We start from the raw sequence: 72,089 nt of genomic DNA, 5'->3' as shown, positions 1-72,089 counted from the left end.
CGCAGAAATACATGGTCACAAATGGAGAACTCTAAGAGTCTTCGATTCCGGTAAGCATAACTCTTCTGGCAGTCCTGTGCCTCTGACACTCTCCGTCTAATAGTACGGACCAACTCTGCCTCATGCTGAGCTCTATGAGGTCCCAACAACTGGGCCTCCCCAACCTCATCCTAGAGGGTGGGTGTCCGGCAAGGCCTACCATACAACGCTTCAAACGGTGGCATCTAGATAGCCAAATGCAACCGTTGTTGTAGGCGAACTCTACCAATGGCAAATGGTCCTCCCAACTGTCTCCAAAATCCAATACACTAGATCTCAGCAAGTCCTATAGAGTCTGAATGGTCCGCTCTAACGGTCCATCTGTCTGTGGATGGAAAGTTGTACTGAAACAGAGCTGCGTGCCCAAGGCCTGCTGCAGACTCTGTCAAAAAAAAATGAGACGTGAACCGAGGGTCTCTATCCGAAATAATAGTCAACGGGACACCACGTGATCTAATGATCTCCCAGCAAAACAGATCTACCAATCGATCCAGGAAATCAGTCTTCCGGATCGCTAATGAGTGCGCGGATTTGGTTAATCGATCAACGATTACCCAAATCGCGTCATGGCCTCATCGTGTCCTCAGCAAACCCACCACAAAGTCCATAGTAATGTGTTCCCATTTCCACTCGGAAATAGGAATCCGCTGAAGTAATCCGACAAGTCTCTGGTGTTCAGCCTTCATCTGCTGACAAACAAGACATCTAGCTACAAAATCCGCAATGTCTTTCTTCATTTCGTTCCACCAATAGGAATGCCTCAAACCTCGGTACATACGGGTACCGCCAGAGTGGATCGCAAATCAAGAGCGATGAGCCTTCTGAAGTAGCTCCTACAAAATTGGTGAGACTGAGGTACGCATAATCTGCCTCGAAAGTATATAATACCCTCCTCATCTCGTGTGAACTCGGTCTGCTGCCCAGAAGCTATCTGACTGCTAATGAACTGCAAATGCTGATCACCAGCCTGGGCCTCTCGGATCCTCGTCCTGATCGACGACTGAGCAACCATGGTAACAAGAATACCCTGCTCTGTATGTCCCTGCTCCTCAAGGTCTAACTCAGAAAAACCCTGAACCAAGTCTGTAACTGAAACTTGGTGGCAAGCTAAAGTCCCTGTGGGCTTCATGCTAAGTGCATCGGTAACCACATTAGCTCTCCCCGGGTGATAGCTAATGGTACAATCATAATCCTTCAGAAATTCCATCCTTCTCCTCAGTCAGAGATTAAGTTTTCTTCTGGGTGAAATATATTTGAGACTCTTATGATCAGTGAGAATCTCAACTGTAATACCATAAAGGTGATGTCGCCAAATCTTCAAGGCAAAAATAATAGTGGCCAGCTACAAATCATGTACTGGGTAGTTCTTCTCAAGCTCCTCCAACTGCCGAGAAGCATAGGCGACTACCCTCTCGTGCTGCATCAAAACAGCGCCCAAACCCTGTAGTGATGCGTTGGTATAGAGCATGAATCCGTCCTCTTCAAAAGGTAAAACCAAAATCAGAGCGGACACCAGTCTCCGCTTCGGCTCCTGGAAGCTGGTCTCGAAATCCTCGGACCACGTGAACTTCACGCCTTTACTGGTCAGGCGTGTCGATGGCATAGCAACGCGTGGAAAAACCCCCCAACGAGCCTCCGGTAATTCCTAGCTCGACAAAGGGAGTTGCGAGTCTCATGTATAGACTATGGTAACTCTCAACTGGTAACAACCTCTATCTCCTGTGGATCCCTGGTATACCCCTACTGGTGACCATGTGTCTCAATCATCTCACAGAAGACAATCAAAATACGCACTACTGAACTTCACATATAGACGTTTCCGTCGAAACATCTCTAGAACTATGCGAAGATGGTGTACGTGACTCACCGCGGATCCGAAATAGATCACAACATCGTCAATAAAGACAATGAAAACCAATCCAAACATCCTCGAAATACCAGAATCATTGAGCCCCTGAAAACATCTAAGGCTTTGCAAGCCCTAATAGTAAAACCAAAATACATAATGTTCGTACCACAGACATTCCTAACTATAAGATCTCCGATAATAAGTCAGAAATCTGATCACCAACAACATAAATCACCAAAGAATAAATCCTCCAGTGTGAGAGCAACGCTCCATCACAAGAAATACCACATATGTGGGAGCAACGCTCTACCACAAACAATCCGTAATAGGTGGGAGTAACGCTCCACCACAACAACCAAAATATGTAAGAGCAACGCTCTATCACAAACCAACAATAATATGTGGGAGCTCTAACGATCCATAAGTGTCCAAGGCACCTAACTATCCAACTAGAGGCTGCACGAGATCACTCAACCACATATCACTGTGGGCAGCCAAAGGTATAACAATCCAGCAATCACATCAAAACCATCGTCAAATCTATCAACATCGTAGTGAGTCACCCACTGATAAGAATATGGGTTGACAGGATAATCCAACAAATGACATAATGCAGACACTCCACATCCTGCATTCAACATAAGCAGAATTATCATGCTGCTACCAACAATACACCTGGCACACTTGCTCACACAACATATATATGATCGACATAATCCGCCAATCTGTACACACCACACATACTCACAACATAGGTATAATTCATCGTGATACCTCCAACAATGCATACTGAACCCGTGTGCATATATCAACATAGGTATAATCAACAATACACCTCAACAACACTCACATGACATATATACACCTATGCCAAGAGTATAATCAACGTAATACTTCCAACAAATCATAATCGACACGAGTATACTCTCAGAACAATCATATAATAAACAAGATACCTCAAATATTACACCGAACACATCTGCACATATCACAACTCAGATTAAATTGATAAGATACATCCAATAAAACACTCAAACATATGTGTACATTTCACAACATAGTTTTTAATTGACAAAATACCTCCAATAAGTAATCAGACATGTATGTCTAACCACTCGGGTATAATCTACTAGAAACTCACAATAATCATATGTATAAATGTGTACGACCCAAAAGAAAAAAAATCAGAATTCAAGAACATCAAGACACTCTCATTTTATCCTCAAAAATATCAGCCCACATAATATCAGATGAATAAGTCTCTACTCCCCATGAGAGCAAGTTAGCATTCAAAACATCAAATCATTATTTATCCACATAGTCCAATATCAGAGGAAGCAAATATCAATTTTATCATCCTGTTAACTAATCACAACTAACCAGATTATTAAAATCTCATAGGCACACTCAACCGTAAACTCTCTAGCACCCGATTTATAATCTGATCACCAACTATAATCATCAAATCTGTAAATATCATACATGACACTTACTATGTCACCATCAACGACAACCCAAATAATAGATCATCAAAATAGTTATCCACTAATAGATCATCAAAACAACTATCTAGTAATAGATCCTCAGACAACCACAAAAACATCTACTCTCATAAATCATTAGAAATCAACATATTACAATATCTGATCTCACAATATCCCTCAACCTCAAACCATTCTCAACAATGATCAAACATGATAACTCCCCAAATGAACAATTTTCATCGTAGCGGGTACCCGAATATCCAAAAGATATGAGTATAAAAACGCTACTGGCTAAGTCAACAGGAATATGTAGGTAGCATCCACTACCCAGCTAACAATAGCAGAGGCTGGTATGTGCCTCCATCTCCTACTAGTAGTACAGAAGCTAAAACTACTGATGACATGATGGGAAAAATCACCAGAGACTATAATCCTTAATCTCTATTAAGGTCAACCATGCTCAATGGCTAACCCATCACATGTAATATGTACTACAACAACCAGACAGGTACTAACTAAAGAATGCTAATACATGTCATAAATTATAAAATTAAACATCATACCTATATGTCGTCTGGAGATGTTCCATCGCTGTCCAGTCTCCAACTTCTGACCTCAAAATTCCGAACATGAAAATCATCGGAAATCCATATAAATCCGAAACGGAAGTCCAAAACATATACGTAATGGAAAACCCGTGCAACCAAAATAACTACCCAGTTTGACTTGCAAACTTAGGCTAGCACAAAATATCCAGAATACTAAAAGTAGGTATCACACCCTGCTCTGATACCAATTCTAATAAATTGGTATCAGATAAATCTAAAAATCCGCAACACAAAAATCAAACCAGTATCGCCAAACTTTGGCGCTCTGATACCATATAAATTGATATCAGGTTATCCCAAATATCCAAAATACGAAAACAAAGATCGTAAAACTTAAGCTCTGATACCAAATAAATTGTCACGCCCCGGAGAAGTCCCTGTCCGAAGAAATTTCGACAGCATCTCCCCTGTACGGCGGACAATCTGAAATTTTCTACATATCCATATACCTCAGCCACATGCGGTTGGAATAATAACAGTAAATAAACAATCACCCACGCAGTTTAATAGTAGACAAACAGAGCAGTAATAAGATTACTCGAAAACAACCCTACTCCACTACACCGATAAAGCTCAAATCCGATTTTTCCTACTCCACTACACTCATAAAACACAAATCCGACAAACTCACCTCTTCTGTCGTCCAGGTAGGTATGTAGTAAAACATATCAAATAAAAATCCTTCGACAAATACAATCCATACATTATCCAAGTATCAAAATAAATCAATTCTAAACATAGTCAAATAAGAAGATAAACTAAAAGGTCAATAAGTCCTCGTGGTCTGCAGGGGACCAGCAACTGGAATTCTCTCCTAACAGCATCAACCTGAAAATATCAACAATGGAGGCGGGGTGAGTCCAACACTCAGCAGGTACAACTGATATGCAAAGTAGGGAAATAACATCTAGCACTAATCATGCGTACAGTCTCCTGATATAAAAGAATAAAATGCATCTGAAGTAAACAGGAGAAAAACTGTACTAACCAAATCATAAATGGGGGAGCACAATGCTCTCAACTCCCAGTACACGATGACGGGGAGGAATCCCTGCCGGCTAACACGTTGCATCACACTACCCATGAGCGGACCAACGAAGTCAAACAAAGTCCCTGCTGCAACACACACTGCCTGAATCGACCACTAACCCATGAGTGGTGGTGTGTGCAGATCCATATAACTGGCGATGTGCTCAACAGTAATTGAGCGGACTATCGCACAGCATGCAATCATGCAAATGGTGCATGTCAACAACCACAAAATATCCTGAACTAATCCATAAACATACATAAAGTGCATCATAAGTCAATGAATCAAACAACGGTACACAGATCAGATAAGGTATACAACCTAGGTCCTGAACATGGTGAAGCATGGTATATCACTACCCCTACAAGCATGTATAAGCAGGTAAGGAATACATGAGATGCAAACCAAGCAATCAACAAGCATGTAACAAGTATTGGGTAGTGATTAACCGAAACAGATAAGAGAACATAATTATTGCTACTTGTTAAATTCACTACTATGCATATCAAAGACATAAAGTCAAAAGTACCCGCCTCCAATAGGAAAGTCCAATCTAGTCCAAATACGACGTCGAGATACTCGTCTCGCATCAAAGGCATGTATCACCAATATATACATTTTTATTTAGCTACCTTCAAATAAATTTAAAATAGCCAAATAAAATCCTCCAAACCAATTTAGGGAAAAACCCTTATCACATAACCCTTATCCCACCTAAACAAAGTCTAATGATACAATGGTTTAGTTACCAAATCTTCAATCCACCACTAGATCAAGAATCCAAACTTAATTCCATTTACACATGATTAATCATCAACATAATCAATCACCTAATTCAAACACATAAGCAATTATGTATGTACCAATTCCTACCTAAATTAAATCCAACTCTGAAACCTCAGTCGATGATCCACAGCCGGAGCAAAGTAATTATGTTGTCCTCCACATCAAATGTTCCCTAACCAACACATTATATTAAATTCCAATTTCCTTATAATAATCATAACCAGTTAATGATATCATTCTCCATCTATTATCTACAACAAAGAACAAATTATTTACACTTTACCTCAATTCACAGCCCTCCACACCCAATGATCTTAGCTGCTGGAATTTGAACAAACAAGTTCACAACCGTGCTTGTTGATCCACATCACACAAAAGTCCGCTGTAATCCTTCCTTCAATTCACAGCCCCCCCCCCTGATGATGCTGGAACAAGGTGAGCTGGACCAAGAACACCACAGCAACAATCAAGTACCTAATTTACCAATGAGGGTAGAACACTTACCTCAAATCTGACTCAAAGTTTCCTCTCCGATGAAACCTAGTTGCTGCACTGGTGATGAACAAGGCAGAGGGAGCAGCAATGGGAGAAGACCGACTGGTGTCGCCCAATCCAGTGGTCGACAGAGTCACAGAGGGAAGAAGGGAGACCGACAGTAACGAAGAGGAGACCGGCTGCCGGCTCTCGAGAGTTGATCAGTGTCGAGAAGAACAAGGAGGAAGAGGAAATCAGGGTGGCAGTGGTGCTGCCAAATCGCAGCAGAGGGAGCGGTCGTCTGCTGGCGCTAGGGCACAGGGGTTGCCGGTGGCACCTCCGTGCGGCAGCGGCGCTGGCTGAGGAGGAGCGGCGGTGAACACAAGCTAGGGCACGCGATGAAGAACGGGTCAGGTCGACGTCGGGCAGAGGAGAGGAGGAAGAGAACTTGGCCGAGAGTTTATTTCGTGAGGGGAAGCGACGGTTAGCATCGCCGGTTGGGAGAGGGAGGTTAGGGCAAATGGCGTCGGCGCGCGGGGAGGAAGAAACGGCGAAGAGGGAAATAAAGAAGAAAGAAAAAGAAAAAGGAAATATAAAATAAACATTTCCTCGCTTAAATGGGTAGCCTAAACAGGCTTTTCCCGGACCCCGTTCTTATCCTTGTTAACTCGCCCGTACGAGCTCCGAAAAATTTCCGAAAATTTTCCAAAAATTCTGAAAATTTTCCTTATGGTGTTATGCCCATTTCTGGTATTTTACATGAGATATGGACTAGAAAGAATCCTGAAATATATTTTATGAAAATTTAGGGATGTGAGGCTTATGTTAGACATCAAGTCTCAAAGAAACTAGGATCCAAATCAGATATGTGCTCTTTTGTAGGATATTCCAAAGAAATAAAGGGATATTACTTTTAAAATCTTACACAAGGCAAAGTATTTGTCGCTAGAAATGGTATTTTTCTATAAAGAGAATATTTCTAGAGAACTAGTGGGAGAAAAATTGATTTTGAAGAAATTCAAGATATAAATTAGCACTGAGACTTAATGGAACCTGAATAGGCACCATAAGGTATTGAAGATCATGAACTTGTTACACCATAAGAAATTATGGAACAACAACCTGTTCAAGTAGAACAAGCTCTACGAAAATTTGATAGGATACGTTATCAACCTGAGAAATATTCTCTTCTTTAGTTTGACCACGGTGATATAATATTTGTTGTTCTAAACAAGCCTACATCCTATCAAAAAGCTATAATGAGCCCATATTCTAAGAAATGGCTAGAGACTATGAGATTTGAAATGGAATCCATGTATGTCAACCAAGTATGACTCTGCTTAACCAACCTGAAGGGATAAATCCCATTGGATACAAATGATTTTTAAGACGAAAACTGACATAGATGGTAATGTATATACCTTTAAAGGGAGACTGGTAGCTAAAAGGTTCAAGCAAATTCATAGTATAGATATGATGAAACCTTTTCACAAATTGCGATATTTAAATCTATTCGGATCTTGCTTGCCATTGTAGTTTACCATGATTATGATATCTGACAAATGGATATCAAAATTGTATTCCTTAATGGGAATTTACTCGAGGATGTGTACATAATATAACTTGAGAATTTTATCAATCTAAATAATGCTAAAAAGGTATGTAAGTTGCAAAAGTCTATTTATGGATTAAAGCAAGTTTCTAAAAGTTGGAATCTTCAATTTAATAATGTGATCAAAGAGTTTGGTTTCATTAAGAACGAAGATGAACCATGTGTCTACAAAGGAATTAGTGGGAGCACAGTCAACTTTCTCATTTTGTATGTAGACAATATACTTCTCATTAGAAATGATATCTCTATCTTACAGTTTGTGAAGACTTAACTTAGGAATTGTTTCTTAATGGAAGACTTAGGTAAAGTTGTTTATATTTTAGGCATTGGGATCTATAGAGATAGATCTAATAAATTATTTGGCCTAAGTCAGAGTATATATATTGACAAAGTACTTAATCATTTACCATGCAGAATTCTAAGAGAAGATTCTTGCCAATGTTACATGGTGTGAGCCTTTCCAAGGTTCAATACCCCTCTTTTAAAGAGGAGAGAGATCGCATGGATATGATTTCTTATGCATCTCTATTGGGTATATCATGTATGTCATATTATGTATTCGTCCTATTGTCTCATATGCATTAAGAATGATAAGTAAATATCAATCAGATCCGGGCAAAAGTCACTAGATGACAATCAAGGATATTCTTAAATACTTGAGAAGAATTAAAGATTATTTCTTGATAGGGGTGATGAGGAGCTCATTGTAAAAGGTTACAGCAATGCAAGCTTCCAAACTAACAAGGATGATTCAATATCACAATCACGATATGTGTTTTGTTTAAATTGTGGTGATGTAAGATGAAAGAGTTCAAAGCAAGACACAGTTGTTGATTCTACCACAGAGACTAAGTATATTGTTTCTTTTAATGCAACAAAGAGGTTGTTTGGATCAGAAACTTCATTATAGAATTTGGTGTAGTTCCTAACATAGCTAACCCAATGATCTCTATTGTGATCACTACAACAAATATGACTTTCCACGGTGCGTCATCAACGGCGCAGTTATCACCGTTAATGATAGTTTTATAGCACGCTCAATTATGTGCGTTGTAGATAGTATAATGTTTTACAAACGATAACGTGCAGAAAAGTATGCTATCAATAAACTTTTCTACAGTGAACAGAGTGCGCTGTTAAAACTTAATATTAATGACTTACGGAGTGTGCTATTAATATTATTATACTCATATAAATAATAGCGTGTAAAAAATACCCACGGTCAATAAATATTATTTGCGGCGTGTAAAAAAATGCACGTTGTTAATAGTGTTTAAAAATTTAAGAATTTTTAAATCCCTACCCCTTTACAAGCCTTTCATCAAATCCTACCCAATTCTGAATTCTTTATCCCCAAAATCTATCTGTACGTTCAACCCTAAACTTCCTCTCCAGCGAACATCTCTACCCAACTCGTCTCCGACGAACCCCTCTCCATCGAACCCTTGTCCACCGAAGCCCTCTCCACCGAATCCTTCTCTACCAAAGCCCTCTCTGTCGAATCCTTCTCTGCCGAATCTCGGGATTCCGTCGACAAGATGAACAAGAAGGCCAAAGTCTAGAGCTCCCTCACATCCTTGACATTGATATCCAGGCTGGGGCCCGACTTAGAGACTCACGCCGTCGAGCCCGCATCCAACAGATCTCTATAGTTGTTCTTTTAATATAGGCGCACACCTTATAGGAACATCTAGTTGATCATAAAACCTAAAGAAAACAAAAAACAAATAGTTGTGTCTTCTTTGAAAAGAAAGCCTCAGTAGAATAAAGAGAAGATACAACGCTGAAGCAAAGAATTGCTTCAAGCTTTTTAGGGACCCAAAGCATTTTAAGTACATCTAGTTTGCGTAAAATATTGTACATTTAATGATGATCATTCTCAAGTGATCATGGTTGATTAAGTTCAGTGCCCCAAAAAGTTACTATAAATAACAGCTCAAATTCTCTTTTTATCATTTATATTTTGAGACAAGGGAAAAGTTAATGTAGGTAATGGTATCTTACAAGTTATCTTTGTTAACTATGTATACTTTATGCTTTTCTTACATGCCTTTAATTCCATCGATTTGCTTTTGATTCCAATTGTGTACACATTTTTATTGCCAATTTGTGGGCTCCTTAAATGATTTCTCTTATTTGATTGGAAATCTATCCTTGAAGCTTGTTTGACTCATTTACTTTAATTCTTTTTTACGTGTGTGCTATTCCTGGAATGGAGAGCTTTACCAGTTCTACTTTTGTTAGTGGGCTTTTAGAAATGGTGAATTATTCTTGTAAACGTCTCTGGATTCTGACTTATTATTAAAACATTTTGTTAAGCTTCTTTTCTCATTTTTGTCATCTAGGTTATTGAAAGCATAAACAGATGCGATGTGAACATCAGAAGGGAACTATTTGGCAGTATATTGGTAAAATATATGACTATTCTTTGAAATTATTGGTCATTGATTTCTTTCTATCATAACATTTACGTTTTGTCATAGCATTTTGCATTATGAAATCCTATTTATCACTTCCACGTTGATAGCTGATATTGGCTGCTAACATTTTTGCAAATATCATATGTGATCTCTTTCTAATTGTTGTAGATCACCTAAGAAATAAAATGCCTATTGCCTTATAAATATTCCATGGATGAGAGTTGTGGAAATCCTTTGCAAACTGATAGAACAAGGAAATCTCTCCTGAAAATTACATCTTAAACAAAGCATGGTAAGATGTATGTCAATTTATTTTGAAAAGGGGATAGCAATGAACCAAAAATAAATAAATTTGTCATCTCTAGTAGCCAAGTTTTAGCTCAATTAACCCTTCAAATGCATTAGAATATTTTCTACTTGAAGTTTGACTTGAGGATGATTGATTAATATTCTTGACTGTTGAATTCCTCAATCAAACTTAATGTCTTAATCAGTCTCCTTAACTGAGAATGTTGACTAAGGTTGAAGTTACAGTCTGATTACTTGACCGCGGAACCCTAGTGCAAGTTTATATGTGAAAAAGGTAAAGAACTTGTAGCCAAGTTGTCCTCCATCCGTCCTTGATTTGAATGATGGATCGAAGCCATGCATCATATTTTTCTTGTTTTCCCTCTGAAAAATATTTCTTTTGTTATAATATTATTATCTTGCCTATTTGGTTCTTGTGAATTCAATTTCATGTCATTCTTTAATATCTCTCAGTGCCAATCAGAACTTCTGTAATCAGTCAGAAAAGTTGGTTTTGACAATGCACAAGTATAGGTTGTATAATTGCATTTTATTCAACTTGCCTTTTTGTTAGACGTTATTTGAATTGCATTTCTCTGTTTGTGAATATTCAAGATCTTATTATTGTGAAATCTGTGAAAGAAGTATATCAATCTGGAGTAGGGATAAATATGCCATTAATTTAGTTGTATTCTCATATTCATTTGTTAAACATGGGAGCAACATTATCTTCTCCATTTATATGTAAATTCCTCCAGTTAGATGTCCACATACTGTGAATGCTGCCCCACTCAATTTGGCTGTCCATGTCATCATATATTTGATGAGCAAGGAGCTTGGAAGGTGGTACAACAATAGTAGCAAGGATCACAGCAACCAATTAGTTTCTTCTTGTTTATTACTGTATATTATTCGATCATTTACCAAATTTTTGCATGGTAAATAATACATAATGGAGCGCATTGTTTTCAGGGAATTGAGAAGTTTAAGAAGGCTGTGTGGGATGTTCAAGGTGATAAAAGGTGAATATGTTCATCCCTAGTGTCCCTGTCAATCCATTCCAGGGTCAACACGGAGGAGATAAATCATGGACGGCTACTAGTCTTTGGAATAGTGACTAGCACATAAGGGAGACATTTACCTCGACTTTGTCGAGATTTAAACCCCAGACCTCATGATGACAACTCCTTATGCACTAGTCACTAGATCCATTCGAAAAGACACTATAATAAATGGGCAGGCATGCATTGTTAATTGTCGAGTAATTTATAGTTGTATGATCATTTATGTAAATAGATTTGTCTTTTTATGCTCTCTTTATTGTTACATTTAATGTAGCATTCATGAGGGAGAGAAGTGAGCTAGGGAAAAAAAGTTTGCAGGGAGATGATAGAGAAACTGATCAGATCGTGTTCCCTTGAAAATAGGTTCCACATATCCTTTGAGGAAAAAAAAGGAATGAGGGAAACTTATTTTCTAAACCTAATTCCTAACAATGAGAAATAAACTTAAGATAAACAAGAAGTAAATATTTTAGTGAAATTAGTGATTTTTTGCCCAAATATGGGCTTCCTGTTTGACTTTTGTATATATGCATCTTTTGAATTATGCACCTTTTGTTCAAGCTAGATGCATTAAATGAACTAGTAATGATATATGCATTTTTGAATTATGCTCTAATGATTTTGTATATATTTCTATATTTAAGAAAAAGATAAATCTAGCATATACAAAAATTATGAGATCGTAAGTTTGAATTGAAGGTCACAAGAAAAAAAATAGGGAGCCTAGTGCTCAAGCTGTTGGAGAGAAAATGGCAAGCATGTCCACTCATTTCTGATTTCTTTGGCATTTTATTTCACTCATCTTATTTTTCATAAGCATGTCCTTTTCATTTTGTGCTAATACTAAATTGTAAACTGCTTCATTGGTCTGCTAATGAATTAGTTGGTATATAAGGTCGAATTGCATCCACAGATCTAAACACAAAAGTGCATCATGTTATTCTTAGTGGATCATGTTGGAAAGTTTGGATTGATAAGGTTTTGGTGGAAAAGGTAGACCTAATTCGACCAGATGATGAAATAGAATTTCTCAATAATACAATAGGAAGCACAGTCGCATGATTATTTAAATTTTTAGTATTATGTGATTGATACATATTCTACTGATTTATGTGCATTGGAAGTTTAATCATTATTATGTAATAGCTAATTTGTTAGAAATTTCGTATCTTGTTTTGTATCTTTAGACATTGTTTTAGTATAATGAAAAACAATGACTTTTATTAATTTTTTGTGAATTAGATTTGTATTAAATTTGTTGTAAAATTATTGTTTATTATTTTCATCAATGAAATTGATTTTTTTTTAATATAGATAAGACTGTCAACCGTGTACGTTTGCACGTTGCGAATTAGAATACTAACAGCAAGAATTTGCATTATGTAGAAAATACATTTCATAGCGCACAATGCACACCGTGGAAAATATTATCAATAGCATGCAAAACATGCCAAGGAAAATAATATCTGCAGTGTACTTTGTCTGTAGCGAAAAATATTATCTGCAGCGTGCTTTGCGCGCCACGGAAAATATTATCCACGGCATGCAACGCACACTGCGAATATTATTTTCCGAGGCGTGTGTTGCGCGCTACGGATAATATTTTCCGCAGCACGCAAAGTATGCTGTCAATAACCTAGGACTTTCAACAGCTTTTAATTATGTAGCGTGCAATACACGCTACAGAAAGCAAATTTGTGCGCTGCGAAAGTCATTTTTGTTGTAGTGGATAATAAGAAGGCTAGTACATAGGCTAAGGAACTCAAGTCTTATTAGCGATCTAAACATATACTTCGGTAGTTCCATCTCATTCGAAAGATTATCGATAGAGGAGATGTGAAAATATGCAGAGTACCGACATATGATAATATTGCAACCCCATTGACTAAGATTTTGGCATAGAGGAAGCATATTGGTCATACTAGGTCACTAGGTATTAGATACTTTAATGATTGACTCTAGTGCTAATGGGAGATTATTGGTATAGCCCTAAGAATCAATCATGAGATGATTGATATGGGACTATTGTATCGTATTTTAATAAAAGGCAGCATTTTGTGCTTATTATATTTATTTATTTCAGTGAAAATTGGAATCAATATAATAATGTAATAGAGTGGTAGATTCTGTTCTATAACATATCTAGTTGAATTGATTGTGTAGATATATATAGACTACTACTCTTAATTATTCCTAGTCAAGTATTAATGTACAAGGGTAATATTAATACATTGAGACTAGTATATAAATTAACTAATGACTTAATCTCACAAGTCATAAATATAAAATATCATATTAACACATAGGTATATATTAAAGAATATGTACTGAACTAACCCACCATGAGAATATTTCATAAATTGTTATATGAGTGTCATAAATATTCTCATAGTGACTATTAGTATAAGCAGTCATTGACTACAATTCACTACATAAAGAGTTGCATACTTTAGTATTGACAAACGTTACCTATAATAAGGTTGATTATAAAATCACCCACTAGGTATGCAATGAATTATGGGCAGGGATGTGAGTGATGTAAATGAAATTTATCCCTTTCATATAATGGAAGTGAAATCTGTGGATCCCTTGATTAAGTCGAACTACTGAAGTACATGGTCATGTTCAAATAAGTCAGTATGAGATATTAAGTTTATTTGGTTAAGCAAGTTTACTTAAAGATCAAGAAATATATAGATTGATGAGAGGATGACATGATCTATATCTTATAAATCAATCTAGATATCATGGGCAAAAGGACTAAGTTATACAATAAAATAGTCATAGACAGATTAGATCAGATCAGATATATAATATTCTCGTCAATTAGGTAGCAATGATATATTGCTAGATATCACTCATTGCTTGTGTCTTTAAAATGCAATTTAGAGTTACTGTCAACGTTACAAGAACCTATTAGATCATACACAGAGAGTACATCAATTTGGAGTTTGTTTTATTTTAGTATAACTAAAATAAAGTGGGTCTAAGTTTTAAGATTGGAATTAGTTTTGAATCTTAAACTTGTTAGATTGATGGAGGTCCTTCTGTTTGAGGGAAGAATTGTTGGAAATACAATCAAAATTCTATATTGAAAAAATCATGGGTTAATCCAATTGGATTATTGGATTAATCTAATTGGATCTTAAACTTATTAGATTAATAGTTAATCTAATATTTGTTTAGGTTTTTCAAATAAGTTCAAATCAAATAAAGCTCATGTTATTAGATAATGTCTTAGTAGATAAGACTTGGCCACATTATTAGATGAATACTTGGTCACGTTTTATCTAATAAAATAACTCTAACGATTGGGGTTTAAAATATATATATATATATATATATATATATATATATATATATATATATATATATATATATATATATATATATATATACACACACACACAAACACACACACACGCGGTAGCTAACACTACTTACACGACATCGAGAGACTCCAATTGTGCTGATGAGACGAGTGGCGGTTATGCTCGTGTAGATACCGCTAGAAGCATGAACATACTAATCGTGCTAAGATCGACTAGACTCTCCAAATATGCAAAGAGTTTTACTTATCAAGAGGTAACATTTTTACAAAATCAATGATGTAATTAGAACTCGCATGGATCTCTAGTGGGTTCCTTTTTTATTTTCGTTGTGTTTTTTTGTTTAACTTTTGTACATAATCCAACATTTACCACCTAGGGATCAAGCCTAACCCTATAAGTCTACCCGACCTACTAAGCTTCTTGCTTGGACTTTTTCCAAGACTTTATCACCTAAGGTCTACTCTTAGGATCTCACCACCTAAGATTCACTCCCCTCGGACTTTGCCTCCCGTCTTTCAAATCCGCTTGGACTTGTCACTTGTCAAACATCAAATCATTCTTGACCGTCTGGACATTCCTTGTCTAATATCTTGCTAGGACTTTCTCTTGCTAGTCATTCAGTCAACATTTGACCTAACTAGATTTTATCTTTATGAGTCATCTAGTTATCCTTTAACCTGACTAGACTTAACTTACTTCCAAATATCATATCATGTTTGGATAACTCTGGGTCAAACTTGATCAAACATAGATATATGTTATATTAAAATCATAAAAGTTGATTACATCAACACTTACATCTATAGGTCTTCTCAAAGAGATACCAACATCTTTTTCACGTATGGCCAATTTATTGCAGCAAGACCACCGTGAACACAAATTGTATTTCAGATCTCCAATCGGTGGGCTAGCACTATTTTTTGTGACAAACGCATTGTTGTCTTTAAGTCTCTCATTCCCAAAGATTTCGTGAGAGTCCTTTTTAACCTCAAGCATAACTGGACGTCTTCCTATTTCGTGTCATACTTCTGCAAAGGCTTTACCAATTGAGGGAAGAAGTCTTCGGCTTAGAATCTATCCATGAACCTTGTCAAGTTCCATGTTGAGAAAAGTTAGAAACTCATACGCGTCTCTTAAACTTCATGTATTAAGTTCATGTTAGAAATGTTAGAAATTATAAATGGAAAAATAATAAAAAAAGTTTTAAATATCTTTTGGATGATTAAAGGGTGCATCTAATGAAGAAGTAATATGCCTCTTAGGAAAGGATGCGATCTACATCACTCATTTTGAAATAGATGGGTGAAATCTAATTGAACCAAGAGGTTCTTATACCCTTTCATATGTATAAATAAAGTCTCTCACATACTCATGCATTCATTCACTCACTTCCTTCCAAGCAAAGCAAGCATTGCATTCTTGCATTGGAAAGTTCAAGAAGCTTCCTCGGTTCGGAGGTTTTGAGATTTGCAGTGCTGCTATCGCAAGATAAAAGTCGTTGTATCTTGGGAGACGATTGCCGTATTCCGTGAGCATCGTGTGCGGGGCAAATTCGTCTTAAAGATATAGAGTATAACTCTAGCCTCGACTTAGCTGAAAACGGTGGTATACCATCATTCTGCCTGCACTCAGTTTGCATCAGCAATAAAGGACCCAACATTTTTAAGACGAATTTTCTTCGTGCAAATTGATGGCTGGAATCAATGACGTTCCAACCGTCGTTCCAATCGGAGAGAAGACGAAAAAGTTCAACGGAGCCGACTTCAAAAGATGGCAGCAGAAGATGCTATTCTACCTGATAACATTAAACCTCGTACGATTTTTGCATAAAGACCCGCCAGCCGCTACGGAAGGTAATTCCGATAGTAAGGTTGCATGCGATGCGTGGTCGCACGGAGATTTCCTATGTCGTAACTACATTCTCAACGCATTGGACAATGCGTTGTATAACGTGTATTGTTCAATAGAGATGGCAAAATCTCTATGGGAGTCACTTGAAAAGAAATACAAAATCGAAAGCTTCGGGTTGAAGAAATTCATCGTATGCCGGTTTCTGGATTTCAAAATGCTGGATTCCAAGAGCGTAACATCTCAAGTCCAAGACATGCAACTGATAATGTATGATCTGGATGCCGAAGGCATGAAGCTGAACGAGTCATTCAAAGTAGCTGCAGTAATCGAGAAACTCCCTCCGTCGTGGAAGGATTTCAAAATTTACCTAAAGCACAAGCAAAAGGAGATGGGACTTGAAAACCTAATCCTGAGGCTACGAATAGAGGAAGATGCCCGACTCCAGAGGAACGAAGCAGGCAGTCAACGAGATGTCCAACCTGGCTGAGCCAAAAGCCAAAAAGCCGAAGCAATCCAAAAAGAATGCTCAAGGCAATAAATTCAAGGGCACATCTACAACTGCGGAAAGCCAGGACACATGTCCAAGGATTGCAGACTCCCGAAGAAATCAACCAAGAGTCAGAAGGATGTTGCGAACCAAGTCATAACTTATCTCGACATAGAATTGGATCTCACTACGGTCGTATTTGAAGCCAACACGATGGTGAATAACCCAAAGTGGTGGTGGATTGATACTGGAGCAACCCATCATATCTGTTCTGATAAGGTGATGTTCTCCAAGTATACTCCGATAAGTGGAAGAAAGCTCTATATGAGCAATTCCATGACATCCCCGATTGTTGGACTCGGGAAAGTTGTTCTAAAAATGACGTCTGTGAAAGAGCTAACGCTCATTGATGTGCTCCATGTTCCCGACATCAGGAAAAACCTAGTTTCTGGATCAGTACTTGTTAAGGCCGGTTTCATACTAGTGTTCCAGTCAAACAACTTTGTACTTACGAAAAATGGTGTATTCATAGGTAAAGGGTACTTAAAACAGAGTCTGTTCAAAATGGTTGTAATGACTGTACACCGTGAATTTGATGGTAATAAAATAAAAGCTTCCAGCTATGTTGTTGAGTATTTTAATTTATGGCATGATCGACTTGGGCATGTCAATAATAATACTCTAAAACGTCTTGTCAAGTTAAATTTATTATCAAACGTTAATGTTGACGAAACACACAAATGTGAAGTGTGTGTGGAAACAAAAATAACGAGACTACCTTTTCATTCAGTGGAAAGGTCAACGACTCCTCTAGAGTTAATACATAGTGATCTATGTGACTTAAATTTGTGCATACTAGAGGAGGTAAAAAGTATTTTATTACTTTTATCGATGACTGCACGAGGTTCTGTTATGTCTTTCTTTTAAGAAGTAAAGATGAAGCCTTAGAAGCTTTCAAAACCTATAAAACAGAAGTTAAAAATCAACTTGATAAACAAATTAAAATAATTCGTAGCGATAGAGGAGGAGAATATGGTGCACCGTTTGATGAGTTTTGTTCAAAATATGGCATTATCCATCAAACAACGGTGTCTTACTCGCCTCAATCAAATGGTGTTGCCGAACGTAAAAATCGGACACTAAAAGAAATAATGAATGCCTTGTTGATAAGTTCAGGCTTACCCCAGAACTTGTGGGGGGAAGCTATACTATCAGCAAACCACATTCGCAACAAAATCTCTCACAAAAAAAAAGATAAAATACTATATGAACTATGGAAAGGTCGCAAGTCATCGTACAAATACCTAAAGGTATGGGGGTGCTTAGTAAAGGTCGAAGTACCTAAGCCAAAGCAAGTAAAGATCGGACCTAAAATGTTCGATGCGATATTTGTCGGATATACCCATAACAATAGTGCATATCGATTCATAGTTCATAAGTCAGACATTCCTGATATTCATGTGGGAACAACCATAGAATCTCGGGGCGCGATATTCTTTGAAAACATATTCCCAAATAAGAAGAGAAACGCTCAAAGTGATAACAACGGAAGTTCTAACGAAAATGACGTTTCTAAACTTAGTTGTCGTAAAAGGACTATTGACAATCAAAGCGAAGAGTCACATCGGAGCAAACGAGCTAGAGTTGATAAATCGTTCGGGCCAGACTTCATGATTTTTATGTCGGAAATAGACCCAAAAACATTAAGCGAAGCTCTCTCTAGTCCCGACGCCCCAATGTGGAAAGAAGCCATCAATAGTGAAATCGAGTCCATCATGAATAATCATACTTGGGAACTAGTAGACCTTCCTTCTGGTACTAAACTATTGGATTGTAAGTGGATACTAAAACGCAAGTATAAAGCTGATGGATCAATTGACAAATATAAGGTCAGACTTGTAGTCAAAGGGTACAAGCAAAAGGAAGGTCTTGACTACTTTGATACCTACTCACCGGTGACAAGGATTACATCCATATGAGTGCTGATAGCCATTGCAGCACTATATGACCTTGAAATACATCAAATGGATGTTAAGACTGTGTTCTTAAATGGTGAGTTGGAAGAAGAAATCTATATGGAGCAACCCGAGGGGTTCGTAGCTCCAGGAAAAGAGGAAAAAGTGTGTCGACTTGTTAAGTCGTTGTACAAACTTAAACAAGCGTCTAAACAATGGCACAAAAAATTTGGCAAAATAATGCTATCAAACGAATTCAAAATAAATGAATGTGACAAATGCATTTATGTCAAAAACACACCTGAAGGTCATGTAATAATCTGTCTATACGTAGACGACATGCTTATAATGAGCAGTAATCATGAGTACAAAGAAAATGTTGACCAAGAATTTCTATATGAAAGACATGGATTTAGCATATGTTATATTGGGAATTAAAATTCTCAAGACATCCGATGGGATAATATTGACACAATCCCATTATGTAGAGTAAATATTGAAAAGGTTCAATGCGAACGATCTCTCTACAGTAAAAACACCTATAGATCTAAGTTAACACTTAGCAAAAAACCATGGTGAGCCTATATCGCAATTGTAATATTCTCGAATAATATGCAGCTTGATGTATCTCATAAACTGCACACGTCCGGATATTGCCTGTACGGTCAACAAGCTGAGTCGTTTTACGAGTAATCCAAACGATACTCATTGGAAAGCACTGATGCAAGTTCTTAGATATTTGAAATATACTATGAACTATGGATTACATTACGGAAAGTATCCCGCTATCTTAGAGGGATATTGTAATGCTAATTGAATATTAAATACAAAAGATTTCAAATCCACTAGTGGGTATGTATTCACAATCGGTGGAGGAGCGGTATCTTGGAAATCCACAAAGCAGACATGCATAGCTCGGTCAATTATGGAATCCGAGTTTATAGCATTAGACAAAGCAGCTGAAGAACTGAATGGTTGCGAAATTTCTTGGAAGATATTCCGAGCTGGACGAAACCTGTGCCCACCGTATTTATACACTGTGATAGTCAATCGGCGATTGGAAGGGCACAGAGTAGTATGTATAATGGTAAGTCTCGACATATACGTCGTAGACACAATACCATTAGGCAGTTGATCTCGAACGGAGTGATTACAATCAACTATGTCAAGTTCAAAGATAATTTGGCAGATCCTCTTACAAAGGGGCTAAATCGAGATCAAGTATACTGCTCATCGAGAGGAATGGGATTAAAAATCTACAACTAAAAATGACTGTAGCGGTAACCCAACCTTGTTGACTGGAGATCCCAAGATCTTGGTTCAATGGGACAACGAAGTTACAGAATTTGTTACAGCACACGAGATATATTATCATTATCTCTATCCCAATCCTAGGATGAACTTGTGTTGTCCTACCACATGTAGTGAGGTTAAGCTTATGTTTTTAATGACTTCTATATCTTTATAAGGTGGAGTATGGTAGGATACTCTTGATAGGAGTGTCACCTATGTGAGTGTGAAAACTGGTCGTTTCAATGAAACACTCATGAATCCAAGATGGTATCCATGGCCAAAACGGAACCAACCATAAGAACCCAAAGTAAGTGAGATAAATCTTTGTATGGATGTTATTGTCTTAGTATATACAAACAGCTGAGCAGTTCAAGACATCACATTCACTGCACAGCCTAGTATGCTCGATAGTATTTCACTACGGAATGTTCAAATCCACAAGCTACCTCTCCCGATGCATTGACTTATCGATTGAACTCTCCTTAAGTGATAACATGCATGCATTATTTTTCATTTATGTGGAGGATTATTAGAAATTATAAATGAAAAAATAATCAAAAAGATTTAAATGTCTTTTGGATGATTAAAGGGTGCATCTAATGAAAAGATAGTATGCCTCTTAGGAAAGGACGCGAACTACATCACTCATTTTAAAATGGATGGATGATATCTAATTGAACCAAGAGGTTCTTATACCCTTTCATATGTATAAATAAAGTCCCTCACATACTCATTCATTCACTCACTTCCTTCCAAGCAAGCATTGCATTCTTGCATTGGAGAGTTCAAGCAGCTTCCTTGGTTCGGAAGTCTTACGATTTGCAGTGCTGCTATCGCAAGATAAAAGTCGTTGTATCTTGGGAAACGATTACCGTATTCCGTAAGCACCGTGTGCGGAGTAAATTCGTCTTAAAGAGATAGAGTCTAACTCTAACCTCGACTTAATCGAAAATGATGATATGTCATCATTCTACCTGCACTCAATTTATATCAACAATAAAGGACCCAACAGTTCGATGTAAAGATTAGTTAGAAACTTCTTTTTGTCTCTTAAACTTGATGTTGCCTTCTAAGTCACTCCAATCTGCTTCATAATGCATATCCAACTCCTATCAAAGTGTCTACAATGCTATAATATTTAATGATATCCAAACTACCTTGTTAGATATCCTTGAATTTATTCTTTATCTCAAAAAGTGTTAGTTAATTTTGAGATTTGAATAATTCTTCTTGATGGCATCTCAGATTTCTTTGGCAGTTCAAAGGAACAAATAGATACAATTAATATGTCATTGAGTTAATTAGCTATGTCATGATACGTGACTTAAGAAATTCTCAATTTAGATAAATTAAGAGTCCTTTGTATTTGGATATTGAACCTCACTAATGATGTAACCAAGTCTTTTCCTTCCTTTAATCGCCAACCAGATATATTGTGACCTGTGATCTACAGCAATGATCCTTTTCCAAAGGATTGCACAAACTGATTTGGATATGCTAGATGAACAAACATCCTCATACAAGCTATAGCCTCAAAACTCATTATTCTAAGAACAATATAAAAAGAAAGAGTTTTGAGCAAATAGCTCTAATACCATAAAACTGATTACAAAAGAAAAAACTTATCGAGCGTTCATGCTATAATATTTCAACAACCAAAAACAAAAACAATAATAAAGAAAAAAATATTTTTTAAAAAAAATAAATTAATATTCTATATTTAAAAAAAAATTAAAAAAATAATGTGATTTACTGAACCACTCTTTGAATATTCCAACAGGGAAAAATAATTGTTTAAAAATTAAAGTGATTTACTAAATCGCTCTTTGAATACTCCAACAGGGAAAATGACAAAACCCAAATAGAACTCACAAGAAACTCTACTGAAAGCAGGTTCAAATTATAGAATCCAAAATTGTTGCAATCTTTTTTGGTCACCGGGTACTGCAAAAGCCCAGAAATTTGCAATTCTTTATCAAAACTAGGAATGTTAAATCTACAAACAAGGCCTCCCAGATGGTTAGATCCGAATGATGATTGTATGTTTAATTATGGAGAGGATTGAAGATTGCATGATGATGAATGTATGCCACTAATTTATCTATTTTAGTGCAGAGACTTGAAGATATGGATAAAAAATAATGAAAGCCATTGCAAGCATTGGAAGCTACTCCAATTGAAATCCACAGGACAAATGTAAAGTCGAACCCTAGAATATGGAATTAAAATGCAGATTTCATTACTCTTTTATCCAGTACTGATTTAACATCCCAGAATCTGTATGAAGGATGGCAAGATAAAATTTCCTATAAACATACATTGTCTATGACTTTTCAGAGGAAGCTATTTAAATTCACTAGGAGTAACATAAATTGATAGAAAAAAATGAATTTGCATAATCTGAAAAATAAGATTTGAAACTTGTATCAACATTATCTTAAACGATTAAACATACACAATCAGCTCCGTAGAAGGTAAACATATTTGGCATGATGTCAAATTTAAATCAATTGGTACAAGTGAATTGCTGTTTGCCTCCAGACTTCCATACCTATAATTCCTTTTGCATATGAATCACACATCGCAAGCAACTTCCTTCTCTCATTAGGTCGAATGCATCATTAATTCTTTCAAATGGTATATCATGTGTAACAAATTCATCCAATTCGATTTCCTGTAAGATTATTTTACCAATTTAAACAACTAAAGATTTCAACAATAATCCAAGTAGAAGATCTGAGAAACTATAAGATGAATGGTCGGACCAACTTGCAGCAAAAAATTATATGTAAAATAAAAACTTTAAGAAAATTCTAGTGAGCCCAATAGAGTTTGGCTCTTTTATGAGGTGCAGAAACCAATCATTTATCAAGATAACCAAATGTGTCATAGGCAAAACAAAAACAACAATTTCCACTGTTAAAGGAAAAAAGAGACGAATGAAGAAGTGAATTTTATAATTTAACCTTTTTTTTCCAAAATTGACTACTCGCCTTCAAGGACTCGAGCACCTCCTTATCCTTATTTGACACAGGGCATTGCACTTGTCATCTGTCCTCTTCTATTTAAAATTTAGACCTTTTCCATTTTTATAATTTAGTACTTCTTCATAGTCTTGCCTATATTCATACTCTTCTTCATCTAACACATGGCTAGAAGCTTCACAATTTGGTCTTTCTTTTTCTCAATTTTACAATTTATTTTTTTCAAGAATTTAATAATTTGCAATTTAGTCCAATTTTGTTCAAAATTTTACAACTTAGCTTTTTTATAAAATTAATGCTCATTTTTATCTGGCACATGTCTGCAATTTCACAATTCATCCATTTTTTGTAATTTTAGCAATTTTATAATTTGTCTTCCTTTATTATTTTATAATTAATCTTTTCTAATTATCGAATTTTCTACTTATCCTTTAAAATTTTACATTATGTCATTGAATTTATTACAAATTTCGACTTGCCCTTTAGAATTTTCACATTGTCATTTTACCTTAGGAATATACTTATATTATAACCTTTTAATTTAAACGTCAAACTTCACTTGGATCCACTAGCATCTGCCACTTGCTACATGTCTCTCTCCCTTGCATTCCTTGATGCCCACACTAATGTCCCCTCTGTCTCTACCAACACCCTCCGACACCATTTGCAGCGAGCCACAGCCTAATAGCCACGTAGTCTATAAACTTTGTAGTATATAATGTATACTATATCATGTATAGTTCAGGGTGCATTTCAAAAGCACCTAAATGTTTTGAGGGATCTGTGAATTTTCCCACATCATTTCCCTCAACTCGAGCAACTATGTCATCTCTTTCCTCTTCCTTTCCAGAGACACGAGGAGGACACCTCCATATCTCGAGCTCCCCTCCCTCCCCACACGCAACACCATTGAACTTCCTTCACTCGCAAACAAGTAGCTATACTTTGTCTCTTTCTTCTTCCTCTGGCTTTTGCAAACAATTCCAACTATTAGGACTCGTTTTTCATTTCCGCGCCCATATTGTGTGTCCGCACAAGTATCATAATGGCATTGTCCAAGTCCAAGTAACAAAGTGCAAAACCAACTAATCCTCTTCTAGATTCCTTAACCTTTCTGAATCGGAAGACAATACTTAATATCACTGTTTATTAGCTAAACTCATCTACTTCATTGTTACAATACCTATATTTGTAGTCGTAACTTGAATCTAATCAATAAATGGAGTGATATGGTGGAGAAAGTAAACACCATGTGGCATAGTCAAGTCAAATATCAAGTTGAGCTGGATGTCAAAGTCAAGACGAGCTCAAGTCTGCTGAAGATAAACTCAGGTCAAATTAAGTCGAGCTCGGGTCCAGTCAAACTGAGTTCGGGTCAAATCCCCCTTGTTAGAAGACCTCAAGTCAAGACTATCTAGGTTTGGTCCGCCTCTATTTGGAACTCTGATTGGACACGGCAGTTATTAAAGCATTGATCATCAAGAGGTGTGTCTTCGGAAGAGGTGTGCTCTCTCGGCCAAGCAGAAAGAGGTGTGTCCTTTGGGAACCAAGTCATACTTTCACTTTATTTAAAGATAACCGGTTGCAGCATCAAAAATATGTTTCATTATTCTCTACTCTCTTTACTTTCATCTTCGTCTTTTGTTTTCTCTATTTTTCTCCGAGGTCTGACTTGAGCGTCGGAAGGGTCTTGCCGTTTGACTCGGTCACCCTCCTAATTCTCTGTCTATGTCCCTTCTCAATTGCCAGAGACGGAGATTTCGTTTGGTTCTCAACCTCCCTCCGCCCAAACAACAGACCCCCTGAGAAGTTATCCTGAACCTACCGAGCAGAGCCGACCTGCCGAGCAGAGCTAACTTGCCGAGCAAAGCCGACCTCCCAACCTACCGAGCATAGCCAATCAAAGAAAGTCGATCTGACCAGTATCTACCGACCGAAAGTACTCGGCGGTGGTTACTTTACTGAGTCATCCCATCCCTTGATATTGGACTGGATCATGGAGAATCCTAAGAAAGTCACTAGGAGACTAGAGCTAAAATTGATTTTTATATAATAAACCCTCAGGAAAGAATTTGCTAAAGAATCAAGAATATGCTAAAGAATCAATGTACCAAAAGATGGAAAAGCACATAAAGAGGTAAAAACTGCTACATCTTTTACTGTGGTCCAAGGCACAATTTCAAACCGTTTGTAGTAATTTAGTTTGTGTGAAACTTAGCAATCTAGATAGTTGCAGATATGTTCTTAACATGTCAAATTCTATGCTCAGACATATAAGAACCATGCTCATGAATATAAGAACTCTTTAACTAAATCCTCTAAAATTGTTTCTTAGCGTTTTTACCATAAACACATTGGTGAACCTATTGAAGCTTTCGTCTCCTCCTACAGTTTTGCAGATAAGTGTTTTTATAAGTTAAGTAAAGGGATTAGGTTTGTTGCATATTTAACTGATATATTTGGTTACACAGAATCTTATATTATCCAAGTTAACTTGGCGTAGGCAAGGTGTTTATTGCTAAAAAAGATGAAATATGTCACCCTCCTCCTCCACATACGACTGCCCCCATACTATTGGAAGGGAGTAAATCAGGCACCGAGTAGGCTCCTGTGTGGGAGGGCATTTTTCATCAATTTTGTCAAGATTTGACCCTTGCTCTATGCTGCAAATCTACCATATGGTTACCGGCTCGGCTATGCCCTGGGGACCAAGGTGTTTATTGATTCAATGGTTGGAGGTTCGTGGAGTTCGGAAAAGGATGGTGCGAACATCTAGGGGACCTCAGGACGAGGTCCGTGGAGATCGGAGAAGGCTGACGCAGGCATCCAAGGGACTATAGGACAAGGAGCATTAGAGTAACATAAAGTCAAGACGGTGAACTATGCAAGTGAAGGCATGAAGAATGATACGAGAAGTCATCGAGAGCTCCGAGCATCCGAGGGATGTAGCTTGATGGAAGAAGATCTGTAGACTTAGAGAGACTCCACAGGATACGTAAATAGAGTGACCTGTATACAAAGGATGAGGTTAGAGGTAGATTTGACTGTAGATGTGGTTGAAGTCATAACGATCTAGTCGTAGCTGAGAAAATCACACCCCAATTGTTTTGGGATTTTGTGGTATGGATAGCCCCAAGTGTTTAGGGGGGTTTTGGTAGACTAGTAATTAAGGACCAAACAACTGATGGCTCAATAGCCAAGTTGGATCTCTTTGCGAATAGTGGAGCGAAGTCAACTGATGGGTAAGGATAAGTTGATTGATGGTCCAGACCATTGGCAAATGAAGACAAGGTTTACTAATTGAGTGGCCCAATCGACTAATATTCATTTGGCAGATGGCAAAATGTTCTCATCGAGTCAACACTGATCGGCCAACTAATGGTAAGTTCAGGCGAATGAGAATGATGCTACAAAAACTGAATCAAGTGCAGCCAAAGGTAGAAGGCACAACGATAGGATTCAAATAAGAAACTGTAGATTAGTCGACTCATGGTTGCACGAACACAAATACAGTCCAAAGCTTCCAACTGATTCACCACTTATAAACTAGAAATACAGTGCCGCCAAGTGCTACCTATTATAAAGGCTGGCCCAGATGACATCTACAAGTTGGTGTGGTTCATTCTAATTGTGGAGATTGTGTGACTGGTGTGGTTCATTCTCGTTGTGATGTTGTGAAGATTGTGTGGCATGAATGCTTCTACTTGATCTTCCACTAATCTTGGATAAAGAAACCTTCCCCTTTGTTTAAGAACATAAAAATATAATAATAAATTGCTTGTGATAAGAAAAAACATATTCTTCAATCTAGAAGATGAGATTCCTATGCTAACTTGTTGAGAGTCATCACTCAAGGTAATAAAATTATTAGAATAACATCAGAACCCTACCCCATTTGAGTATTTGTCAACCAATGATGGAAGATCGGACTTTGGTTTCCAACCTCCAAATAGGGAACCCTTTAAAGTTCTTCCAGTTAGAAGAAAAGCATAATGAGTTGAAACTTCTGGTTTGGTTTTTGGTACACCCAAAGTCACGGTCACTCCCCAACCCTGTATGTGAAATGAAAACATGTCAAGCATTGTGCAACAAAGTGAGTACATGGATCTCAATAATAAAGGCTGAGAGATACATCACAACAAGACTGTAAGGCTGTTGATACAATATCGGTATCACCAATGCATTCAAAAGAAAAATCTGCCCCTCCATCAGTCAGTTTCTTGATAACCTGAAGGAAAACCAAAATATAATTTTGACCAAGTTCCAAATCAAGTAAGTTCATAGTGAACATTAAACATGAATCTAAATTATGGTTATGATGTATCTCATTTTAAGGCTAGTATTGGACATACAACACTCCTCCATTGTGAGGCAAAGAGGAAGAGAAGAGGAGATTAATCAATACACCTGGTTCACTGGTATGTTCAAGACTCCAACAAAGCAAGGAAGGGTTATGATTGAAACTTCTCCTGTACTGATGAAAGAATTGGATGGGTTACGAGTTCAAAAACTCAGTCGGGCTTGGTGATGATGGACAAGGAAACATGGAAAGCCACAGTAATTGCAGTTGAGATCTATGGCAGAAATGATGGAAACATATATCTGGGATGATGATGGGACACAAGGATGAAGCTAGATTAGTGAAAGACCAAAAGGGAATGTATGAAACTGATAGGGATCTGAAAGAATTTGAGTAAGACCAAGGAGAAGAATGTATCAAGATTGGGAACTAGTTTGACTGAAGGGAAACAGATGTGGAAGGAAAAGATAAGATGGCCAGAAGTGAGGTGATGGGAGGATAGAACATCCTTCACCCTAGAGATATAGGATGATTTAGCCCCACAAGCTTTTAAGACTCAAGCATTAACACTTTGATGGGAAACTGACCCACCCCTTGAAACATGTTAATGCTTGCAATTCCCTAATGTTTTACATGGGATTTAAATGCTTTGATGTTCTAATTTTTTCCAATAAAATTGTGGAGGGGTAACAATCAGATGGTTTACACAATTTCCAATGGATTACTTTCATGGAACTCACACAAAGAAGCTTAGTTTGTTGAAAATAACCAAATAGCATATAGCATAGATAGTCTAATACTATTAATGTTGACAAGTGAACAGCCTTTTTTAAAATTTTAGAAGAGGCTCACTTCTGGCAATTAGTGTTGCTGCAATCAACCTTTGGTCAAGATTGACTAAGTTCGAATAGGATTTCAATGTTTGATCAATAAACTTGATGGATGAGCATGATGTCAAGTAGGTCGAGGTTGACTAGAACTATAAGGAGGTCAAGGTTGACTAGACGTTTAGTTGATAAGAAAGTGCTACCAGATCAATGTTGACCTAAGGTTAAGAAAAGATGAGAAAATCCGAACATGTCAAAGGTAATCGAATACTAGCAAGTTGTGGAAGTCTTGAAAAAATGAATTCTAGGCAAGTGAGGAAGTATTGGAAGAGTGAACTCTAGACAGGTATTGAAGTCCTAGAGGAGTGTGAAATTTAAACAAGTGTGGAAGTCCTAAAGCAATGAATTCTAGCAAATTGTGAAAGTTCAAAAGGAGTGAACTCTACGCATGTGTACAAGCCCTAGAGCAGTGAACTCTAGGCAAATAAGAAGTCCTAATAGGTGAGTAGACTGGATACCAAGCAGATAGGAAGTCACGGTAGGTATACTAGGCAGGTAGAAAGTCCTAATAACTCAGGTAGACCAAATACTAAATAGGTAAGAAGTCCTGGACCGATACCAAGCAAGTAAGTTGAACAACCATGTTTATGAGTTTTGTTTTTTCAGCCTAATTTATTTGCATAATAAAATTGGACTTTCGAGTGACTAGAAGAGTTTTCGATGGACAATAGCTCGAGCCACTATAACAGCGATACAAGCGACCGAATAATCACGAAAGCACAAAACTCAGTCTAAGAAATTATATGTAATGATAAAATTTGTCTTGGCCCGCAAAAGAGATATTGGCGACTAGATGACACGATAATCACAGAAAGCATAGCTTGTCTGCACAAAGTAGCTTATGTGGAGATCATTCCAAGCGACAGAAAAGGTTTTCCGAGCAACTCAACTAGACACATGATGCAAGTGATCGGAGAATGGATAACAGACAAAGAACGAGCATTCGGAAAGGCATTTCGGTCAACCAAGGCATCCAAAAAACAGCAAATATAAGGATTTTCAGAGGAGACAACATTCTCACTAAACTACATTCATCAATACACTACATCTGCTCTTAGAGGTGCAACAAGTCTAAAGGAGGAAGAAGTAGAATCCACCAGAGCCGATGAAGTTTAGAAGTTTAGAGATGATTCGCCTACAACACTAGAATGCCATCACCCTTCGGATTGGGCGGCTTCGACCAGTGGACAACATTCTACAAATTTTAACAACATAGAACAATGGTTTGTCCTAACAGAAAACTTTAAAGAACCAAAGGACAAGAAGGGCAAAGTCCTCGGGCAAGAAAAGCATACTGAAGATCAAATTCAGATGTTCAAGGCGAAGTAAAAGCCATTGGAATTATTAATATATATTTTGCCTAATAACCTTTTTGTGCACATAGGTGAGTACAGAAATGTCCATGAGTTATGGATGAAACTAATAAAGCTTCATGATACCCTCACAAGCACAAAAGTAGTCATCAAAGGGAAAAGGAAGTGTAGCCTAAGAGTAGGAGTGTTCAGTTGATGAGAAGTGCTCAACTTCCGAAGAGGAGGGGATCGAGGAATTGTCCACAACATCATCCAAGAGTGAGGAAGATAAAAGGAGCATGATCCCAGAACTAGAAGCAGTCTCTACTTCAGAATCAATAAGGACATGCCATCCTCTTCATCACATCATAATAAAGAGGATGATGCTAACCCTACAAAAGTTAAGGAGTCCACACTTTAAGGCATTCAAAATTCAATTAAAAATTATAAAGATTACATTGTTTGTTTCAAGTATAGGGAGCAAAGACACGATAAGAACAAGTGTCCTTCATACTCCTAGGGAAAACTTTAGAAACTTCCATACAAAATTTGAAGAATCTAAGATTAGAAAATTAGAAAAGTAAAATCATGCATAAAGGATTAAAATTGATACGTTAGAGAAAATTCTTGGAAAAATAACAAGTCTAGTGGACCCAAAAACCAAAACCTAGGATTAGAAAAGCATATCAAATCTAAGGGCAAGAAAGGCTAAGGTCATAAGTCTAAGAAAAAGTTTATCACCCTAGCATAGGATTCCATTTAACTATGGAACCAAACCCACGTCTAAAAGTAGCAGCAAGGTGACAAGGGAGACCATCCCTAGGTTTGACTTTGATGAAACCACCAAGGCTAAGGCTTCTAAGAAACCTAGGAGAGTATTTAGGGAAGTTATCTCTAGTGAATACCTTATACACTAAGACCTAAGGAACTCCAATAAGTATGGGTTCCTAAGAGTATGATCGATTCACACTAAATAAATATAAGATGTGTCAGCTACAATTGGAAGGGTAGTTAATCCAACCATTGAAAAGTTAAACTTTAGGGCATTTTCAAAGTACAAGGATACTTTGAAAATGAAACTTCAAACCTTACTCTTGAAGATTCTAGTGTGTGCCAATAAGAGTTGAATCTTAAATCCATTAAAATTGGCACATAGGGATAAATCTAGTAGTGTGCCAAAATTAAGTTTTGACATATTCGGGGGAGGCACACGGTTGTGTCAAATTGGGTATTTGGTATAATATTAGATGACGATGCATCGATAGGAAATTTAAATTTACATTATCATGTCTATATATGCCTTCCTTGCCATGATATTTACCATGTCATGTGATACATCTATTTCCTATTGATACATGCCACGTCATTCTCATGATACTAGGGCTTGCATGCTATTTTAATTTCTACCCCAGCGCCCTTGCCAACCCGTCACAGGGCAACATGGAAGAGGTAAATCACGGGCGGCTACTAGCCTTTAGAATAGTGAGTAGCACATAAGGGAGGTATTTACCTCAGCTATGTCGAGATTCGAACCTCAGACCTCATGGTGGTAACACCTCATGCGCTAGCCACTAGACTATCCCAAGGGACTATTTTAATTTCTACCATGAATTCAGATAAGGAGGTTCTGATAATACATGTCCAGGTAAATTCTCTCTAAGAAGGTAGTGCCTAAGTAGTCCGCTTGCCACTCACCGCCTACTTACACTTGATTGTGTAGCCTTAGCTAAATTCTCATACCCTAATTTGAACTGATATCAGAAAGAGTCTTGGTTAGTTTAGGTAAAGAAGTATGGAACAGTGTATGTCTAGAAAGGTATCTGCCTAAGAAGTCCAATGTGACTCACCACCTACCTAGGAATCTACCTAGTGCACTTACCTTGCCACCTTGGAAGAACTTAGAATTCCTAATCTAAATCAAGGATCTAACCATCCTAGTCATACATTTAATTGACTCATTTTAAAATATTTTTCTTTTGAATTTACAACATTGACACATGCATTATATGTCATATTAATTGATTTAATTCCATGCAATTAAGGGAAAATGACATTATTTGATATCCTAGGTAGGATGGTCAAGTTAAGAATGTCTAGGTAGATATACATAATCACCTAAAATAGGAAAAACTATATTACATCTCATAAAAATCAGAAGATCCAACTTGTATTGTGTATTGGGACGGATAGATTTAAATGAGATGTTAGGATGATGAAATGATATCATGGTGATGATATAGTGCATCTAGATGAACAAAGCATCATCAATTCGCATGATTGGAAATTAAAAGGGTAGCCCGATGCACGAAGTTCCCATCAATGTGAGGTCCCAGATCAGACCATTTTAGATCTATTGTACGTGCACCTTACCCAGCATTACGCCAAGGCTCCCCTTCAATTTGCATGATTGAAAATTATTTTGAAACATATTTTCAAGTTTATTTTTGAAAACCTTGGTGTATTCTATTTACAAATATAAATCATCATTAATAGTGTTGATATAATGTTAGGATGAGACATTGAAAATTTCATTGGTTTTCAACTGTCATTCTTTGAAAATAATGAGTATTTTCTTAAAATATATTCTTCACTACTATAAATATTCATGTTTTTTGAAAATTATAGAATTACTTATAAATTTTAAAATTTCGAAATGCTTAATTGTTGAGACTTTAGTCGGCAAGCACTTAGGTGCCTATGTTTATCCCTAGATATTTATTTGTCCCTAACCCTCATATGTACTTGGATAAGCATCTAAAGGAAGAATTCCATAGTAAAAACAAAAAAGGGTGTTTTTTAAAAATAGGGAGAGCATAAATTATTTTTCAATAGAAAGCATTTTTAATTTATTTTAAAAATATTTTATTCATTTTGAAAGAGGGAATTTCAATTTTCAAAATTTGATTTTGAAAAAATATTTTTGAAAATTGTCGTTAAAAGTGTTTTCAAAAATTACTTTAAAAATGTTTTTGAAAATTGCCTTTAAAAATGTTTTCAAAAATTATCTTTAAAAAGCTTTTCAAATATTGTCTTTAAAAATGTTTTCAAAAATTAATTTTAAAATTATTTTCAAAAATTTCTTTAAATATGCTTTTGAAAATTGTTTTTTTTTTAAAATCGATAATTGTTTTTAAAAAAGTTTTCAAAATTTATCTTTACAAACGTTTTTGAAAATTGTTTTTAAAATATTGAAAAAGGATTTAAAATGTTTTCAAAAAATGCTTTTAAAAATAGTTTTCAAAAATATTTTTAAAATATTTTTTAAAAATGACTTTAAAAAATCTTTTTGAAAATATTTTTTGATAGCTTTAATAAAATGATTTTGAAAATATTTTTAAAATTGACTTGGACAAAGAATTTGAAAATAATTTTTTGAAAAATAGTTTTAAATGTTTTTGAAAATGATTTCGAAAAAGGTTTTGAAAAATGTTTTCAAAAGGGATTTTGCAAAAGACTTTAAAAACGTTTTTCCTCTAATCTCACGATACAAAAATTAGAATTTTTTAAAGGTTTAGAAATTTGAGGTGAAGGGGAGATTTTTAGTGTAATAACTAAGGGGGAAATCCTTAGTTCCAAGTGAAGGCCAGAACAAGAGAGAGGTAACCACCTTGTTAAAGTGACAAGCTTAAGATTAAGCTTTATACAAACTATTAAAATTGTACGTAGGAAACTTATACGTAAAACTTGGCATGATAAATTTCAGTGACTCTTTTTTATATATTCTAAAGGGGGAGAATATAGGAATTAAGTTAGAAGCCCTTTATTATGCTCTGGTATAAGATGTGAATAGATGGATCAAGGTTAACCTACCTTATATATATTGTCAAATATAAAAAATGGAAATATTGTTAGTACATCAACCCTTAGTCAAGGTTGACCAAGTTTGAATAGGGTTTCAATATTTGATCAATATGTTGTGGTCGAGCAAGATCTCAAGTAGATCGAGGTTAATTGAATACTTAATTGTAGTACCTAAAACCCGATTCATGTAAATTTGATTAAATCGAGTTTTATGTTATTTAATTGATTTTAATGTTATCATAAATATATTTATACTAAAGAGTTTGAATAATTAATATGCTAATGGATTAACAGACCCGGCCCAATTTGCTAGCAAACCAACCCTTAGAAACCCTTGAGGAAATTGAGGAAGAACTTTGTCAGATCGCCTCACGTTGTTCCCCTATGTCTCGCTAGATATCTTTTCGCACGCAAAACACTAAGGCAAGTTTTCTAACACTTGTTTACTGCACCAAATGAATCATATTACGAGTGTTTTAAGGATTGATGCATGTTTCTTTGTCAACAAATATGTTTACCAAATTTTCTTGTGATGATTCGATGAAGTTTTAACGTAGTTGATTGGAACACTTGAAGATGGAAGTTTTCAGGAATCTGCCACCGCCTGGGGGACGCTGGAAAAAAACTGTATAGAATAATTCGATAATAATGGTTTTGTTTGGTTTCCTCATAGCTGGATGAGAATTAGAATCACTGTTGGGGTGTGTTTGGTTCAAGTTATCATGTATAACCTTGGTTATGTGATTACCAGGTAATCACATAACCAAGGTTATGGGGAATAAAACATAACCAAATATTGTTTGGTTCAACTTAGGTAATACAACAAAAACTTGTTTGTTTGAAGGTTTTAATGAATACCCTAGTTTAATATTTTACCGTATTACCCTCAGTTACAAAACCAACTATACATAATAATAATAATAATAATAATAATATTATTATTATTATTATTATTTATTTTTTTTATGTTTTTTACTTTTCTTTTTCCTATATATATTTTTTATTTTTTTATGTGTTTTTTTATTTTTTTAATGTTTTTATATTATCTATATTTATATTTTTTTATTTTTTACATTTTTTTAATTTTAATTTTTATTTATTTATTTTATTTTTAATTTTTTTATTTTAAATTTTTTTTTTTAATTTTTTAAAAAAAAATAAAATTTTAAAAAAATTTCAATTTTTTAAATTTTTTTAAATTTTAAATTTTTTATTTTTAAAATTATATTTTTAAATTTTTTTAAAAAAAATTATTTATTTAAAAAAAAAAAAAAAATTTAAAAAATTTTAAACATTTTTTTATTTATTTTTACATTTTTTAATATTTTTTTTACTTTTTTCTCTTTTTTTCATGTTTTTTCTTATTGGAGGGTATTTTTGGTAAAAAAAATTCGTTAACCCCGGAATCAAGAAAAACCTTAGCTTTCTAAGGTTTTCCGATTCCGGGCTACATAACCCTTTTGCTGACATGTCGGTCATGGAACATAACTCGGGAATCATCGAATACCTAAACCAAACAAGGTTTTTGTTGATAACCTTGGATGGATAACCAAGGTTATCAAGAATAACCCCGAACCAAACGCACCCTTGAAGTTATACATGTAGCTTAACTACACTATAGTGTTGTGTATAGATATTAATGCAAGTTGTATAGATATTTTAAAATGTTAAGATTCAAGTGAGCAGAAGTAAGTTACAATGTACTTTTCATGCAGTAAATAAATCTAACCAGATTATTGATGCAATAAAGTTAAGGAAAAAAAATATATAGGGGTTGTAGTAGAAAAGAAAGGCTAGTAGCTTGTAACTTGCTGAGATGAAAATCTGGTTGTATAAAGTGATATTATTGTTGGATGTTGCTTTTAATATGTAAGAATGAGAAGACTTGGATTTGTGCACGATAAAACTAGTGATGTGAAATGTTAAGTATGCACTACAAATGCACTATTAGTTATTATTGAGAATTACAGTATATAATGGTGTGTATGTCGAGAAATGAGTGTTCCTATGTCGCGAAGTGTTGCTATGTCGCGAAGTGTTGCTTTGTCGAGAAGGGGCGGGAGTCAAGGGGTGGAAGATGGCGTCGGATGGAGGGATTGTGCGTGAGGGTGTGTGACAGAATCCCTAAAACAACATCCTTAATTTTATTATTTATATTTATTATTCATGTCTAAGCACCTTTAATTCTTTTATCATATCTTTTAGTAAGGTTTTGATGCATGAAAATTTAACTGTTGGTTTTAGCATACAAAGTAAATTATTTTATTTTTAGCAATGACTTTCGATGCATGAAAAAGTAAACTGTTTTGTTTTGGCAACGTGAATTGTGTGTGGCAATGTGACGGGTAAAGGAGTTCGGCTTAGAGGATACCGGAATTCTTTATCAAATCAGAGGAAAAAAGGGGTTATGGGATCCGGTTTAAAGAATAGCGGTAAGCACTACCAAACCTAATATTATGGTAAAATTGGTCAAACAAATAGAGGTTGAGGTAAAGAACTCACATTCAATGAACTGAACTTATTTACCTATTTGATGTATAAGGTTAATGTGAAGTTAAATGTTTGATGATATTTCATTAAGGTTTGAGGGTTCATGTCTTATGTAGTTACAAGGTCTAAATTTTCCTTTTATTCTAAAACATTCCAGGTATTTCCCTAATGATATTTATATATATGGAAAAGCAGGTGCATGGATAATTATTTCTTGTTATAAATGTTGAACTTGCTGAGTCTTTAGACTTACTAGGTCCATATAGTGCAGGTAATGAGGGGGCAGAGGATCTTGATGGATGAACTAGCCCGTACCAGGCAGCGCACTCTAGATGGTCTTTCCATTTAATCAATGGCATTCTTCGTTTTAGGATGTTGAGTTTTCTTTTCTGAATCAAAGATATAGTTGAATAGTAGATGGTTTAGGACCCTTTTATTTGGACGGTTGCACTTCTTAATCTTTTGGATTCCTATTTAAATTCTATAATGGTCAGTCTGGATTTGTACTTGATTTCTAGTTGAACTTGTTCGATATGCATGACTTTAGAGTTTTGTTGTTAAATTACATTTTGAATGTTTCACCGGAAAAAAAATTACATAATTTACAAAGTATAAAGAGTTAGGATGTTTCATTGACAATAGAAAAGTCCAAGTGGATTAGGATTAATTATACACTTAGTTGATAGGAAGTCGATCGAAATTGAACTAAGGTTAGGCAAGGATAAGGAAGTCGAAACACGTCAAAAGTGACCAGATGCCTTGTAAATTGTGGAAGTCCAAAAAGAGTGAAGGCTAGGCAAGTGTGAAAGTTCTGAAAGGGTGAACACTAGTAAGTGTGGAAGTCCTAGAGCACTAAACTTTATGTAAGTGTGGAATTCCTAGAAGAGTGAAGTAGGAGGTCCCAATAGTAGGAGGGGTCCCAATAGGTCACTCGACCGGATACCAAGAAGGTTGGACAGTCATGTTTATGAATTTTTTTTTTTTTGGCCTAATTTATTTGCAATGAGAAAAATTACACTTGACCAGAAGAGTTTCTGATAGATCGTAGCTCTGGCAACTGCAGCAAAAAGATCTAACAAACTAGATAATCCAGTAAGCACAGAACTCAATTCAAGAAAAGATGCCGCAAGGATAAAGTTTGTCTTCAGCGACCATAAAGCAGATACGAGCAACCAGAAGGCACGGTGAGTATAGAAAGCACAGCTTATCTACATGAAGCAACTTACATGGAGATTATTCAAGAGACCAAAAAGGTTTTTAGGGCGACAAGAAAGTTTCCAGTAGATCGAAAACTCAATGGGGGTCACTAGAGAATGGATAACAGATCAAGAACAAGCTTTCGGACACCAATTTATCAAGGCAACCAAATAGGCATTTTGGTCGACCGAAGCATCCAAAGAGCTATATAAGGGGCTTCGGAGTAGATAACATACTCACTAAACTACACTCATCAATACACTACATGAGGTGTTAGAATGGGTGTTCTTGCATTCCAAGACTTCCATAAGTCAATCCACAACGATCAACTCCTTTGCAATTTTTATTTACTGCATTTCATTGTTTATTTTCATTTTGTGCTTGTGTATTGTTGTAAGAATAGAAATTTGTAAGATGTTTCTTTACCTCCAAAAGGTGTCTAGCAAGGAGAAAAAAAGTGGACTCACATTGACTCAGACTATGGAGTAAGAACTTAGGGGGTTTACACCACATAATAATTCAAGTGGTGTACTTGTGTTTTATTTATTGTGTTTTGTACTTCCATTATGCTTGTAGGCAAGCACAATCAACCAAAAGAAAAAGAAGCTCTGTACACGATCCTACAATTACATCACTCTAATCCATATATATTGACTCCTGATGATTGCCTCCAAGATTTTCTTAACATACCAATTTTCATGTTCCTAATTCGAGAAAACCTAAAGCAATATGTTGAAATGTTGGAAAGGGTAAAGTAGGTATGCTATTAGGGATGATGTAATCCAAGCCATGGTAGCAAAAGCAAAGTCCCATGCATAGGGGAAGTCTTCCTATTTTTCTCTACATATTCAGCCGAGAACACTTGGAATTTGATGGTTTCGGAAGAGAATGCAAGGGGAATCTAATTATGTAGTTAGAAGGGTGTTAATGGGTACAAATAATTCAACCGAAATGATAGTATTTCGATGCATTCATAAAAATAGATTATAGTTGAAGTAATTTAGAAGGTGAAAGTACAACATTAATAAGGTTTACTAGAAATAGCATTATCACTATTGTTGTGGTGACTATAACTATTACAGAAGCGCATTTAATCTATGTAAGTTCAGTTCTTGGTGGTAAGTTTACCTTCATCTTAGATTTGGGGTGGTCAACTTTTTTTTTTGGATAAGAAACAATATCATATCACAATGGTCTATAGCGGATGCTTATATCTGATACACCATCAAATCATAGTACATCCCTAAAGAGTTGTATATATGTATACTTACACTCCTAAATATCCGCTCAATATTCAATTGCTCATTCTCAAAGATACATTTATTTCTAGCTCTCCTTACAGTGTATTAACTAAGATAAAGTTAAGTGTCAAGCCTTCGTTAGTACCCTATTCCCACACTAACATCTCCCAAACACCCTTAGAGTCAATCTAAAAGTAGGCATTTCCTGCCACATATAAAGTCAGTCTCTAACCCTCCTCCATAACTCAGCAATAGGGGACACCCAAAAAAACAAATACTCCTACGTCTCCAACACCTATGTCAACAAAATGCGCACTGCCTCCAAGTACTCCTGCTTATCTTTAGTATGAAGACGACTCAAGGCCAGCATCCAGCAAATGGTAGCATGTTGCAAATAAGTCTTCCACACAGTTCGTGCCCATACCTACTTTGGACTGGGATGTCTAAAGAAGTCATACATCCAAGTCACTCCATCGTCCTGTGTGAACCAAACTGCCCGTCTTTGTCCAACAACAGTGAGCGAGCCCACATCCAAAAGAATTCACACCTGATCAGTAGTAACCTCTTAATCAAGGGAGAGTCTATAAAGGCTACTTTCACGGACACTTTGAGTAACTTAAAGGTTGTCTTTTAGATCTACGATTTCTTGCAAACTTTACAACTCTTAAAGGGTGGACATAGTCAAAGTAGATCTTATTGCGCCAAAATAAGGACCTCTTTGAACATAAGAAAGGCTTGGTGCATCAAATTGATGAGGTAAATAAAGAAGTGGAGAAAGAATCTAAAGCCAAGAATTAGATAAGTTGTCAAAAATATGAAGGTGGAATAGTCGGAGTTTAGTCATAGGAAAAACATATAAAATCATCTAAGGAGCATAAGTTCAATAAAGGGACATAAAAGGTTAAAGTTAACTCATGCCCTAGGTCCCCCCTCCAACTCAACATTAGTAGAATCATCAACAAGCCCGACACAAGTGGCATCCACCCACGTTAGCTTTCAAGCACTTAGCCGCTCAACACATGTAGCATCTGCCCTCAACAGCTTCCAAGCGCTCAACAGCCCAAACACTCGTCAGCTTGCTGAGCGCTCAACCTCCCAAGCATCCCTTCAGCTTCTTGAGTGCTTGTTCTCTCGAGCACCCCGAGCATCCCAAGCACTCTAACTCCACCATGAGAGATAGGTCATCCGAATACCATGACTGGAACCTCGACTTGAAAATCCAAGTACCTGGACTCAGCACCTCCTAATGTGGAAACAGTTCGCTCAATCCTGTGTTAGAGCTTAGTGCCTACATATCGCCCTTCCGAACGACATTGATCTCTATCCACCCTCACATGACAGGTTTAAATCCTCCAAATCACCTCAAACCCAAAGTCACAAACCCTACGCTGCTACAAGTATGACCCTGACAGGTGCAGACCATAACAAGGAATGACCCTTGCAAGCCATGGTTCTCACCTGTATAAAGCAGAAGGAGACACACACCCTTCTTTAATGAGTTGTTGGGAGACCATCAAAAGGTATGACTCTAATGTACATCACCAAACTAGTCTTAATCAGAACTCACACACAGACCCTGTAGAATCTGCACTTCTAATGTTAAGCTTAGGTCATATAAAAAGGTCAACATCAATAAAGGGGATCCTCATTGTCTTTAATGGGCTCTCTGGCTACATTCCATTTTTTCTCTCTCTCAAGATTTGTCCTCGAAGTCTAACTTAAACATCAAAGAGGTATTTCCGAACCACTCCAGCCCCCCCGACGTGTGTTAATCCATGCAGATTCATCTACATCCGATAAGGAAGCTTGGTCACCCGCATCCTACAAGGAGTCTGATTTCGGATGCATTATTTTTTGGCGTATGTGAGAAAAGATTAAATCGAGTAAGGTGTTAAGATGAAAGTAGCTAGAAGGACTAATCTGGAGGAGCCAAAGCCGCCTCCATACATCTCCATGGTCTCAACGACCTACATGTGAATTTGATAATTTCTTTATCAATTTCTTTTACTATTTGCATATTACTGGCCTGCCAATTTGAGGTTTATGCATTTACTTTCTTGTGATACTATTGAAAATTTGCAGGGGTTAAGTGCTTATATTTCTCCCACATACTAGTGGGCTACTCCACTGTCTTGGATTGAGCCCATACAAACCAATGATAATGTTGTCTTTTTTGTTAATTTCACTTGCTATACATTCCTATTGTCAAATTACTAATCTTCTGATGATTACTTTTATCAATTTTCTAATCATATGAGGATAGCTCCTAGCGATTTACTAACTTTGGACTTTCGCATACGCTTTTCTTAGATCGCTTCTAGAAATATGCTTACACTGTCTCCAGTCTAGTGGGGTCGAGTACTTACACTCTTCCCAACCTCGACAGAATCTTGGTCTTCTTTATTATTCCTCTGCCCAACCTCAAGGGTATCAAGTACTTATACTTTCCCCAGCCTCAGCGAAATCAAGTCAGTATACTTTATTATCATCTCCCTGGCCTCAGCGAGATCAAGTCGGTCTTCTTTATTGTCCTTTCCTCGACATCATTGGTCATCCAAGTCATGGAATCAAGTTTACATTTTTTGTTGTCCTCTCCCTAACCTAGATGGTCGTCCAAATTGTAGGATCAAGATGGCATCCTTTATTGTCTTCTTCCGGATCTTGTTGGTTGTTTGAGTTGTGAGATTAAGTTGACATTCTTTGTTGTCATCTCCTGGACCTGCTGGTCGTCTAAGTCACAAGATTGAGATGACATTCTTTATTATCTTCTCCTCAACCTCACTAGTCTTCCAAATCACAGGATCAAGTTGACACTCCTTATTGTCCTCTCCCCAACCGCGCTGGTCTTCCGAGTCGTAGAATCGAGTTGACATTCTTTGTTGTCCTCTTCCAACTTCACTAACTGTTAGAAACGCCATATGGAGTTGGCATTCTTTGTTATCCCCTCCCTTACCTCATTAGTCACTGTGGGATCAAGTTGGCATTCATTATTATCTTCTTCCCGACTTCGTTGGCCTTTGAAATCACAGGATAGAGTTGACTATCTGCCCCCCCCCCCCCCCCCCCAAACATACGTGGTATTTGCTCACGTCAACTTCCAAGCACTCTGTTGCCTTAGTGTCAGCCTTATGAATGCCCCTTTAACTTCACGAGTGCTCGACCCCCTAAGCACCCCCTCTAAGTAGCCCAAGCACCCTAAATCCACCTTAGGAATCGACCACGAATACCATGACTCGCCAAGTACCCTAGCTTGGCGTCCCTTGCATTCAACATGTCAGAGTATCCTAACCCAGCATCTCCCGATATGGAAATGGTTTGCTCGTACATTTGAACTCATTGCATTCAAATCACCCTTCTAAGCAGCGCGGATCTTAATCCACCTCCGCTTGACGGGTCTAAATGCTCCAAAGGACCGCAAATCCTAGGTCACTCAAGTATGGCCTTGACAGAAGGCCATAATAGGTATAGCCCCTTAGCACATGGTTCTAGTCTATACAAAATAGAAGGGGGCACATGCCTCATCGTAACAAGTTGCTAGGAGACTATCAGAAGGTATAGCCCTCACGTGACCATACCATCTTAATCAGAACTCCCTTATAGCCTCTAAAAAGCATTGGTTAAGGTTGTATCCTCATTCTCTTTTACTAGCTCTCACTACATTCCTCTTTTTCTCTCAAACTCTGTCATTGAAGTCTAACTTAAGCATCAGAGGAGGGTTGTTGGACCACTCTGATGCCCCCTGATGTGTGTTAATCAACGCAAGTTCATCTACATCCAACAAGGAAGCTTGTCACCCGCATCCTCCAAGGAGGCATCGGATGTGTCATTAGCTATTGAATTGGGGGTTAAAGCACAAAGTTTATTGCATATGCAAAGAATTAAAGATATTGGACAATGGAAGACAAGATTGGAATCTCGACAGAAATCGATGAGCAACAGTTACATCTTCATCATAGTGCAATGCAGCTTATTCACCGAAAGGATCAGAAGTTTGCAAAGAGAAGTATTGGATGCAAAAGCGAAAAGGCAGGATTTAGTTAGCCAACATGATCGTGGCAAGGAAGTCAAATAGAAAATGGCATATAAGTATGAACTTCATTTACTTGATAATCTTATTTCTGAAAATTAACTAGATGGTGGATAATAAATTCTGAATTCTCTAGATATCTTCTTTGGAGATGATAGAAGGGGAGCCTTGGCATAATGATAAAGTCATTGTCATGACATAGGTTCAAGTCACAGAAACAGTCTCTTGGAATGCAAGATAAGGCATACAATAGACCCAATATAGTCGGACTTTTTCCTAGGACCTCGTATTAACGAGAGCTTTGTTCATCGGACTGTCTTTTTTTTCTTTAGAGATGATCATATTTCCACAACTAGAGGTATGTATTACCATAAACTCATGTAGTATTTTTGTTTAAAAAATGTAGGTGCTACCTAACAAACATTTGTAAGTAGTTTGGATGTTTGTTTTACAGAAGAATGATGACTAACATAGATGACAGATTGTGAAGAGTAATCAAAGGATTCAAAGAATCTAAAATAAGGTCATATCCCTAAATTATGCTTTTATGGTTGGTCAAGAAAGTTATTTAGGTTAAGGTTCATCAACAAAGAATTCCAACTAAATTCTAACAAGATTAGAGCTATAGTAGAGATAAAGATGCTATAAACTAAAAATTGAAGTGCATAGGTTGAATGGATGAGCTATGGCACCGAGCAAGGTGTAATCAACATTTGTAACAAGGTTTTATCCTTTGCTTAAAGCTTTAGGCTCTGTTTGGTAGGGATGATAGGATTAGAATTGAGTTAGTAGGATAGGATTGGGGATAGGATTACTAATCACTCCTCATGCCTAGGGATTGTGAATCCCACTCTTAATCAACCCTAATCCCACCCCTAATCAATCCTACCAAACAGCATATTAATAACTTTTTGAAAACATAATCCTAATCCTATCACCCCTACCAAACGCAACCTTAAAGTATAAACAATTCAAGTAGGGCATTTCTTGTCGGGGATTGAAGATGTTCATTCCTCCATTAGCAATAATCAGTTTTGATCTTTAATCAATGCATTTAACTTACTAACTGTGATTTAACAAGGTACGTATCATGTGTTTAGAGACTTCATAAAGCACAGAGCATGGTGACTCAGTGAAGGCAAGTCAATTTGATGTGATAACAAGATTGTCGTCTCTATGGCTCAGAGATTTATAATGAGGTTGACTAGGAGGCAAGACCTGGGATTGCTTGGAGCAAACTTGGAAGATTTGGTGCATCCAAGGGACTGTAGGAATGGTTAGGTGAACTCCATGACGAGGAGCATGACAAGGAGCATGAAGCAGGTTAGGTTGACAGCTCGAAGCCCTATAACAAGGAAAACTCAATGGAAACGTAGATTTTCACTAAGAAAAGTGAGGTTTGTTTTCTCTTGTACCAACATTTATATTTTATACTGAGAGAATAAATCATCTATAGAAGGCTCTCTCTGCCTCAAAAAAGGAGATTTTCATAGTAGATTTTCAATAGTGATTCACCTAAAAAATCACAACATCATGGCGTAGAAGGGCTTTGAAGCATGTAAACTCTTAATTGTTAGAGTATATTTATTACTTTGTCTATTGCAGTTATACTTGTACCATTGACATGATCAAACAAACACAACTAACCATTTGACTTGTCTGAGCATCTAAAAGAAAAAGACACCTTGTTTAATGGATTAAATATCAACTACAAAAAGTCAAGAATAAAATTCCACTTGATGACGAATTCAAAAGTTGGTATGCCTTTAAGAAAGTCTTAAAAGTTCCTATAGACAAAGTTGGGAAATGTTAACAAAGATAAATGGAGCAGAGAAGTCAAGAAAAATAATGGAAGAGTTGAACAAGCTTAGACCCTTCTAGAGTGTTAAAGAATTATGAGAGAAACATATCACATTGCATGAAGAAGCATTGGTCTCAAAGATAGATAAAATTAGATTCATTGATAAGCCACCTCCAAAACTTCAAGATGAGAGATGGAGAGTAGATTAGTCAAATACACGGACGATTTAAGAAAATTTACAATGGACTTTTATACAATTGGAGAACAACTTAATGACAATTTGGTTTCATTCGTCTCGAGGGCTTTCCATGAACTCCTTTGTGTATCGATGATGGACACGTAAAAGGTATTAAAAGATTTAAATTCTATTAAAATTGATAAGTTCTTTTCTGAAATGCAACTACATGATGAATCAACCAAAGCCAAAAGAACGTAAGAAAGGAATTGCATTGACACTGGAGGATAAGAGGAAAAAAATCTCTAAAAAGAAAGGATATGAGAAGAAAGTTCATCGTCATCCACCAAGTACCAAATCTGAGTGAGAATTTCATAGTGATGAAGTCATAACAAATGAAATGACACACTACAAGACGACGATGATGCAAAGGAACAAAAATATTAACACGAAGGGGGCTCTTCAGGAATCCTAAAAAGGGATTTTAAAGTAGGTAATGAGTCAAAATCAAATGTAACTTGGTCTCAATGCCACAAGAAGAGACACTACAACTGTGAATGTCCAAACTCAAAGAAGCAAGAGGATAAAAGCAAGAAAAACTATTGAAACAGACATGGGATGATTGTTCATCAAAGTCATTTGGTGATGAGGTACCTTCAAAACCCACCACGCACTATGCGTTGTTCTCAACTTGGGATGATAATTCATCTGATGAGGAGACATACCCAAGGCATCCAAACTATATTGCAGTAATAATAGTCTGAAGAGTGAAGAGCTTAGTGACATCTAGTAGTGGTGAGGGGTCTTCTTCAAGTGACTCTGACAATAATAATGAGGTAAATTATCCACAAATAGATATACCAAAAAGAATGAGCTTGGCAACCTAATGCCTTTTGGGTACCAAAAAGCTAAATTTTTAAAGTTTGACAATTGTAGAAGAGTGAGCTTGACATAAATGAATGACACTTAGATAGTGGATACACAAGAAATACTAACTAGTGATGTAAGTGAGTTCTCTACTCTAAAATTCAAGTATAGAACTGTCTCATTTGGGGATATTATAAGAAAATTAAAGGTAATTAATTGGTGATGGTAATATTGAGTTAACCTTCAATTTTATTATTCAAAAAGTGTTATTAGGATAAAGCATTAAGGTAAAATTTGGTTCATAGTTAATTATTTGATGTTGGGTACAAGATCGAGTTTCTTAGTGTTTGGTTAAACATTATGATTCTGAGTGCCATTCGACCAGACTCGTACACTATTGTTGAAGTGGCAACTGACATGGCATAAGTTGCTAACGTGGTATTAGTTGATGACATGGCAACTGATATGGCAGTGGATAAGTCTCAAGAAGCTAACGTGGCAAGGAGATAAGGCCCAAAATGTTGACATGGTAAACAATAAATCACGGGTTGTTGATGTGTCAATTGACATGGCAAAGGATAAGCTTCAAGAGGCTAACGTGGCAAAAGGATAGTCCTCAAGTTGCTGATGTGGTAGCTAACGTGGTAGCCGATAAACCTAAGATTGCTAACGTGGCCGAAGATAAACTACGGATTGCTGACATAGCAGTTGATCAGGCGATCAGAAGGTGATCTAGGAGACCTATTAAATCTAGACAGCAAAATATACCCAGACGGAAAAGCTGGTGTGGTCAATGTTTGATTGACTAGAATTATTGATCAGGTGACCGAAAATCAGATAAATACAACGTGTCAAGCGGGGTATACTATGGTTTAGGCGATTGAAAGAGTTTTCGATCAATCAAAAAAGTTGTATGTAAACAACTCAATTCCAGACAGCTCAAATAATCAATCACAACTTCTAAAATTTTCAGTGCCCGATTCGCTCAAGAAAGTGTGCATCACGCCTCAAGTTAACTCAGAAACTTCTTGCAAGCAGTGTTCTTCATTTGGTTATTGTTTAAGTACTTGCATTTTATTCTATCTTTTCAGCATATTACATACATCTCTTTACATATCTCTGCATCTTTGTTTGAGATTTCTCCACCTCAAGAAAGGTTCCGGTAAGAAGAAAAATATAGTGGTGAATTTCGAGGAGTGATACAGTTAACGGATCACCAGGACTGTAGAGTAGCAACCCTGGGGGTTGTGAACCTCGTTAAATCATTGTATCATTCTTTTTCATTTTTCTATTCCACCTATCAATTTTACACTAGATACAACTAAGAAGATTTGTGATGCAGTGGCTCTAATAAGGTAATAATGCCTAAATATATGAGCTAAGGAAAAGAGTTCATGCAACCAAACAAGCTGAGATAACTATTGAAGTATTTTTCTGAACTTAGTAGCTTGTGGCAAGAATTTGACTACTATGAATTTTTAAGCATCATATACAGCTAATGTAGCAAAGTTTCAAAAATTAATTAAAAGAAAATGTGTGGTAGGACTAAGACGTACAAATAATAATATTAGTTCTTGGGCATGATCCTTTTTCCTCCTTATGGCAGGCATGCAGCAGGAAAAGAATACATGTAACATATGCTGTCAATAATGAACTGACTGATCAAGGATGCTTGTTGACTACTCTACCATAACTATAACCTAATGCAACTAGAAGTGAGTCTACTAGGGGAAAACAAGATAATAAAAAGTGTGATTACCATGGGAAACCAAGATATACTATGGACATATATTGAAAACTTCAAACATGTGCTCGAGGTAGAAAAAAATTATGGTCCATGACCTTAAACTCACATGTCTAAAACTCTTGATAATGGTTGCCGATAGAAACCAATCCTTAAGACTTCTTATGGAAAGACTTGAGTCTCCATCCACCACACCTACTCCTCATCTTGAACTGTCCAATGAGGAGTTACAAACTCTCAAACTTTTTATGGAAACACTTAAGTCTCTTCCACCACACCTACTCCTCATCTTACATTTTTATGATACTAGTTATACTGTCCAAATATCCATGGTATCTCTGATGACTTGTGGAATTTAGATTCTAGTGCATATGATCATATGACTAGTGCTTCTTCTTATTCAAGCCAAGATAAAGTTCGTATAGCTAATAAGTTTTTATCTCCTACAGTCAAGAAAGGTTTCTATCTATTAGTGCTCTTATAAGGGATTTAAATTGTAAAATTGATTTTTTTTTTTCTTTTCTCATTGTCATACAAAAGCTAAACACCAAGAAAATTATTGGTATGGTTGAGTGCCTAATAGCATATATCAACTAGTTGAAAGACCTCTTTGGAAAAGTTATGTTATATCTACTCGTGATCAAATTATTTAGTGGCATAGGAAATTAAGACATCTTTCTTTTCTTGTATTGGAAAAAAAATTTACTCCCACTTATTTAAGCAGCGTAATGAGGAAACTTTTGTGATGCTTCTGAACTTGTTAAGCATGCTAGAAGTTCACATCTGAAGGACCAAAAATGACAAGGAGCATCAAATCGCTACTGAGCCGAGGAGATGGATTACGTAAAAGACGTAAAGGATGGCACGTGAAGCATCTAAAAGACGAGTAGCTTGACGAGAGAAGTCCTAAAGGCATAGTAAGACTCCATGTGAGTTGAGACTAAGTGACATGTACTTATGGGGCGAGGTAGAACTCGACTTTAGTAAACTCGACTTTGGAATGGTCATACTAAAATGTGCCAATGGAATGGTGTTGGATTCTAGTTGACTAGTCTGAATTTCAAACCTTAAAGATGTCTCTGTTTGGAGTTTATTGTTTGGATCAGTTGGCTAGCGACTGATAACTAAGTCAAGCGAACAATCGACTCGTGTTAATTGATAAGTGAATGGTTCTATTGACTAACCAATTAACTGCTCCATAATTGATTGAGCAATCAATTGATATTGTGACCAGTCTATACTACAAAGACAGATTCATGGATAAAAAGTGCAACAACAGGATTTGGATATTGACCACATTAAATTAATCAACTAATGGTGCAACTAGTCAACTCCAACGATTGAAAGCTGGTAAGAGGCTATATAAAGGACTAAAAGGTTGTGACCTTTTCATTTCATGTTGTAGCCTCTTGTATAACCATTGAAAGATTTGTCAAAGGTGACCATCTTCAATGTTGCCAAGAAGGAGAAAGATAGTGGACATTTGGGAGTAATCCACTAAAGGATCAAAAAGTTGTGAACTAAGAGCCTAAGGAGGCAATTGAACCACGTTAAAGACATTATCACTTTGTTTGTCTTGTTTGTTCTTACTTTCCACTATGCCTATCCACTCCCTCTACCACTCTAATCATCTGATCACACGTTCCAAAACCATTATAAGAAAGGGCTAATCCACTACGAGATTGTGGCCACATGGAACACTATTATGGGACAACAACGCATTTTGTTGTTATAAATGGGTAGTCAATGTCATATAAAAAGGGAGTCAAGGTCATATTGAAAAGGACTTTTTAGAAGCATTGGAGAGGTTACAATATTCCACAATGCTCTAGGAACTAATCACCACTTTAGACAATAATCTCTACTTTAATCTAGATTCCCTAATCCATTCCACTTCAACTCATTTAGTCTAAACAGCTTCACCACACCTTGTAACCTAACTTCACCTAAACTTCTGCTACCAAAATAATCCAACTCACTTTAGAGGTTTTGTTCACCTCGAGGTTTTGTTCACCTTTCAATGAAACTCAACTCACTTTGAATGAAGTCTTAGCAATGCAATCAACCCCTCCTAGCCTAGCCCCGTCTAGCTAATTTTCCAACTAAAATTAGAGCTAACTCGGTAACTAGCATATTTTATATATTTTAATCATTTTCTTTTCCATGTATTTGTCTTTTGGTTGCTTTAATTTCAAGGCATTTTTATGTATTTCAATCACTACTGAAAATTTTTTTCCACTAATGGAATAAGAAACTGATATATGCTTATCACCACGATTTCAGCCATCAGTTAGTATTGTCAAAGTTATCATTCTAATTATTAACTGTTATCAATATAGTAATGGTATAAATAAATGTCATCGGTAGGTATATACCAAGGCAGCTATATCTTGTTTTGTACTATCCATAATCATTCAAGATGAGAAAATTTGCTTTCTATAATTCATCCTTCAATTGGATTTATTGCAGTCAAGAGTGTGAGAAAATACTTAAAAATAAAGAGGAAGGAAATAGGAGAAGCACCAACGACAATAAATAGGAAAGAGGAATGACAAAATAATCAAAGATACCAAGATAGTCCTCATTTGTATCAATCAGGTATATTATAGACAAATAGAAAACTAGTTCTAATACAAGATGTTCTTGGAGAATTATTTAATTATGGAAAATTATAAAATTTGTCTCATTAGAATGTACAAAATCCCATGTTCTCATCCGAAAAAGATTCAGTATAATCAGACATGCATAATTTTTGTATTTTTCTTGTCAATTGATGCTCTAAAATTTTATTTCAGTTGCGTTTTAAATTTCTATAGGCTTATATTTAAAGTTAAACAAGTTAAGTAGATGAATTATAGTATTAGAATTTATTTTAGTTGATTTTGGTCTACACTAATGAAATCGAACCTTGGCATTGACATTGAACAATACTCTAAACCTATTTGTTATAAAAAAATATATCTTATCTGATGCATTTTCACATTTACACAACCTTGGAAACTTCTTAATGTAGCTACAACTATATTATGGAGTACCTGCTGAACAGGTTCTCTGCACTCATCTGGGTTGATATATTCAGTAACTCCAAAAGTCTTTCCTGCAAAAAGACAAGCCATTTAACAGCTATACAATAAATACTGATGAACATCATATAATAAATACCTTTCTCAAATTTTTCTGGATTTATGTCCACTCCAATTATCCGTGAAGCACCTCTTATTTTGGCAGCTTGAGCTACCTGATGAGTATAATTAAAAATCTATTATGACTCCAAAGAGGCTTTTATTGATGATTGAATGCTGGTTCAAAAGGTCAAACTCTGTATCTAGTATGCTTACTGAAAGGCCCACGGTACCAAGTCCAAAAATTACTACAGTTGACTCTTTTGATATATCGGCAACATTCCAAGCAGCTCCAATTCCTTTATTGTTGCAAGACAAACGATATATAAATCATGCTATTAGTATGCCCATATGGAACATTAAACAAGATGGTTCCTAGATGGATATTTAACTAAGAGATTATGAATGCTAACTATACAGAGCCATTATTCAAATTTTGTCACATGGCTGTTGGTAAACAGATGGGCAGTCCATAAAAAGATAGCCAATAAACCCATCAATTTTTATTTATACTCATTTTTTTGGATAAGTAAAATAGATATATCAAAGCAAGACCAGTAGGGATGACAATGGGTCGGGTTAGGGTCGGATTCTATATTCTCCGTCCTCATACCCATCGGGTATAGGATCTCCAATGGGTATACCCATACCCATTAAAGGATCGATATCTTCTATAATTTTAATTTTTCTTCTTTCTATCCAACTATTATCATTCAACAAAAATATATTAAAATTAACATCTTATTTAAAAATATATATATAATTAAAAAAATAGATTAAACATCTATATAGTCTCCTCCTAATGTCAACAAAAATAATAAGTTGATTTTGGAAAAAAATAATTTTCTTTAATATATGTATATATATTATTTAATCGGGTATTCGGGTCGGGTATCGGATATTGATAGTCCCTCCATACCCTCCTCCATTCGGGTCGGATATCGGATCCTCCATCGGATTCGGATGAAATTGCCATCCCTAAAGACCAGGTACAATACCCATAAATCAATAGCGTAAATCAATAGCGTCTCATGTCTAACACAATATCATATCAGAAAACACTCCTAAAGTCCATGTTTATTTGTACATTTCTAAAAAAAATTCTCACTCTCCAACTGTCCCTTATCAAAGATGCAACTGTTCCTAAATCTCCATACAATGTGTATCAAAGCCAACATCCCAAAGTGTCTGGTTTTAGTCAAAAGACAGTCTCCTTTGAACACATGCCCAAAGACTCATAGTATCTGCTAGTAGGTAGACATCTTCTGCCCCATTTGTAGCCACCCTTTAACCCTCCACTATAAGATCGCTACAGGAGGGCACCTAAAGAACAAGTACTCTTGTGATTCCATCTCCCGCCTACAAAAGACACAACACTGATCTTCTAGGTAGTCCAGTCTGTCCCTGGTGGGAAGTCACCTCCGAGACAACAACCAAAAGCATAATCACATAGCTAGGCTAGATGTAGGGCTTCCACATTGTCCTCATCTAGGGCTTCTTAGGATTGGAATGGCTAAAGAAGTCATAAGTCGTGGCCACATCTTCGTCCTACTCAAACAAATCTACCAACCTCTACATAGAACCTGCCAACGACCCAATAGTCATACGGATGAGGTCACGGATCTGCAACAACCGCTTGATCAATGAGAAATCCGAGTGCACCGCCTCCTAAGTCCGTACGTTCGCCCGCCTCAAATATGTATTACGCACCCACTTAATCCAAAGAGCATCCTCCTTTGTTTGTATTCACCAAAGTACCTTAGCAATAAGGCAAGATTCCAAGCTTTCAGGTCACGGAATGTAGCGTAAAAAAAACGGTTCACTTAAATAAATCAAGAGTTATGGGTTTAAGTAATTAATCTATTAACAGGTTAAGAACCAGACCCAATTTGCTAGCAACCCGACCTAGCTTACCATTTTAAATACATGCCTTGTATTTTTTTTCCTCTCCCCTAACCCTTGAAGTCGTCGGCCTCCCCACACCCCCCATCCGAACCCTAACAACTTTGGAGGAGATAGAGGAAGAACCTCGTCAAAACGCTTAAGGTCATGTTTCCCTATGTCTCACTGGTTATCGTTTGTACACAAAACACTAAGGCAAGGTTCCCTTTCGTTGTTTTTGTATTTACTTATCGTCTGTACGCAAAACACCAAGGCAAGGTTCCCTTTTGTTGTTTTTGCATTTACTACGCCATATGGATCATAGTATGATATTTTGATGTGTTGCATTTAAATTTTTGAATTGGTTGTGAAGATATGACGAAGTTTTACCGATTTTGGTTGTAAAATCTGGATGCTAGAGGGGCTCGAGGTTGCTGTTGTCTTGTAGGGGTTGTTCGGGTGAGGGAAGAAGGACCGACGATGGGGATTTTGGGGGTTTTCCTGGGTTGTTTGGGTGAAGAAAGAAGGGAGTCCCCCGACACCGGTAAAACCCAATTTAAACACGTTGTGTTCTTTCCTTACCTACAAAGTCAAAATAGTAGGGAAGCCTATTGAATCTTTAACTATGGCATGCTAAAAGTATAAGCTTCAGGATGGCACATGACCCGAGCTCATTTTTAGATCAATTTGAATTTATTTCATGCGAAGAATGTTGCATCTATTTCTATTCTTCTGCTGCCAACATATTCAAAATGTCCTGCATGCTAGAGTTTGACTATCTTTGTGAATTCACTCGAGTAATCATCTTTCTATCAAAATATTTGCACTGGCCTGAGTTGTCTGGTAGTAGAATAATCTGCAAGTATGACACCCAAGCTTCTGTTGAATTTTTTTTATTAGGAATTGGGTAAATGAAATTTGTTAGCAATCATGATCATAACCATAGGTGTGGAATGAGATAACTACCAGTTTTTTTTTGTTGCAAGGTGAGGTATAGTGACCAGCAAAGGATGGATGAGACAGGGGCAAGATCCTTATTCGGGCATTTCTATTTTTATTTACCTCCCATCTATTAGCACCTCGAACTCTATTATCATAGTTGTTAGTAGGATGTTGATGCACGTAAGTTGACTTTTTGTTTTAGCATGCAAGCAAATCATTTTTTTATTTAGCAATGTCTTCCTATGCACGAAAAGTAATAATGTCTTGTTTTTAATAATGTGATTTGTATGTGACAATGTGACGAGTAGGGGAATCCGGCTTAAGAAGGGTCCAGTAAATCTTACCAAAACAAAGGAGGTTTGGGAATCCGGCTTAAGAAGGATCCGGTGAACCTTACCAAAACAAAAGAGGTTTGTGAATCCGGCTTAAGAAGAGTCCGATGAACCTTACCAACCTAGTACTAGGATAAGGTTAAGAGGTTGAAGTATAAAGTAACTACATCTGATGAATTGAATTCTTATAATTTATGAGGAGGAAATTCATAAAACTAATGTGTTTTCCGTTAATTTATCAAAACATTTCTCTTAAATGTGAATGGGTGTTATTTCAATAAATGATTGAACTTGCTATGTCTTTAGACTCACTAGATCCATATGGTGCAGGACAAGAGGAGAGGACTTGATGGATGAGCTTTCTTATTCTTGGCAGTGCAAACCCGAGGACCTCTTTTATTTGTCTAAGTTTCTACATGTGTTAGGATGTTGGGTCCTAATGTCGGAGTCGAGTTATGTGATTGATAGTCGGTTTAAGTTCCTTTCACTAATTGGTTGTACTTTCTCTCTCTTGAAGAATTATTTACTATTATGATGTTCAAACATAAATTTATTTTTGGTATCATGTTGGACCAGTTCAAAATGCATAATCTTTGGAGTTGTGTTGTTTAATTCGAATCGCTTAAATGTGGGTACTACATGTTTGGTGAAAGGTACGAAAAAGGGGTTATAGGATGTTTCATTTGGTATCAAAGCGAAGTTCCTGATTAAGGGTTGTGTCATTGTTGGTTATGAGAAGCTCAAGAAATCAAGCCTCAAAGTCTGTAAGTTTAAAGGTTCAGTAAACGAAAGAATTTAGGTGAAATGACCGTTAAATTACACCTGCGGATCATGAGTTTGTTTTTTTCAGTGATGCCACCTAGGTATAGAGTCGTCAATTTGGGTTGGGCCCGTCAGGTTGGCCCGCCTAGCCAAACAATTTAAGCGGGTTAGGTTAGAATTTTATCAACCTAAGTCCACCGCGGGCCGACCCGCGCGGGTCGGCCCGCGACAGACTTGGGTTGGCCCGCGGGTTGAGAAACACATGTAAGTTAAGTTTTATGTCAATTTATTATCTTTTTTGTTATAATTTTGAAATAAAAATAGTACTTTTCATCCAACATAAGTACTCGCTTGTGTCCATTTATATTTAAAATACATGTTTATAAATATATTTGATTAATGAAACCTTTCCGAAGTAAAACGTTAAAGATATGAAATATTTTTTTAATTTGTTTAAAAAATTTTGATGGACCCGTGGGTTGGCCCGCCAAACCCGCAACCCGCCTTAGATTGGATTGGGTTGGAAATTTCCCAACCCGCCAAGTTGACGGATCGGTCCGCCCCGCCCTGCCAAATGGTTGGCCCACCACGAGCCGACCCGCCCCGCCACAGGTTGGCCCGTCTGACAGCTCTACCTAGGTGGTATCTTCGCCCGCAATCTTCGTGTTATCGAAGCTTGGTTCACATCCACTGTTCATCCATTGGAGGGAGTGATCTCCACTTTACCTTAGTCTTAGCTTAGGTTAGCTTAGTTTTTATGCATGCAATGTGTTTTATTGAATGCCCCTTACACTTTTGTTAGTTTAGTTAATGCATTTCAATTCATATTAATTCTTGCTTTGTCTTGTTTCATTCAATTGCTTATTGTTCTTGTCATTTATTTGGATGTAAGTAGGATAGGTTAGATTAGGAATGTTGGACGTTATGCTTTCGTTAATTCAATTGCACTCATAGTTTAGATTAGATTAGATTGTTTTTCATTCCTTTGTCTTAGCAATCCAAAACCCAAACCCCCAATTACAATACCAAACTCCAAAGCAATAACATTTAATCTTAAGATTTATTACCCTACCGTTACATTCCTTGTGAGAGATGATCTGGGTCAGTCCTAGTGTAGTGGGGTTCGGTAATTTGTTTGGTATCGTAGTACGACATACGATTGTTATCATTACTTACCTTTTTGGCTATTTGCATAAGGTGCCTTATTAGTTATGTTAAAATGAGGTAAACCCCAAAGAACAAAGCTATTAAGAAAATGTATTTTATAGGGTCTATTATGTTTGATCTTGGCTCAATGCTAATAGTGGAAATAAAGCATTAACAGCTATGCACAACGCACAAATGAGAAATTAAATTCTGAAATTAGCGGCAATGAGGAAATTGAATTGATGGACAACATTTTAAAATTTGAAAAGGAGACACTACCTCCAAAAGCTTCTGAATTATGAAATTAGGAAGGGACTGTTGATGTATTTATGGCAGCATAGCCTAACAAATTAAATAACATGTTTTGTAAACTAAATTTGTGGCCATGCAATTTCCAAAATATGAGATGGTGAAAACTGGAAAGTTCAAGTAAAACAAGTCAAACTTTGAATAGTCATTTCTAAGTTCATGTATCAATTCCAGAAACTTTTTAAAAAGAAGGATATGATAAGAATGCCTGAATCTATAGGTATACCTGCAGCTACTCCACAACTGAGAAGGCATGCCCTATCCATTCTCACAGTAGGGTTTATCTTAACAGCACAACCTGAGTGCACAACTATGTACTCGCTAAAGCTAGAGACTGCGCAATAATGATAAGCAGGTCTCCCTTTCACTCTAAACCGTGTCATCTGATCGCTGTGCATCAGTCCTCTCCTTTCCAGCCCCAAGTTTTGGCACATGTTGCTCTTGCTGGACCGGCAATGCGTACATCTCCCACATTCTCCTATGAACACTGTTAACACATGATCACCAATCTCAAACTCAGTTACACCATCTCCTATACCCTCCACGATCCTGAATGTCATCAGAGTGCAAATCCAAGCTCAAAAATAAATCAAAATTTTGAAAACACAATTCAAAGTTAGTTAATTAATAGATTAGCAGGATCAGCTGTCAAATGGAAAGTAATGATCAACAATTATTTGTTGGTTTTGAGAAAGATTAAAGGGACAGAACTGTCGGCGAATGCATTAATATGTGCATATGTTCATAAGGGCAGAAGAGGAGTGATCCATCATTCCTTGAAATTTACTATGGAAATGCTTATCGAATTGAATTGCCTCAGGTATCAGTGTTAAATCTGACTTTATCAAGATTTCTATAGGCACATACCAAGATTTCAACAACAGAATTAAGTAATGGGTGCTGAACATAAAATTACTGTCATAGAGGTAGAGAGCACACAGACCCAGATGCCTCGTGACCAAAAATTCGAGGAAACAGATCAGGCTGTGCCTGCATTTGTTAAGAACGTGAGTTTTTCTTCTTGTTCTTCTTCTTTGTTTAATTAAAGGGAATCAAAGAATGAAGTAATTGTGGGAGCCATGGAGTCACCTGAGATTGCCACTGGGTAACGTCGCTGCGGCAGAGGGAGGTGCAGACGACCTTGACGCGGATCTCCATGGACTTGGGCGGGGCGACCTCCACCTCTTCCAGCACCAGCGGCTGCCCTGGCCCCCACGCCACCGCAGCTAACAGTAAATAACCAAAATTAGACCACAAAAAGGAAAAGAAATTATTAGCGAAGAAGATAGCTTAATAAAAATAAGTGTTGTATCGACCTCTGCAAGTGATAACGCCGCCGGAGGATTGGATGGAAGCTGACATGGTCGACGAGCAAAGGATACGAATGTGAAGGGTTGCTAGCTCCTTTTTCCAGGGATCGGATCCAGAGATTAAACAAGGGGGTAGGTGGTGAGGTGCGGCCGGTGTAGTAGGTGCGATCTCAGAACGCCAACAACCTACAATGGTTAGTATTTTAATATTAAAAAAAAAAATTCTAAACGAGCCCTCTTAGGACATCCATGTTACCATTAACGTGTGTACGCATTAATAAATTTTTTTTTTTTTGTTAATATATAGGTATTGAATTGAACGTGCTAATACTATATAGTACAATTAAAAAATATCCATGTCCACATTAACACAATTTTAGTGAAATTCAAAATAAAATTATATTAATATTTTTTACGTAAAAATAATTTTAAAATTTATTAATAATTTTCATAAGCATATCAATTAAAGATCTAGAGTTTAAAATTCAACTACGTATTATTGAAAAAAAAAAATTAATAAATCAATTAGAAATCTAGAGTTCCTTAAGTCCACATCTTAAAATTAGCAAACTGTGAGTAAAGAAACTTATATAAATACTTTTGGTTGCCGATATTATAAAACATATTTTTCTTAGTTGTTTTGTTAAGATCAAATATGATAGTAAATTAACTTTTTATAAGGAAACGTTTGTACAATAATTTGCTATTGGGATTCTCGAACGTTACTCTAGCATTTACTATTGCATGGGTCTGACACTCTTACCCAATTTATGAGATGATTTTCTATAAGTCAATTCTTCTTCCTTTAGATCACTCCTTTATTACCTCACCTAGTATAAGGGGTCTAACTCACACAATACGTGTCTGATGTTTTTATTATTTGTCTCTTTTGAAATCGGTTAATTGCTCTACACAAGTTTAAATTTTTTTAAAAAAAGTTTGATTAAACACCTATATTATCTCAAATTTTAATGAAAGGAAAAAACTAAAAAAAAATCTTGGAGGCTAAAAATTAATAAATATATATTGATTTAAGTTTTTTTATTAATTATATAACATATTTTAACAATCAATTAATTTTTTTTAGTTGACACTAAGTATTCCGTTTACTTTGACTAATTTTGAAAGTGATAGTCTCACAGAATTTTTCCACTTGCTACTATAGTAAATCAGAAAATGCTTGCAGCGAGTGATATATCAGCCCAGTATTCTTAAGTCAACCGCTCATTAAGAAAAATTCATTCATTAATTTGTCATCCTTGAATATCTAAAAAATTGAAAATGTACCCTGTCAATACACCATTGCCAACAATCAATTAAATTTTGATCCATATATTAAAAACATTAAGAAATGAGATTAATGATTATTTAAGACGTTAACATACTTTTAAAAAATTGTATAAATTAGCATTAGTTTAATCAACTGATGGCTCTTTTATAATGATAGTGTATGTTTATAAGATGTCTTTTTGCGACGGTGTGATGGTTGAGACATAGAATATTGTCATTTGAAGTCTTAGAATCGAAACTTGATATATGTCTAAGTATATCTTCCCTCATACCTTGGCACATACACTAATGGTGATCGGATTGACGGAGACGCTTGAACGAGTGAATTATTTTTTTTTGTCACATGTATATTGTTGAGATACATAAATTAGAGAAAGGGTGGACGACGATCACACGTGTATGTCATAAAATTTAATCTTCTGTTGTTATTGATTTAGCAAAATCACACAAAATTAGCACAGCAAATTGTAAAAATAAAAAAGTAAATATTTACATAATCGGTATAACATTGTTCATCGTCATTCAGCAGTTCTCGGATTCATACTTCGTGGTTTTATGATTTGTCAATGGATCACTTATAAAAGTAACACTTTCTCTTTCTTAATCAACTGCCGGAGTGAAAAAAATTTTAAAGTCAAGGATTATAATGAAGTACCAGAGGAAGATTAAGCAAATTACATTAATCATCTAATAGATTTAGTCAATGTTAAATCTATGTTATTTCGCTCGCCTTCAAGCCTCCACTGAGCTCTATATTTATAGCTATCGACATATCTTATTGTACTTTAATCTACCACTAGATTAGTATGTAGAAATTGACAACGAGAAAAAAGTAATAATCTTGATAAATCCAAAAAGTATTTTAAAAAATAAAGAATATAAAATCTTATATAGTTAGATTAAAAAAATTAGTCTTATATAGTTAGATTAAAAAAAATTAAACTCTAAATTGAAGAGGTAAAAGATTAAACCTTAAAAACTATAAACAAATAATTCTAATAAATTTATATAATCTAATAAATCAAAATATATTATTGTACTTTAATCTACCACTAAATTAGTCAAATGATGGCTCTTATAAATCTCTTGGAATCCTTAGTCGAATTCATTTCATCAATGTCAAACTTAGAGATAGTCTCTCTTATTATCTTATTTTCATAGCTTTTGTAGTATAGTTAAAAAGATGATTACGTTCACCTAAAGTCTCCTCATAGTCCATCCTCATGTTATATGAAGAGAGATAAATTATAAGTTCAGTTTATAGTCGACTGCTAAATGATTAGAGAGTGAAAGGATTTTTTTTTTCCCAATGACATGCTTCTATTAAGAATTGACCCCTTATCTTATTGTATCAAAACTGTCATCCTCTAGTTAACTAGGTACCTAATGGGGGCATCTTATTTTCATTCCTAGACTTAAGTTTGGTTTCATAATCAAATAAAACTCTATGGTGTTGGTGATTTCCATAAAATATAAAAGAATGGAAGACTTAAACCAAATCTTAAGGACGGATCTTCTCCCTTGATCGAAATGGATGACGACTGTTGTGGATAGAGCTTCGATTCCTTCTCTTCTAACCCGAAGAGAAGTGTCCAGAGATGAGGATGGTGGCCAGATGGAAGGAGTTGTGTCAGTTAAGAACTGTGGATGGAGGTGGTGCTGACCTCCTCTTCTAACCTAAAGAGGAGGAGAAGAACTCTGGTGATGCAACAGCAACAGTGATGAGGGAGGTGACCTTCTTCCCTTCAAACCCGAAGAGGAGGTGGATGATGTCGCCAACCATGTAGTTGATGGAGAAGAGGGACTGCTTTCGGGTTGGTGTCTGCGTTAGAAGAGATATGTGGTGGAGGAGATGGAGTAGAGAGGGAATAGAGAGGTTGGTCAGTGGTGGTGAGATGGTGGTCATCAACCGTGAGGGAGAGATAGAGATAGAGATAGCGACATTGAGACCTCAAGAAGAAGATACCCTTGTGATCTTGGGAGAGAAGTGTTTCTGTAGCTTCTTAATGAATTTTGGGTTTTGGGTTGATGGAAGGATTGAGATTTGGATCCATTTAGAGGAAGTGAAATTGGGCTTTTGAAACTTGACTTGTGTGATTGGATTGAGCTCTTCTTTCTTGGATCCAAATTGGAGATGAAGCTCCACTTCTTGGATGAATCTGTTGGTGCAGGAAGCATCCGACGATTGAACCTATGTTTTAATTATGTCAAAGGGTTCAAGTTAAGTCGTTTTGTTATCTAATATGCTTGAATGAGCATTGCAGAAAGTCCTAAGTGTTCTTAGGCAAAAGTCCTAGATGCGGTTAGGCAGGTGGAAAACCTTAAGAGGGGGGGGGGGGGGGGGGGGGGTAACCCTAAGTCCTAGGGGGTGGTAACCTTAGGTGAAGGAAAACCCTAAGGAGCGGCAACCTTAGATCCTAGGGGTGGTAACCCTAGGTGGTGGAAATCCTAAGGGGGGTAACCTTAGATCCTAGGGGGTGGTAACCTTAGATCCTAGGGGGTGTTAACCCTAGGTGGTGGAAATCCTAAGGGGGGTAACCTTAGGTCCTAGGGGATGGTAACCCTAGGTAGAGAAAGGGGTGGCAACCTTAGGTCCTAGGGGGTGGTAACTCTAGGTGGCGAAAAATCCTAGAGGGTGGTAACCCTAGGTCCTAAGGGGTGGTAACCCTAGGCAAAAAATCCAGTCGGTCTGGAGGACCAGACTAACATCAGGTATGCTCTCCTGAGTGGAGTAGGTGAGGGCGCGCTCCCCGAAAGAGAGAACAGTAGGCGTCGGTTCAACTTAGGGTTTCCGGATGGAAATTAGAAGTCAGAACCGGACAGTTCGGAGACTGTCAAAATATCTTCTGTTATTATGTTTATAATGTGCTAACTTTGTTTTGCAGGATATATAGTTGTTTTGTGGACTAACCCATCTTGCAGGGACAAAAGAGCACCTTATGCCTCGGATGAACAGTACCCGAGGTGGCCTCATGGAGCATGGAGGCGCCTTGGGTGCAAGACAAAAGAAGCGCGTGCAGTGAAGCTGGAGGCGCCCTCATGGAAGTAGGGCTGTAAATGAACCAAGCGTTCGTGAACAAGCTTGGTGTTCGGCTTGGTAAGAGCTTGTTTATGTTCGTTCAATATACATTAGATTAATTAAACAAACAAGCTTGAACAGCTTGTTAAGCTAAACAAACAAGCTTGAACACATATGTGTTCAGCTCGTTAACGTTCGTGAACAATGTTCGTGAACAACGTTCGTGAACAATGTTCACGAGTAATATTTATTAATAAAATTCTTTTCAATATGCTAAATAAACAATAAAATAAAATAAATAAATAAATAAATTTAAATTATCAATCTTAATAACCAATCAAACAATTACAAATTTCAAACAATCAAACAAGCTTGAATTGAGAGCTTGATAACATCTAAATGAATCAAGCTCAAGTCAAGCTCGAACCAAGCTCAAGCCAAGCTCGAACCAAGCTCAACCCAAGCTTGAATTGAGAGCTTGATAACATCTAAACGAACTAAGCTCAAACCAAGCTCAAGCCAAGCTCGAACCAAGCTCAACCCAAGCTTGAATTGAGAGCTTGATAACATCTAAACGAACTAAGCTCAAACCAAGCTCAAGCCAAGCTCGAACCAAGCTCAAGCCAAGCTTGAATTGAGAGCTTGATAACATCTAAACGAACCAAGCTCAAGCCAAGCTTCAAACAAGCTCAAGCTCATAAAAAATAAACCAAGCCAAGCTTGAACACTCATTTCAAAAGCTTGGTTCATTTTAAGCTCGACTCGGCTCGGCTCGGTTATCTTATCAAACAAGCTTGAACACCCCAAAACTCAGCTCGGCTCGGCTTGTTTACAGCCCTACATGGAAGCTTGAGGCGCCTCGGACGACGTTGAAGGCGCCTTCAAGGAGGTTGAAGGCACCCTCAGGTGGATCAGTGGCGACTTCTTCAGCGCTCATCCGCGCGGCTAACTCGGCACTTGGAGGCGCCCTCAAGGGGATTGAGGGTGCCCTCAGTGGGCTTTATAAGGAGTATTCGATCAACAGCTTAACACAACAATTCTCAAGCGATCATTCTACTGCTTGTTGCTTAAGAGGCAATCCAGAAGTGTTGTAGCAAGTCCTCGACGACCCGGGAGCTTCAATTTCTGTAATTCTGTTGTCGGTATTATTTAAATTTCTACTGTACTTATTTCACACTTGTACTCTTTGCGATATTATAGTTGTTGTCCATCGAAAGCGATCAATGATCGCGGGCCTTGGAGTAGGAGTCGTCTAAGGCTCCGAACCAAGTAAATACTTGGGTCTTTCTGTGTGTTTTCTTATTTCCGCTGCATTACTCGTCGAATTTCCGAATACGAAAGAGTGAAAGTCACGAGCGCTATTCACCCCCCCCCCCCTCTAGCGCTTCTCGATCCAACAGAATCCATGTGTACTTGATCTTGATCAATAGCCTAGATGTTGTAAATCTGATCTCCTCCTTTTTCCCTTCAAATCGAGCTGAACTAGCCATTCGATTCAGATCCATGGCTCTTTGGATTTCTTACAAAAATCAAATTTAAAATATAATAAATACTGTCACGATTATAGGAAAATTATAATTAAGTTCAAAATAGGTTTCTACTTATATAACATAATATAAACGCAAAATTAAGAATACAAGAAGGTAAAAATACTAAGTATAAGAGTTAAAATAATGCGTCAAAATATTCATTATCAACTCTCCCATACTTATTCTTGTACGTCTTGGGCAAGTAAAATAAAACTAAAGAACAATTAAAGTATCATTCCTTAAACAATACCTAATTATACTTTGAAGATTGTAAAAGAATAGTTACCTAGAACTGTAAATTCTTAAAGATTTAAGCATTTATGGACTCAATTATTACAATAGTTAGCAAGTATGGTGACTTCAATCCATCCTAAATAAACTGAGAATGACTAAACATCACCAGGTAAATGGTGGTTACTCTCACTCTCATGTACATGTAATGGTAGAGTTCAGATCAAGCAACTCATAATTTTTGTACTACCATATATTTACTTATTTTATACTCTTCACCATTGTAAATCCAAGAATGCATAACTCTGAAGGGTTATTATAATTGCAAGGAAAATAAGGATTAAAACAATGAAGGAAAAAAATGTAAAGAGATAAAAGAAATTAAAGGAATGGAAAAAAGACATGAGAACATAAAGATATTATATAGATGAGTATCATAAAGTATTGCCCTACTCATTTTTAATCCAAGTTTCAAACAATTGACACTCATACAACAATTCTATCACACTTGAACATAAAGTTTCATAGCATATCAATTTTTTTTTCTTTTATTGCATTTATTCCTTGGGTGCTTATTATTATTTTTTCTTTTTCTTTTTCTTTTTTCCATTTTTCTATTTTTTTTTTCCCATTTTTCTATTTTTTTCAACATTTTGTGCACTTGCATATGCTCAACCATCAAACTAACACCAAATGATAAAGAATATGATTTGTCTCCGGTGATCAATCACGATTTGCCTATACTTTAAATAAATCTAGGATCCATTTTTCGAACTACTCCTCCCCCACACTTGGACTTTTGATCATTCTAGATAAAATACTCATCATAGAACATCTCAATATCTCACATCTAAAAGATAATGGAAAGAAATCAATTGGAGTAGGAGAAAATGACATGATGAAAAATGAGGATATCATTCAACTAACATATAGAAATAAAAGAAAGCAAGGGAAACAAGTAAATAGTCTTCAGTATAGTCATGCAAGCCTATGATAATGTTGTCTCAAAAGAATTAAAGCAAGTTCTAGAGTAATAATAACCATGAGTGCACCACACACAAACAAATGATGAGTAAAAGTAGGTTCAATCTCATTTGGTCAACAAAAAAAAATAGTCAACTCAGTCTACCAACATGGAATCCACGCCAAACTAATAGTCATATGCAATCAAGACATTCATTCATGACAATGAATCTCAAAATTTGACAATCAAATTTAACTAACTTTTATGACTCCCAAGATGATATGAAAGAATGAGTAGGGAATTTAACTCAAAATCCAACAAAACAAAACACAACAAACACTTGGCAAGCAAAACAAGACAACTAAACAAGATAACCAATACAACTAAAGTAGATAACATGTATACAAAGAAAAAGAAATGGGAAGGGAACATGAAAACTCCTCTAAGTCCTAGCGGCTGAAAGCGATTCAGAAGTAATATCCACGCAGGAAGGGGAACAACTCGATTAACAATTCATCCTAGTAGTTGAAGATGATTCAATAATAAAATCTATGTCGGAGGTGGAATGGACCAAGATGAGATGAGTGCCTTCTTTGTACGGTCAGAATGGTCTTGGGTTGCTCCCTCCAATATCATCACGTCCTGAAAAAGTTTGGTAGGTGTAGGGAACTCATAAATACTATCCATGTTGGGAGCGGGTTAATCTAGGTAGACACGAGGATAACTCCCTTCAAGAATGTCTCCTCGGATGTTTGCTCTGGCGGTCGTAGGTAACTCAACTAGAGCATCCACTCTGGGAGCTCAATTATTATAATAGATAATGGGACATTGTTCAGCATCAATGGAGACTTTGACAGTAATGGAAGTGTTAAGTCTAAGGGCCTCCAGCTATCCACCACTTCCTACTCTAATGGTTGCTACTCTAACTCTATTTCTAGCCGCACAACTAAAAAAATATAATTTTATAGATATTATCTCTGCTTCAACATCATCTATAATAATATCATGAGTAAGAGTAGCTAACAATACACAAATACCATCATTCATAGCTAGCATAGTAGCATCTTCACCAAAATTTCACATGCAACATCTATCTCACCCACATGATTATCTACATTAATATCTGCCACATCCATAATCTTATCAACACTTAAACAAGCATCATCATCCATAACAACACAAATATCATCATTCATAGCTAGCATAGTAGCATCTTCACCAAAATTTCACATGCAACATCTATCTTGCCCACATGATTATCTACATTAATATCTACCATATCCATAATCTTATCAACACTTAAACAAGCATCATCATCCATAATAACACAAGATATGCAACAAGAACATTAGAAAGAGCAGTTGGAACTGCATCAATAGTCTCATCCGCATGTATAGCATCATCAACTACATCATTATTATACAACACAGATGAGAAGTTATGCAGAGTTGCATAATCAAAGTCAATATATCCATTAGCTCTACATTCCATCTCCACGAGCGCACCAATATTATCAGGAGTCGCCTCTAAGGGAAATTGACTTGACTCTTATGCTAGTCACTGGTTAATAGATGATGTAAGTTGATTTAACTATATTTGTAAATTCTGGCTTCATTCCTCAACTTGTCATTATCGTTGTTGCATTTCCATATTAAATTGCTATTATTGCTCTTTTAACCTCTATAAGAATTTCGGAGAGAAATTGACTGTATCTTCAATATAATCTTGGGGTATTCCCTAGGGAGTTGACTTGACATGTTGAAATTAAGGAGGTCTGATAAGCATCGAGTCATCTTGAAATCCCGATAAACTATAATATGTTAGAAAAGATTGATCAACACATTACTCGCTACTGTACTCAAAATTATGATAATCCAACTGATCTGGACTGTAGCGCTGAGGTGTATTATTGTGTGTGTTCGAACTCAAACCATGAATGATCCATCCAACCATAAGTTATATGATATTGCTGCTGAGGTTAGAAGTACTCATACTGCTCGAGAATCTGCTAGAGTTAAAAATATTAAGTCTGATGATTTTCCTAGTCATAAGTATAGGTTATAGAAGCTGGATCAAATATTACTTGTTGATGATGGTTGGTATACTGGGGTACTGTAGGAGATCCAGTCATCTTTTGGAGGAGGTGAAGTATATCAGTTGGATGAAATGGACGACCAAATGGCTAGAGGGTGAGAGGATTTTTTTCTAGGGTATACTCCCATCAAGAATTGACCTCTTGCCCTATTGTAGTAAAGATGCACTCGCTATCTAACTGGCCACCCTGTGGGGACATCTTATTTTAATTCTTGAACTTAAGTTTGGTTTCATAATCAAATGGAACTCTATGTTGTTGGTGATTTCCATAAAATAGAAAAGAATAGAAGACTTAAACCAAAGCTTGCTGACGAATCTTCTCCCTTGATCAGAATGGATGACAATAGCTGCAGATGGAGTTGTTGGTGCGGGAAGCACCAAACGATTGAACCTGTGTTTTGATTATGTCAAAGGATCCAAAGTTAAGTTGTCTTGTGATCTAACAAGGTTGATTGAGCTTGCAGGAAAAGTCCTAAGTGTTTTTTAGGTAAAAGTCCTAGTGGATTCTAGGCAGGTGGAAAACCTTAGGGGGTGGTAACCCTGGTTCTAGGGGGTGGTAACCCTAGGTGATGAAAAGTCCTAGCTGCGGTTAGGCAGGTGGAAAACCCTAGGGAGCGGTAACCCTAGGTCCTAGGGGGAGGTAACTCTAGGCGGAAAGTCTTGGCGGGTCGAACGCTTCGGACAAAATCCTAGAGTCGGGGACTCTAGGTTGAAATCCTGGTGGTTGCCGACTAAGTAAAACTCTGGACGGGTCGTGGAGCAGACATCCAGCATAAAGATAGGAAGCCTCGGGCACTGAGTAAAAGTCCAGTCGGTCTGGAGAACCGGTTGACAACAAGTAACTTCTCCTGAGAGGAGTAGGTGAGGACGCATTTCCTAAAGAGGGAACAGTAGGCGTCGGTTCGACCTAGAGTTTCAACGAAACTCAAAGTCAGAACCGGACAGTCAAAGGCTGTCAAATTTCATATTATATATATTATTTTTTACCTATACTAACTTTATTTTGCAAAAAATGAGGGGTTGGAAAAAGCTGGTCCGAGCGCCCGGAAGGGGTCTAAGCGCTCGGAGTCTGGGCGCCTGGAGCTAGTTCGGGCACCCAGAGTCGGTTCGGACGCTCGGACCCAAAAATTATCTACAAGCTGATGTGGCGTGCGTCGATTGGCCGAACCACGTGGTCCAGGTGCCCGGAGTGGTTTTAGGCGTCCAGAACAACCTATAAAAGCAGCCTTCGACCAACAGCTTAAGAACAACATTCCAAACAAGTTTCGCTTCCTCCAGTTGCTCAGAAAACGCCTCCTCAATGCTTGAAAGCTACCCCGACAATGATTGTGCTAATGATTCAACTCTCCAAGTCATCGATATTGTTGTATTTCAAAGTTAATTGTACTTCAACTGTAAATCTTATTGTAACCTTCGATTAATTAGTGATTGGCCATCGAAAGTACTCTCACATGCGGGCATTGGAGTAGGAGTTGTCATAGGCTCTAAACCAAGTAAATCTTGGTGTGCTTTCTCTTGTCTCTATCTTTCCATTATTCCACTATGTTTTTACTCGATTGTTTTAAAATGAACGAATTAGTCACGAGTGTTATTCACCCCCCCTCTAGCGCAATGATCCTACAAGAGCTTCAGTTCCTTCTCTTCTATCCCAAAGAGATGTGGTCAGAGATGAGGATGGTAGCCAGATGGAAGGAGCTACACCGATGAAGAGCTATGGATGGCGGCAGTGCTATGCCCCTCTTCTTCTAACCCGAAGAGGAGGCGATGAACTCTAATGATGCGACGTTGGCGGTGATGAGGGAGGTGGTCCTCTTTCCTTCGAACCTGAAAGGGAGAGGTGGATGAAGCCATTGGTCGTGCGATTGATTGAGAGGAAGGAGTGCTTTCGGGCTAGTGTCTGCATGAGAATAGATATGTGGTGGAGGAGATGGAGTGGAGAGGGAATAGAGATGGTCGGATGACGATGATAAGATAGAGGTGGCTGCAGATCGTGAGGGAGAGCGGGAGATGGCAGCGTTGAGACCTTGGAAAAAGAAGATACCCTTGTGATCTTGGGAGAGAAGGATTAGTGTAGCTTCTTAATAGATTTTGGATTTTAGGTTGATAGGCGGAGTGAGATCCATATCCATTAAGAAGAAGTAAAATTGGACTTGTGTGATTGAATTGGGCTCTTCTTTCTTGGATCCAAATTGGAGATGAAGCTCTACTTTTTGGGTGAACACTTAACTGCTTGATCTCGATCAACGGCCTAGATGCTTCAAATTTGATCTCCTCCTTTTTCCCTTCAAATCAAGCCAAACTTAGTTGATTCGACTCAGATCCATGACTTTTTGGAACGAATTCAAAATATAAGAAATAACGTCATAATTATAGGAAAATTATAATTAAGTCCAAAATATGTTCATGCTCGAAAAACATAATATAAACACGAAATTAAGCGTATCAGAAGGTGCTAAGTTACATGTACTCGTCAGAAATTGACCCTGGCCCCATTGTAATAAACTACCACCCTCTAGCCAACTGGATATCCTGTGGGAACATCTTATTTTAATTCCTGAACTTAAGTTTGGTTTCATAATCAAATGGAACTCTATGGTGTTGGTGATTTCCATAAAATAGAAAAGAATGGAAGGAATAAGGAACTAGAACATTTGTGTATGTTAAATTGTGTCCCTTCATATATTGTTATCTTTTGATATTTGAACGAAATGTTGTGATTCAAAAGACATGTCTTATCATAAAGAATGATTTGAACAATATAAAACTCCATTCTGTACAAACACTAGCTCAATCATCTCGATAACAAAAATCTTTCCTCTCAAAGTTACTTATTTTTTAGAGTGTTGTTCGTATATTGTTACTATAGTATAACAAAGTATCTGAGGTTATTTTCAAGTGGCCACTTTGGAATAATATTATTGATTCTATCTGGGAATGTAGACAAACGAACCATTAGTGAGTTAACATGGATGTCAACTTGTTTCTAATAGCCTAGCGACAATGAAAATTGATGAGGAGATCTGCTAGAACCTGGATAGAAGAAAACCAAGGAAAAGCAGTTAGATGATGGCCAGGGGGTTCCCAGACGCAATCGCTTCGACTGTCAAGTTAGGGAATGAAGAAGAAGAGTAATAATTAGGGTTTAGATGCGTCTATTCGCGTACCTATAGCCATCAAGGAGGACTATCTTTTATAGAGCAAGAACTAATCTTTATATCCTCCTCGTGCCCTCTCCTCCAGTGAGATTGTTATTTGCTTCCCGAAACATTCCGAAAGTCTGAAATTCACACAGACATTATCTTCTTCTTGAAATAGTCATGAATCCCTAAATTCATGCGAGTGTTATCTTCTTCCTTAAATAGTCTTGAATCCCAAAATTTATGCGAGCGTTATCTTCTTCATAAAATTTATGCGAGACTCAAGTATAGTCGCCAAGTAGACGGGGTGTCAAAGAGGTGGGGTGCTAAGGAGATGAGGTACCTCAGAGTTGAGGCATCATTGAGTACTTGAGATCGTCAAGGAGACGGAGTGCTAAGGAGATGTGACACCTCAGAGTCGGGGCGCCATGGAATTGATATCATTAAGGAATCGAGGCATCGTTGTCTATGTCATTTGCCTCAATTCCATAGTCCGAATTTATCAGTGTGTCTCTAAGGTTGCATCATCTTAATATGATATGAACTAAGATAGAGAAGACTAACCGTCCTTCGTCAAGTAATGATTACTCGACTGGATTCATTCCATGGAAAATTTGTATGGGCAAAGTTGTCTAATATGTAGGTCATGCCTATATTAATTATATTATATTTCTATGCATGATTTTTTCTAGAGAAATGATACGCTGCTCGAATTTGTCTCTCGAATTTGGATCTCGAATGACGTGGCTTCCTGCGTGGAAAGTGACACGTCAAAGACTTTCCATTTTGTTTTTTTTCTCTCCCTGCTCGGCTCGAATTTTCTCTCCGCCTCTTGCCTTGCCCTAACGTTTTCTCTCCGCCTCTTACCCTAACATTTTCTCGCCGCCTCCTTGCCGTCTCTCTTTCCCTCCGCCTCTTGCTGTCGCGTTTTCCCTCCGGCTCCTTGCCCTAAATCTCTCCGCTCTCCGTTCTCTGCTCTCGACGCTCGACGGACTTGGCTCCTTCCTTTCTCTCAGCCTCTCCCCTGCCCTAAATCTCCCCTGAATCCAGGTACAAAGCTGTTTTCCTTAGCTGATTTTTGTCCAAATCGACTTTATGCTATTCGGACCTTAATGTTGTTCGGTTTCCTACTGTTTAGCTGCTCGCCTCTCCCTGTTTTTTCTGCTCGTAAAAGGACTTTTTTGTTCAACTTAAGCAAAGTGATAAACTTAGAGCAGTGTGCGTTAATTCTTCCTCTAAATTCTCGAAGTAGTATCCTTGAGTCTGAAAAAATATTAAAGTGGATCAGTGCAAATTTTTTTACAGGTCCTCTGATAGTACCCGCTAACTTGATTGTTTCATTGTAATATGACTTGATTGTTTCAGTGCAAATTTTTTGCTGGGTTTTTTGGCTACAACAAAAGTAACATAGCTGGGTTTTTTTGGCTACAAGCTATTTAAACCACTGAAATATCATTTAAGAATCTCCATTCTTTGCTAGATACTTGCATTCAGGATTCAGTCTGAGTCCATAATCACTTTCTTGGTGATGGCAAGCCTTAGTAGATGCTTATATGTTCTTATTTCTTTTCTGGATGTTTTCTATTTTTTAAGCAAATAAATGTAGTTGAATACTTACCTGCCTTCCATTTTTGAATAAATGTAGGTGAAAAATAATCATGGAACAAGGAAAAAGTGATTCAAATGAGGTAAATGATAACAACGACCATGTGAGCACAGACCTATCTCCATCTAGTTTAAATGAAGTCATGATTCCTAAGATTGGAATGACTTTTATATCTGAAGATGAAGTTCGTAATTTTTATAAATCATATGCTCAGAATGTTGGTTTTGGTATTTCCAAATTAGGTGGTAAAAAGGGAGATGATGGAAAGCAAAAATATTTTTGTTTTGGATGTGCCAAAAGTGGTAAAACAGTATCTCAAGCCAAAAATGCTTTGTACCCTAGGCCTTCTACTAAGACAAATTGCAAAGCTAAGATTAATGTTGTTATTCGGAATGATGATAACTTTGTGATAAATAGTGTATCTCTTGAACATAATCATGTCTTGAGCAGGAAAGTCACGACATTTTAGATGTAATAAATTATTGGATTCAACTACAAAGAGGAAACTTGAATTAAATGATCAAGCAGGAATTACTTTAAGTAAAAGTTTTTATTCATTGGTAGTTGAGGCTGGAGGCTATGAGAATTTGACATTTGATGAGAGAAAGTGTAGGAATTATATTTCAGAAGCTAGAAGGTTGAGGTTAGGGGATGGAGATGCTGAAGCCTTGAGTAATTATTTTTGTCGCATGCAAAGTCGGAACTCTAACTTCTTTTATGTGCTTGATTTAGATGAAGAGTCTCGAATAAGAAATGTTTTTTGGGCAGATGCAAGATGTAGGGCTGCATATCATTACTTTTCTGATGTTGTGACTTTTGATACAACTTATTTGACTAATAGTTATGATATGCCATTTGCTCCTTTTGTTGGGGTGAATCATCATGGTCAATCCATTTTGCTTGGTTGTGGATTATTATCAAGTGAAGATTCAGAAACATTCATATGATTGTTCAAATCTTGGCTGACATGTATGCTTGGGCGTGCTCCAAAGGCCATAATCACAGACCAGTGTCGTGCCATGGCAATTGCTATTGAA

The 72,089-nt window shown here is 36.8% G+C and overlaps 1 protein-coding gene across 3 annotated transcripts; it reads right to left on the bottom strand.

Moving 5' to 3' along the window:
- Positions 1–22,944: 22,944 nt before the first annotated feature.
- Positions 22,945–57,382, bottom strand: LOC121985329 (alcohol dehydrogenase-like 6). 3 transcript variants are annotated; one of them, XM_042538704.1, is made up of 10 exons: positions 57,189–57,379; positions 56,962–57,098; positions 56,816–56,862; positions 56,099–56,421; positions 50,717–50,799; positions 50,541–50,616; positions 50,414–50,475; positions 27,689–27,784; positions 27,447–27,608; positions 22,945–23,246 (listed from the first exon to the last, which is right to left on the bottom strand). In XM_042538704.1, the coding sequence occupies exons 1-10, from the start codon at positions 57,232–57,234 to the stop codon at positions 23,124–23,126; spliced, it is 1,155 nt and encodes a 384-aa protein (XP_042394638.1). In that variant the 5' UTR covers positions 57,235–57,379; the 3' UTR covers positions 22,945–23,123. The 3 variants fall into 3 exon arrangements, with proteins under 3 accessions (XP_042394638.1, XP_042394639.1, XP_042394640.1); XM_042538705.1 differs by lacking the exon at positions 27,689–27,784 and having other exon boundaries at positions 57,189–57,380; XM_042538706.1 differs by lacking the exons at positions 27,447–27,608; positions 27,689–27,784 and having other exon boundaries at positions 57,189–57,382.
- Between the last annotated feature and the right edge of the window lie 14,707 nt (positions 57,383–72,089).

The sequence above is a fragment of the Zingiber officinale genome, chromosome 5B (assembly GCF_018446385.1).
Source record: "Zingiber officinale cultivar Zhangliang chromosome 5B, Zo_v1.1, whole genome shotgun sequence".
Classification (NCBI taxonomy): Eukaryota; Viridiplantae; Streptophyta; class Magnoliopsida; order Zingiberales; family Zingiberaceae; genus Zingiber; species Zingiber officinale.
This window is presented reverse-complemented; position numbering and strand designations above follow the sequence as displayed.

Coding starts and splice junctions, on each gene's coding strand:
- LOC121985329 (XM_042538704.1), bottom strand. CDS start 57,234: ATGTCAGCTTCCATCCAATCCTCCGGCGGCGTTATCACTTGCAGAG. Junction 50,476..50,540: donor TCCAGAAAAATTTGAGAAAG/GTATTTATTATA, acceptor GTCTTTTTGCAG/GAAAGACTTTTGGAGTTACT. Junction 23,247..27,446: donor TTGACAAATACTCAAATGGG/GTAGGGTTCTGA, acceptor ATAATCTTACAG/GAAATCGAATTGGATGAATT.